Source organism: Cajanus cajan, chromosome 2 (assembly GCF_000230855.2).
Source record: "Cajanus cajan strain Asha chromosome 2, NIPB_CcT2T_4, whole genome shotgun sequence".
Lineage (NCBI taxonomy): Eukaryota > Viridiplantae > Streptophyta > Magnoliopsida > Fabales > Fabaceae > Cajanus > Cajanus cajan.
Genome location: NC_138518.1, coordinates 7266294 through 7338382, shown reverse-complemented (window position 1 = coordinate 7338382; position 72089 = coordinate 7266294). Strand labels below are relative to the sequence as shown.

The window sequence follows — 72089 nt, the reverse complement described above, 5'->3', positions numbered from 1 at the left end:
GCATTAACACCCACATAAAACAAACACAAGAAATGAGGAGTGAGAAACATCCTACTTTGTCTCATAACACATAATATAGTCAAATAATCAAACACACTAAAAGAGCGCATAACAAAGAATATGGCATTATCAAGACATAATGTTAACAATTTATCATGATAAAGAAGTACAACACATGTGATAATATCCATATTCCATTACATAGGCATCAATAATGCACTACACAATTTCACATCATCATACATAATGCAATGGACATGTACTTTATGGTAAATTCATGTGGCAACAATAGAACACATCGTGGTGCATTCTCGAGTAGCCTAGGAGATCGTGCAAGTCACACCCTCACTACACTTTACCTTAGGAGGAGATACAATAGGGTCTCATCAAGACAAATGTGTCGCGCAAGCTCCACCGCATGCACACAAGTGGATGAGACTAGGGTTTTCCTAAACCCAATTGTTCCCAAGGTCATGAATCCCTAAGCTTTTACATAAGGGTGCATTCCTTGGGATCATATTCCATATCGTACTCATCCCATCAACAATTATGCATATGATGCACGTCACATAATACTGGATATCACATCATTTCATTACAACCATATTTACAATTGTATATCCATAATTCATTATCAAATATTCACCTTGTGGCTAAGCCTCAGCTTAGACTTCCCATCATATAACCCTCACAAGATTCACACACATCAATTGTATCAATGCTAGATCACATCAATCGATTCATACATAGCTCACAATCGTATCAATAGCATGTTCATATATATATATATATATATATATATATATATATATATATATATATATATATATATATATATATACACTACAATTAGTTATTAGCATCAAACAATAAAAGGATTAAACTTATAAGGATACATCATAGTTGAAATAAAGAATCACAATATACAGAGTAACACTGGACGACAACCACCCCACACCTAGCGTGATGCACCCAAAGAGCACATGTTGCTCTCAGAAAAGATCATGCCTGATATGACCAAGTTCATACTTGGAGAAATCACCACAAGGAGTCCCTAAGGCTCCCACACCTCGCCTGGACCAACCCACATCTAGCGCAAATGGTATAGAGAGCAAATTTTGCTCTCGACCATAATGACGCCCAACGAGTCCAAGGTGGCACCTAATGTTGTGTCAAAAACACAACATTGCATAAAGATGCACATTTCATACAAGTGTCAATCATCAATTTTGCAATTACAATTGGTAAAAGCATTCCAAAGTTCGTATCACACTTCTAAAAGATACAATTTACATATATTCACATGATCATACCAATTCCTCGTACAAACACCAAAATGCATTTGCTTAATGTTCCCATAAGAACCCACAGGTAATCGAATATTCATAAGATTAGCTTCATACATGAAATTAAGCACACAAACACACGCACGTACACACACACACACACACACACACACACATATATATATATATATATATTAATTAGAGCATTGAAGAATCATATGGATGACAGAAACACAAGATAACACGTAATTTGGGATTTCTCCCTTCATACAACACATGCAATAGAGAAAAGATTAGGAACCAATCTCACTACCAACATATACCCTAAGGTTAGAGTAAGACTACTCACTCCTCCTTGCCTTGATGGACACCAGACAAAGGACATGGATCTCTTAGGTGATCTCCCACGAACTTTGGTTCTCCAAGTTCTTCATAGCATATGCGTAAGAGAGAATAAAGTGAGAAGCGTAACAATGAAATTAATTCAACTCCCCTCTTCTTAATTCTTTACTCCCCACTTAATCCAACAATCAAACATTAACCTATGTTATACTTCCCTTCCCTCAATTAATAAATATAAAACAATTATTTAATAAAACTATATATTTGAATATTTAAAGTACTTACTAAAACGTGCCTAATTAATTATAGAAAAGGTATTATTTTATTAATAGAAAATATAGAGTATTATAAAAGTGATGACAAGAGGGTGAAACTTGAAAGTGAAAGGGAAAATTGGGTTAGGAATTGATATGAGATAATTAGAATGATAAGATTTGGATAGTCGAAAACAAAAAAGGACACTCGCCAAACACATAGGAAGTGTTTTTTTAGTAAACTTAGTGTTAGCTTAAACGACACTAAACTAAAATAAATAAATATTACTAGAATTTCTCTTATTACATGCGATTTTTCTTGCGAAATTTTATCTGCAGGTAATACCTTCGTGGATAATATTTTTTTGCGAATTTTAAAATTCGCAGGAAATTTTCCTGCGAAATTTCTTGCGAAAAAAATTCGCAGGAAAGTTTCCTGCAAAAAAAAATTGCAAGAAAGTTTCCTGCAAAAAAAATTGCAGGAAAGTTTCTTGCGAATTTTTTCGCAAGAAATTTTGCAGGAATATTTTTTACGAAAAAAATTAAAGAAATTACTATAAATTCTATCAATAATTTTTCAACTTTTAAATGCTCACAATGAATTCATCCGAAGCATTTGTTTTCATGCCTCCAACATGTGATACATAATCTTTTAAATTCTAAGATTGTAGATTATAAGCCTAACACTCAACCATATAAATCAACTTGTAAGGTAAGTGTTGCCCCAACTCATATACTCTTTAATTGCTTTATTTTCAATCGATGTGGGACTTGAAGTTTTTTTAAAATATTAAATATATATATTTTTTATTTTTCCTGCGGATTAAAATTTGCAGGAAAATTCGTAGAAAAAGTTACCTGCAAAATTTTTCTACCATTTAGTAAATATTACTTGCGAATTTATTTTTACAAGAAAATCTGCAAGAAAGAAAATAAAATTCTTGCAATATTTTTTGCAAATCTTTACCATGGAAAAAAATTTCTATGATTATTAAAATTGTAGTAAAATTTGTAAGAAATATCTGTAAATTATTTTTCGTAAATAAATTTACAAAAAATTTCTGTGAATATTTTTTTGTAGGAAAATTTGCAAAAAAATTTTATGAATATTTTTTTACAAGAAAATTCGCAAAAAATTTCTGCAAATATTTTTTTGCTGAAAAATTTGCAAGAAAATGACACTTTTATAGTAGTGTCAAAGCCAAATCAACACAACTTAGCACCACCTAGGCCAACACAGTTAATTAAAAAACAAAACATTAAATTATCATAATGTACACCAATTATTTAAAAAAAATTTAAAAATTATATAATAAGTTAGTGTTGGCTTAATCGACATAATTTGTCACAAAATATTATAAATAAATCAAATGTGTAAAAACAATTTGTTGGTTTAAAATAATGTTTAGAATAATGTGTAAAAATCATGTTTCGCGTATATAGATTAATTCTTAATTATCAATTTTTAAGCTTTGCATTGACTATGTTAAAAAAAATGGAAATATTGTTTAGCCAATTATGATAAAAATCGACTATCATTAATCTTTCGTCTCCTTCATTAGCTTAAGGTGCTTTTTTCAATGAGGCGTATAACTCCTTTCCACCGAGAAAGTCTCTATATGGTTAAAGTGTTAATTAATGACACATTAAAATTAAATAGACATTAACTGTGAAAAAATTAAATAGACATTAGAAAACTAATTATTTTAGGCTATATATTTACATAGAGATTTCTGTCCTACATAGTTTCTAAAAAAATTTAGACATTTTTCGTCGAATTAGAGAAGTATTATTTTAATCAATTGACTCAAAATTAATTTTAATTTTCATGTGAACTTATCTTTTTTATCAATAATAACTAATTATAATTAATTTAATAACACTATAAAAAAAATTATCGTGTATTTACATACACTTTATAGTAACACAATATTTATCATTAAAAATTACTTTTATCTGCACTATAAACACAATATATGTTGGTATATTAATTGTTAAAAAGTGTAAGTATAGATTATAATGACACAATATATGTTGTTGAGTCTCATTCAAAATCAACACTAAAATTGAATGTAGTAAATAAACTTATGTTTACATATATTATATTTATAGTGACATTTTTTATGTAAGAGATAAAGGTGAACCAAAAATTCAAAAGAATAATGAATATGACTAGGGATGGCAAAAAAATCCAGACTCCGGGATATCTGCGAATAAAATCCACAACAGACAATAAATGAATACTTAAATGGGTACCTGTAGATAATTTAAATAAATATATCCATACCCATTAATAAATGGGAACATGAATAAATATCAAGATACCAATTTCACGAATATTCATTAAATACTCAATATAATAAAATCATTAAATATATTTGTTTAAACATATAACATATGTTAAGTGAAAATATGATATTACTTAATTTTTTTTGTACTTACAAAATTGAAATGTTACAAGTTTTTAACTTTTATTTTGCACTTGTGAAATTGAATTATTTTAGTTTATTAAATTTGTTAAACTTATGGTGTTGAAGTACTTTAACAATTAAATTTAGTTTTTAAATTAAAAATTCTTGACTAATAAACTTGTGTATAATATTTGAATAATTTAAATTTTAACTTTTAAGCTATTATTTTTAGAGAAATTATTAGAATAAATAAAATTATTTATAAGATTTTTTAATTAATTAATAAACATTCATAGATAATTGTGAATACTCATGACGAATATTGAAAAAACTCATGAACACTCACTTAATGGATAAGTGTATGGATATGGAGACATATACAAAATATATATATCTATTTGACTAGACGAATAACAAAGAGCTATTATTGTACACGTTTCATCTCATTGACATCCCGATGACATCTCTAAACATTACCATAAAAATTGTGAAAAAAAATATTTTTTTTAACAGAGAAGTTACAACACTACAACTTTTTTTTTTATATATATATTTTAGACCACAACAAAAAAGTGTGGTTACACATGTGAAATCCATGGTCTAAAGTTTAAGCTACAAATTAATTAGCCATGATTTTTCATGTGTTTTAAGTGGGTATGGTATTTGCTCGAAAACCATAGTTTTTAACTTTAGGCCACAAAGCAAGCAAACACAGGAAAAGGCCACACATTTTTGGATGTTGTTGTACATTTAAGTCCACGGGTCTTTTTTACTGTGGGCAAAAACAATAAGCCACGATTATAGTGTTTAAACTATGACTCTATGACTATTGTTTAATTATTTAGGCCATGATTTTTAAGTATAGTTATACATGTTATATGTACGAATCACAGTTATAAAAATGTGTACTTGTATTTTAAGACCACATTTTTAATGTAGACAACTTTATATTGGGCAATGCATTTTATTAAATTATCACAAAGTTTTGTTCTGTTTAATTTAATTATAAATTTGGGATTCTTTTATATTTATATTAAGCTTTTAGTGCAAAATTAAATAAAAAGGAATAAACAATAAACTAATACAAATAAGTTAATATTAAAGTAATTCATAAATAAATTAATGAATTAAACGTGTAAATACATATAGTGCAAATTTCTTCAACTAGGTAAAAAAAATCAAACATAAGTAATGTTCTAAAATTTCGTAACATAAGCAAGATGACGACGCTCCATGATTTTTAGGCATGTGCTAGACTTGAAATAACATCTTAAATACCTTGAAGAAGAGTCAAATCAATCACCTGAATGAAAAAGAAGCCATAAATTAAATAAGCATCTTTAATTGCAAAATAAAATTACCAATGCATTTTATACTAACTTAAGTCAAGGAAATCTTGTAACGACCTGCCATGGTCTCTACACTTAGTGGAATCGCACTATTACTAGTGAACTAAGATAAATAATAAAGTTGGATAGCTTATAAATACCAAAAACAAAAAAAAACATATTTGAATCATTAAATTTTTAAGTATTAGGTATTTATACCGTTATCCAAAAATACTATCTCCTAGTGCCGGTCAAGCACAAACGGCTACCCAAGGTGATAACTCTAACACGAGGATCAAAACTCCCCGTCTCGCAACGGTCACCTCAACTCCAAGCTGGCCCTGACCTGCTCCCATACAAAGTATGATCATCGCAGTCCATCCACATGGAAACAAGAGGGTAAGCTGAAGTTCAAAATTAATCATGAAGCAAGACACCACACACTTCAACATATTAACAATCATGCAATAGATGTATAACAATCATCACCACACTATACAATTCAACATAAAAACCCAACTCAGTCATACAACATAGAAATAACTTTAATACAACAACAACAACAATATTATACAATTTAATATTTAATGCGTCGTCACGCATATACAACTGGGAGATCTCCAACAACTGAGGTTGAGCAATCTAGGTGACATAAATCCAACGAATCCAGCGTTTGACCTATCTCAACCAGGTCAGGTATAGAACAGCTTTAGGAACTCCAAAGAGAACCAGGTATAGACAACAATAGTTGATTTCTCAAGTGTGCCACTTAGACTTGGAGGTCCAGTACTACTGTCAGGATAGAAGGGTTTGGGTATGAGCCTACCACGGCCTTGGCTAGCTTCACCAATCCACATGTGGAGTTAGCCCACCCACTGTCCTCCAAGTACCACGCACCCTCCAGTATCTAGTCAAAGTGTGAGACCCCCTTATTATTTCCTTCTCCCCCGAGGCCCATTCTCATTTCCTTCTTCCTTACATTGCTAACCCTCTCCTCTCGCTCACTTATCGATGTACTTCTCTGAGGCTGACTTTGTGCTCTCTTGCTGGTGCTCCATTCAAATTCAAGGTACCGACTAGGTGATTCTCTTCTGGATTCGGACCGTGCAGAGCTTCTCATTCTTCTTCTTCTTCGTTTTCCTTCTTGAAGCTCGAATCTTCAAGCTAAGGTAAGGGAAGCTAGTCTTTTGGTTGGTTTGGCTGAAACAAGTTCTATGAACTCTCTTGTGGCTGATGATGAACGATTTTGTTTGGCTGAGTTGCTGAATATTTGGGGTTGTGGGGGGTCTTGTGGTCTTGAGTCAAAAGTTTGGATTTTCCTTGTTTGATGTTGCATGTTGAAAAAGCTGGTACTTTCGGGTTGTTTGATGAAAATATGATGTTTTGGACCGTTTGCATGTGGATTTTTGGTTGATTCTTGCAGGTTTTGTGAAATTTTCGAATCTGGGGACAGTTGCAGTTTGAATTTGCGCCGGGCTCAGTTCTTCGCGCCGGGCGCAATTTAAAGCCGCGTCTCTGTTGAGTTTTTGCCGGGCGTGATATTGGCGCGCCGGGCGTGAGTATTTTGATTTTGAAGTCTTCATGAAAGTTGTAGCCTTGGATGTTAGCTTTCCAATGGCGTTGAAATCACTCAAAAAGGAGTTGTAGAACTCTAAATATGGCTGTTTTAGTGAAGAGGGGTCGAGCTGTCAGCTTTGGTTATAGCTGTTGCGGTTTTCATCATTTTTAACAAGGTAGATGAAGGAATTTGGACTTGGTGTCTTAATGAGAGTTGTAGGAAATTTGATTATCTTTCATATGAGATAAGGATGAGCATGGTAGGAGTAGTATAACTCCCAATGCGCTGTTTGTTGTGATGGTTGCCATTTCACATTTAGTGATTTGGTTAAGTTGAAAGTTGTTTTAGGTGCTTAGGTGTACTCTTGTTGTTTGGGTGAGTAATTTGACAAGATAGATGAGTTATAAATGAGATGGTTGGGTCGTATTAGGTGTTGATCATGTTGTTTTTAAGCTGTTAGTGATGAATGATTATTAAGCTGAATGATGATGTTGATGTGTTGCGCTGAGCGCGACCCTTGTCGCGCTGGGCGCAATTGGTATTGCGCCAGGCTTGAGTGAGCCTTGGGCTCTCTGGCTGGGTCCCGCCGGGCGCGGGCATGCTTGCGCTGGGCGCGCTGGCCCCCTGGTGCTCTCTGGTTGCACTGCGCTGGGCGCAACCATGAGTGCGCCGGGCGCAGAGATGTGACTTCACTAATGGATGTTAGAGGTTGTTTATGTTGAGTTTAAGGAGAAGCTGTTGATTATGATGTGATGACTAGCTGAAATTGCTGTTTGATGATGTTGAGCTGTGTTAGGTGTATGTTGCTATAAGATGCTTAGATGTGCTGTAAGACGATAGGTTGTGCTATTAAGTTGAGCTGTGCTAAATGTTGTTTGTGCTGATTAATGTTGTCAATGCTGTGTGATGAAAAGTTGTGTTGTGCGGTATGTTGTTAATGATGTAACACTGAGTTGTGCTATGTGATGCTAATGCTAAACTTTATTATTTGAGTCGAGCTGAATTATAGGCTGATCGTTGTTAAATTTTGCTGTGAAGGCTGAGCTGAGATGTAATTGATAAATAAGTTGTGCTGACTAGATGTAAATGTTGAAAGATGATGTTAAGCTGTAATACATGTGTCTTGCTATGCTGGGCTGGGCTGTTATTGATAATTTTAAATGCTGATTTGTAATATGGCTATGCTCAAGAATGATGAGCTGAGTTATGAGTAGTAAGCTGTGTTGAGTACTACTTGGTTGTGCTGTATGCTGATTTTGCTGTGCTGTTTATTGCTGAGCTGTATGCTGTGTTTAGCCACTATTGTGGTGCTGTTATAGCCGCTATGTCGGTGCTGTTAGCCACTATTGTGGTGCTGTAATAACCGCTAGCTGGTGCTGATGTGTGCCTATTTGAGAGGCCATTATAACCACTTGAGGTGGTGTTGTTGCTGCTGCTGAGCAGTGCTGATGTTGCCGCTAGGCGGTGCTGTTATAACCACTTGAGGTGGTGCAGTTGTTGCTGTTCTACAGTGTTGATGTAGCCACATCGTGGTGCTGGTATTGATGCGTGATATAAACTGTGCAGATGAGCTGATACTCATAATGATGAAATTTAATTACATTGCTATGTATCTATTTGTATGCTGATTTTTAATTACACTAGCTTACCCTTTCGTTGTTTTCCATGGTGTTTGGACTGCGATGATCATACTATGTATGGGAGCAGAGCAGGAATAGGTGGGCGTCTTGGGATGAGTCTCCGGTGGACCTTGGAGCTGTTTTGCTTGTGTGGATATTTTGCTGGTAGCTACTTGGGATAGTAGCATTTGGTTGTAATTTTCTTTGGTACACTTTAACCCTAGTCAGACTAGAACTTTGTATATTTATATATTCTAGATCCTATATTTATATACTTGTTCTATCTGTCTGGAGTTTCTAGTGTGCGATGCCGTGTGTAGTGACTAGCCGGGTCGTTACACAAAGACTGCATCTCTAACTAGATACCTTACTCAAATTGGTCATTCAACCATGACATGGATAGACTATTTCCATGTCGCCCACACAGTACTAAGGGATTCAACTTTAAAACAACTTTCAATTTTAAAACAACTTTCAACTTATCACCTTAGTACTATGTATCTCAACATAGGACATATATCTTCACCATATGTCCCCAACTTTTCAACTTTACAACAATAGGCATATTAACAACTTCACAACAATAGACAACTTACAACTTAATAAGCATAACAACTTAAACAACATACAACTTTTCAGCAATAGACATCACATCAACTTTACAACAATAGATGACTTACAACTTTACAGTAATAGACGACTTATAACTTTATAGCAACTCATAACAATAAAACTATAGACATCTTACAACAAGAGGCAACTTACAACAATAAGCATCTTTCAACAATAGGCAACTTATACAACTTTAAACAACTTTTACATCAATAAACTACTTCAACTTATACATCTCAACTTATTAATAATTTAACAATAAACAACATAAAAACAACTTAGTTTTACCACGTATAGTAACTGTAACAACGTATCACATATTATCATCACACAACATATGAACAACTTAAGTTAACAACTACTCAATCCACACCCAACAACTTAATCATTCTACACTCTAACTTCCCTCACCTGAAGATTGGTTCAGAATAGCCAACAACTGTGACGAAATAGGATTCCCTTCCAAAACTCAACCCGGAACTTCAATCCTCCCAAAGCAAGCTTTTTAATCTGAATTTCAAGAAAAGCCAGAAGGCATTAGTGGTCTACAGGAGAAAAGGAGTCAAACAGAGAAATTTGGGAGAGAAAGGAGCTCACTGACCCAGAGACCTTCTCTCTAAAACTTCTCTCTAAAAACTCACATTTTCCTGACGGCCCCCAACCCCTATTTATAGACTTTTCGAATTGGCCAGAACGGCCTGTACCGATACCGAAACGGCCCGTTCTGCACCCCTCAATCACGTTCAAAATTTCCATTCGGAACGGGCCGTTTTAAAATCAAAACGGCCCGTTCTGGGACTCATCCAGAATGGCCCGTTCTCCCTCCGGAACGGCCCGTTCTCCATCCAGAACGGCCCGTTCTCAACTATGATTTTTAGTTCAATTTAATAGCTTGGAACGACCCGTTCCAGATTGGGAACGACCCGTTCTGGGCTACTAAATCAGTCACATTTTTTTTTCTACGTTACAATACTCCCCAACAAACAGGAATTTTCGTCCCCGAAAATAGGTCTGCCTTAAAAGAGGAATGGATATTGTTCCTTTAACTGACTTTCCACCTCTCAGGTAACCTCACCAGTAGCTGCATCCAAAACAATTCTCACCAAGTTGATGGACTTGCCACGAAGCTCCTTCAACTTGTGATCAACCACAGCTACCGGTCTTTTATCATAGGTCAAGTTTTCTCTAACTTGCACCTCATCCAACTCTACCACATGACTCGGGTCTCTGATGTAGTTCCTCAATTATGAAACGTGAAACACATGCTCTCCCTCTTTAAATTCTGGAGGTCTCCTCCTCCTATCAGCATAGGACTTTCATCAACTCTGGGTAGCCCTCAACCTTTCCTGAATCTATCTCACCATCTTAGTAGTCTGAAGAACTAACTCTGAACCAACCACTACTGACTCACCCTTCTGATACCAACATAATGGAGTCCTACACCTCCTACCATACAAAGCCTCAAAAGGCGCCATGCCAATAATCAAGTGATAACTGTTATCATAAGTGAACTTTACCAATGTAACACCTTCTCCCAGCTACCCAGATGATCCAACACACAAGCTCTTAGAGATCCTCTAGTGACTAAATTGTCTCTCCAACTGACCATCTGTCTGTGGATGATAACCAGAACTTAACTTCAACCTCATCCCCAAAGCCTGATGCAGAGTCTGCCAACCTGGAAGTAAACCTTGGATCTTTGTCAGAGATAATATTGGAAGGCACTCCATGCAACCATACTATCTCTCTAATATACAACTGTGCAAGCCTCTCCAAGGACCACCTCTTGACAGGAAGAAAGTGCGCACACTTTGTCAACCTATCAACAATCACCCAGATAGAGTCACTATTTCTAGCTGTCCTAGGCAACCTAACCACAATGTCCTTAGTGACACTATCACACTTCCACTCGGGAATCTCCATCAGCACTAAGCTCAAAACTAGTTGCCCTCTTAGTACCAAGCAATCCCAAAATTTTCAACAATTCTGGATCCTGTAATTGCTTAGTTCCCACCTGTCTCAAGAACTCATTAGTTATGGTGATCATACCACAACTAATGTGATCTTGAACAACCTCTACCTCAAGTCTCAAATCTCTGAACTATTCAATCAGTTCCAACTCCCTAATCATCATAGTCGACATATGAATGGATTTTCTAATCAATACATCTGCTACCACACTCGCCTTCCCAAAATGATACATCAACAAAAAATCAAAATCCTTTAGGAATTCCATCAACCTTCTCTGCCTCATATTCAACTCCTTCTGATCAAACAGGTACATTAAACTCTTGTGATCACTAAATACACTGAATCTCGCACCATACAGATAGTGCCTCCACGACTTCAAGGCAAACACCACAGCTATAAGCTCCAAATCATGAGTAGGATAATTCTTCTCATGAGTCTTAAGTTTCCTCGAAGCATACACTACTATTCTCCCTTCCTGTATCAATACACAGCCCAACCCCTGGTGAAAAGCATCATAGAACACATCAAAATACTCACCGGTGTCAGGTAACACCAAAATTAGAAAAATAGTCAATCACCTCTTTAATTCTTGAAAACTCTGTTCACAAGCATCCATCCAAACAAAAGGTTGATCCTTCCGAGTCAGTTAAGTCAAAGGCATCACTATTCGAGAGAAACTTTCTATGAATCTTTGATAGTAACCCATTAACCCAACAAAACTCCTAATCTCCGTAACAGTCCTCGGACGCTCCCACTGAATCACAGCCTCCACCTTGGCTGGATCCACTACAATCCCCTCTGTCGATATCACATGCCCCAAATCTCACCTCAGACAATCAAAACTCACACTTGGACAGCTTGACATACAACTACCTCTCCCTTAGCACCTCTAAAACCAATCTCGGATGCTCACGATGATCTTTCAAAAATTTAGAAACACCAATATATCATCAATGAAGACCACCACAAACCTGTCCAAGAATGACCTAAAAATCCTGTTCATGAAATCCATGAACACTTTTGGAGCATTAATGACACCGAAACGCATCACTACGTACTCACAACGACCATACCTAATCCTGAAAGTAATCTTCGGTATGTCACTCTCTTTTACCCTGATCTGATGGTATCGGGATCTCAAATTAATCATCAAAACACCGAAACTCCCCTCAACTGATCCATCAAATTATCAATCCTCGAAAATGGATACTTATTCCTTATTGTCAACTTATTCAATTGCCGATAATCAACACACCAACAGGCTCCACCATCCTTCTTTACTAACAGTACCGTGCACCCCAAGGAGAAACATTGGGCCTCACTATCTGTTTCCTTAGCTCTACCAACTCAGCTAGAGTCATCCTATAAAGAGTCACTGATACTGATCTTGCACCTAGTACTAGATCAATGCTAAACACAACCTCATGCATAGGTGACAATCCTGGCACATCATCTGAGTACACCTCAGGAAACTCACTGACAATCTCAATCCCAGTGATAGCCCTCTTCGTCTCAACACTCAGAATGACAAATAACATGAAGCACTCAGCTCTATCTCTCATCAACTACTCAGCCTGACCCGCTGACAACAACACCTCATCCTCCAACTGAGGAAATATCAACTCTCTTCGAGCACAATCTATAAGGATATGATGGACAGATAACCAATCCATCCCTAAGATTATGTCGATATCCACCATGAGCAACACAATCAAGTTCACTCGAAACCTTTTACCAAACACTTCTATCAAGAATCTCACACACATCTCCAATGTCACCAAAGAAATTGAAGCCAGAGTAGATACATACAAATCAACGTGCCATGCAGACACCGACAACCCAATCTCCCCACACAATTCAACAGAAAAAATATGAATGTGTGGCACCAGAATCAAACAGGAACAAAACATCCTCACCTGCTATTTTCCTCTTCCTCTTCACCAAATCTGATGAAGTGGAAGCCTCTACACTTGACAATGCAAACACTCTCCCCACAGCTGTAGGCCTGGGCGACCTCGGGGCTCCCCTAGATGAAGTCGACAGTGTCTGACAATCTCTAGAGATGTGGCCTGGCCTACCACATCTGAAGTAAACATTCCCCGGATGGGAACAATCTCTGACCACATGTACTCTTCCACATCGGTAGCATCGCACCGACTGTACTCCACTCTGAGGAGTAGCAAGACGAGGTACCCTACTAACAGCTCCTCTCTGAGACTGTGCAGGTCTATCATAGGGCCCTCTTTGCTGGCCTCCCCTCTTGAACTCTAGCAGCCTTACCATTGCTACCACCACCTTCCAATCTCTCAACAGTCTTTGCCTTCTCAACCGACGCAAGAAACTCCACTATGAACATAGGGACTATGACCCTCGTCAGCTCCTGCCTCAACCCCTCTGCAACTCCCTACATCTCCAAGCCTCAGATACGGCCTGAGAGTAGAAACGAGCCAGATGCTCAAACCTCGTAGCATAATCTGGAACAAACATGCTCCCCTGCTGCAGTCTCATGAACTCAGCCTCCTTAGCATATCTAATGCTGTCCGAGAAATACTTCTCCAATAAAACTCTCTTGAAGAAATCCCAATCTACAACCACACCTCTGCTCTCTATCATCTGCCTAGTGCCTCTCCACCAGTACACAATCTCGCTCGCCAGCATGTATACTACATAAGTCAACTTCCTCTCCTCAGAAAATCCCAAAACACTGAAGATCTTCTCATCTCACACAACCACAAATCTGTCACATCGAGATCTGAATCCCCCTTGAACTGAGGAGGCTAACATCTCCTCAACTCTGCTAAACCTCTCCCATCCTGAGAGACCACCGGTCTAGCTGCCTCAACCACAGCTTTACCTGCCTCCACCTGAGCAAAGTGAGCACTTTGCTGCTACATCACCATGGCCATCAACTCCATAGCCCTAGTGATCTGATCAAACTGAGGTCTCACCATACTAAAAGAATTCAAACATTCTTTTACTAACACTTCACCACTACAACTCACCAATACTAACACATATCAAAGATATGACACAACAGAAACCTAGAAGGATCACTCCCCACAGAGTATCCCAAAAGACTAAACCAGCCTCTGATACCATAAAGTGTATCGACCCGTCATGCTCTCTACACTTAGTGGAATCGCACTATTACTAGTGAACTAAGATAAATAATAAAGTTGGATAGCTTATAAATACCAAAAACAAAAAATATATATATATATATATATATATATGAATCATTAAATTTTTAAGTATTAGGTATTTATACAGTTATCCAAAAATACTATCTCCTAGTGCCGGTCAAGCACAAACGACTACCCAAGGTGATAACTCTAACACGAGGATCAAAACTCTCCGTCTCGCAACGGTCACCTCAACTCCAAGCTGGCCCTGACCTGCTCCCAAACAAAGTATGATCATCGCAGTCCATCCACATGGAAACAAGAGGGTAAGCTGAAGTTCAAAATTAATCATGAAGCAAGACACCACACACTTCATCATATTAACAATCATGCAATAAATGTATAACAATCATCACCACACTATACAATTCAACATAAAAACCCAACTCAGTCATACAACTTAGAAATAACTTTAATACAACAACAACAATATTATACAACTTAATATTTAATGCGTCGTCACGCATATACAACTGGGAGATCTCCAACAACTGAGGTTGAGCAATCTAGGTGGCATAAACCCTACCAAATCCAGCGTTTGACCTATCTCAACCAGGTCAGGTATAGAACAACTTTAGGAACTCCAAAGAGAACCAGGTATAGACAACAATAGTTGATTTCTTAGGTGTGCCACTTAGACTCGGAGGTCCAGTACTACTATCAGGACAGAAGGGTTTGGGTATGAGCCTACCACGGCCTTGGCTAGCTTCACCAATCCACATGTGGAGTTAGCCCACCCACTGTCCTCCAAGTACCACGCACCCTCCAGTATCTAGTCAAAGACTGCATCTCTAACTAGATACCTTACTCAAATTGGTCATTCAACCATGACATGGATAGACTATTTCCATGTCGCCCACACAGTACTAAGGGATTCAACTTTAAAACAACTTTCAACTTTAAAACAACTTTCAACTTATCACCTTAGTACTATGTATCTCAACATAGGACATATATCTTCACCATATGTCCCCAACTTTTCAACTTTACAACAATAGGCATATTAACAACTTCACAACAATAGACAACTTACAACTTAATAAGCATAACAACTTAAACAACATACAACTTTTCAGCAATAGACATCACATCAACTTTACAACAATAGATGACTTACAACTTTACAGTAATAGACGACTTATAACTTTATAGCAACTCATAACAATAAAACTATAGACATCTTACAACAAGAGGCAACTTACAACAATAAGCATCTTTCAACAATAGGCAACTTATACAACTTTAAACAACTTTTACATCAATAAACTACTTCAACTTATACATCTCAACTTATTAATAATTTAACAATAAACAACATAAAAACAACTTAGTTTTACCACGTATAGTAACTGTAACAACGTATCACATATTATCATCACACAACATATGAACAACTTAAGTTAACAACTACTCAATCCACACCCAACAACTTAATCATTCTACACTCTAACTTCCCTCACCTGAAGATTGGTTCAGAATAGCCAACAACTGTGACGAAATAGGATTGCCTTCCAAAACTCAACCCGGAACTTCAATCCTCCCAAAGCAAGCTTTATAATATGAATTTCAAGAAAAGCCAGAAGGCATTAGTGGTCAACAGGAGAAAAGGAGTCAAACAGAGAAATTTGGGAGAGAAAGGAGCTCACTGACCCAGAGACCTTCTCTCTAAAACTTCTCTCTAAAAACTCACATTTTCCTGAAGGCCCCCAACCCCTATTTATAGACTTTTCAGATTGGCCAGAACGGCCTGTACCGATACCGGAATGACCCGTTCTGCACCCCTCAATCACGTTCAAAATTTCCATTCGGAACGGCCCGTTTTAAAATTAAAACGGCCCGTTCTGGGACTCATCCAGAATGACCTGTTCTCCCTCCGGAACGGCCCGTTCTCCATCCAGAATGGCCCGTTCTCAACTATGATTTTTAGTTCAATTTAATAGCTTGGAACGGCCCGTTCCAGATTGGGAACGGCCCGTTCTAGGCTACTAAATCAGTCACATTTTTTTTCTACGTTTCTAATCTCATGTGTAAATTTACTTTATTGTAACTATAACTCTATAGCAGATACATATCTTAACAGAAATAGTATAAAACTAAAAAACTAAATTATAAGAGTTAAATTTTAAAAGGCTTTTCCAATCTATAAGAACGGTGAAGAGCATTACCACTCATCGGAGAACGCTTCGAAGATTCACGTCCATTTTCTAGCGCTTATCAAGGTAAGGGAAAGTGAATAATCTCACTCTAGGCATGGGATAATGGTTAGATGGTGAGATTGACTTCTAATCTCTTCTTAATTATATGCAATCTATGAAGGGGAAATCCCAAATTGTGACTTTTGTTGTGTTTTTGTCCTCCTTGTGATTCTTCAATGCTCTATTGAATATATTGAATGTATATGTATGATTAATTTCACTGATCAAACTAAGCGTGATATCAGACACATTGGGCACAAGTGGAATAAAGAGGTTGTTATCCTCCCCATGCTAGGCAAAAACTATTGGAATTAGGTTTTTTGATCTTCATAAGAATTATAGCCCTAGATGTTAGTTTTAAAATTTCACTGAAATTACCTAAAAAGGAGGTCTATAACTCAAGTTATGATCAAAGTAGTGAGCAATAGTCAAGTTGTTGGATTTAGGCTGAAATATTGCGATTTTGTATATACATTTTTTTTTGAAAAATGGTAGATCAAAGAATTAGCTTTTGAGGTTAGCATACAAGTTGCAGATTAATTGTATTTGTTTTCTAAGAAAATTAATATCAAGTTGATAAGATATATATAGCTCTAGGTATGGTATTTGGACTACATGAGGTCTTAGAAAATTAAGTTGTGAAAATGTAGTTTGTGAATGGTAATGATGAATAGGTTTACCCTTTAAGTGTCATCTTATAAATGATTTGAGGTACTTATATCAATGTTTAGGAGAAATAAATTATGGGAGAAATCAATTGTGAATAAGCTATGATGTAAGTTGATTGTTAACGATTTGAGATGTTTGGTGATAGTGATGCATAAGGATTCAATATGTGATATCGATAATGTTGTTAGACTAGTTAAGTTATTGATTTAAATGCTTAGTGATATTGATCTCTTCGTGACTATAGTTGAGGTATTAACATATTATGATGATCAAAATGATTCTATCTTGAGGTAAATTGAGTGATGTAGTGTAATTGTTATATTTAAACTACGAACATGTGTAATCATTATATAAATTAATGTTAATAACTAGTTGTAGTATATGAGTATGCTATTGATATTGTAACGACCCGCCTGGCCGTCTCACAACTCAACACCACAGCACCACACAAAAAAGAGCATGCATATATATAAGCAACTAAAATATATACACAAGGTCTAGCCTGGGACTTAAAATTAATATATAAAATACAACCAAAATAGCCAAACTAGTGGCCAAAAACAACAAAAGTAACTCCATCTGCCAGCTGCAGACATGCCTCAAGCACACCAACCTATCCCTGTTCTGCTCCCATACACAGTATAATCATTGCAGTCCAAACCACATGGAAACAACAAAGGGTAAGCTAGTGAAAAGAATCAGCATATATAGATATATAAGTACAACAATTATAAACAACTACAGCTTATCAGCACATCATCTAGTTTAGCAGTCATCAGCATACAACTCATCACATATACAGCTCACATCATTCAGCAAAAATAGCAAAAAAAAACAATGCGTCATCACACATATCAGCTCAGAGATCTCCTACAACAGCTCAGCCTTACGGCCTACAACAGCTCAGCCTTACGACCTACAACAACTCAGCCTTACGGTCTACAACAGCTCAGCCTTACGGCCTACAACAATTTATATCAGCATGCAGCACAGCACAACATAACAACATACAGCATACAGCACAACTCAACTTTATATAGCACAGCTTAAACCTCATAATTCAGCATAAACAACTCATAACACAGCAAAATCATCAATCAGCTCAACAAGATTCATCAATAATAGCTCAGCTCAGCAAACATCAATATATATCAGCATTTCTCAACATAAATCACCATATAATAAAATTCACATCCGCGCCTGGCGCACTCATGATCGCGCCCAGCATGGCCTAACTAGAGAGCACCAAGGCTTAAACGCGCCCAGTGCAATTCCAATTGCACCCAGCGTGCTAGGAGGCAAAGACTCCAAAGAGCCTCACACGCCCGGTGTGCCAAACTCGCGCTCGATGCAGGGAAAGCAGAGACCTGCCCAAGGTCTCACGCCTGGTGCAATAATAATTGCACCTGGCGCCACCTCTAGCAGAGACTCCCAAGGAGTCTCCATGCCCGGCGAGACATAGTCACGCCCGGCGCCGCACCAGTAACCCAAAAAGTCAAGTTACCTACTGATATCGCACCCAGCACGGTCCAACCACGCTCAGTGTGGGCCATCCAAAGACTCTCATTCTCAAGCTCGCCCGGTGCACACAACCTTGCACCCGGAGGGCTTACCCAATGGAGCCCTCTGATGGTCACGCACCTGGTGCCAATAACTGCGCTCGACGTGATACCAAGCAGCAACTCACCAAGTTCGCAAATTTCCTTCAAAACCTGCCAAATCAAGCCATCCATACACATGCAATCCTCCCAAAACTCCACATTTTTATCAAACAACACGAAAACTAGCTCATTTTCAGCATGCAACCATAGATCACCAAAAACCCCAAATTTTTCATCAAACCCCAAAACCCCAAAAACAAAAATCTTTCAATCACATCCATCAATTCCTCAAGAATCACACCATCCGTGAGTTTCTAACTCACTCAACAACAACCAGCACAAAATCCTAACTTCCCTTACCACGGTGAAGAATTCCGGGCTCCGGGAAGAGAAAAATGAGAGAAAACGGAGAAGAAGAGAAAGAGCTCAACAATCCGCGCTCCAACTAGAAATCCAAACACCTACTTAGCACCTTGAGACAACAAGGAATAGAGGAAAATGAACAATGGAGGCCAAGAGAGTGAACAAAATAAGTGAGAGTGAAATATGAAAGTGAGGGAGAGAAAGGGAAATGGAAAGAGGGAATGGGGTTTCACATATACGATTTTGAGCTATGTATGAATTGATTGATGGGAACTCCCTACGAATACATCATCGGGCGTGATGCGAATCTTGTCAAGCACGAACCGTCCTAAGAGCTATGAGTGCCTTTTGGGTGACTTGTGCCAGATGCAAGATGATTCTTATTGAGTGTCATTCTATATGTGATACTTGTTCTTGTATTTGGTTTGAAGTGAATTGTTTGAGTAATTCTAATGTTTGATGTATGTGAAATAAACATGGATATTCTTGATACATTGATTGAATGAGATACCTAACTCATGTATGGCAAATCGTGTATATGGTAAAGCATATGTATGGAAAATCATGTGTTTGAAAAATTATATGTATGGAAAATTATTTAGTATGTGTAATGATTCATGATATGATAGAGTCTATATGACATGCATTATATGCACACAAATCAACAAATTGGAAAATCGTTATACATGCACTGCGAGGTAGAGAGTATCATAATACACATCAATGACATTTTATGGCACACAAATGAAAATTCTATAAACCCACTTTCACCTATTGAAGCCAACATTTGTCAACTTGCCTTTTCCATATTTGCTATTGTAGTTAATCATTTCTCTTAAGCTACCCAAAGAAGGAAGATTATTTCCAATAAACACTACAAGAAAATTACGAATTAGAGAGGAAAAGATCCTTCGCAAATCCCTCGCTAACCAAAATGGCGAGGGACTAGAGAGGGATTTGCGAAGGACGATTCCCTCGCTAAATTCAAATCGCTAATTAGCAACGGATGCATATCCCTTGCACTTCCCTCGCTACATTCATTCGCTAGTTTGTCGCAAATCTGTGCCACGAATTCATCATTATTGCCTCGCAAATGTAGAACCCAAATTCTCTCGCTAACTGCATTTAATATTTCCTTGCTAACATGTCGCAAAAACTTCGCAAGATATCCTTTGCTACTTTGTCGCTACTCCATCGCAAAATATTGTTTAATTATTTCCTCGCTAATCTTTCATCACTCTTTCGCAATTATCCCTCGTGATATTGTCGCTGATTTCTCGCAACTCTGTCGCAATATATCAATTGAGGTCCCTCGCAAATCCCTCGCTAACCCTCCGCAAATATGTCCTTTGTAAATCCCTCGCTAACCCCTCGCAATTATGTCCTTCGCAAATCGTTCGCTAATCCCACGCAAATCCATCAAAGCATATCGATTGAGTTCCCTCGCGAATACCTCGCTAATCCCTCGTGAAACCTTAACAACATATCTTTTGAGTTTTCTCGCAAATCCCTCGCTAATATCTCACGAAACCTTCCCAATTTATCTATATATACATTATTCTCTCATGAATCCCTGTAGATATACCACTTAATTTGATATTTTAAATAAATCTAAATCAACATCATAATTTTTTTTCAATTAGACATGATTTAAAATAAAAGTTTCATGTAATAATATTTTTTACAAAACCAAATTGTTAAATGTCTTACAAAATCCAACTTGTGCATACTATCTTAAAGAAACCCAAACTAATCAATGTCTTACAAAAAAACAGCCAAATAACGAGTCATCCTAAATAGTAATCAACCTAAGCTAGTATAATCATCATCTCGTCCTTGATCCTCCCTACATTGGTTGGTTGATGGTATTGTTGATGGTTGAACTGCCTGAATTATCTACCTCATCATCTCTGGTAATTGTGTTTGCAAAAAAAAGGCCAATGCAGTATTTATAACTATAGTGACCTGTTCTTCTGTCATAGGCGTAAGATTTGTAGAGGAACCTGTAACCTCTAGAGATGAAGCTTGTGTAGAGCTACTTGTAACACCCCAATTTTCACAAATTTTATGAAGGCCTAAAGCCCAATAAGGGTGATTGAGTAGTCCAGAATGGGGCATTCCAAATTACTAAAAAGGCTTATAAATCCTAGTTTGGAATGGGTCATTCCCAACTAGAATGGAGTGTTCCAAACTACCAAAAAGGCTTGTAACCCTAGTTGGGAACGGGCCATTCTAGTTTAAGAATGGACCATTCTGGATGTGAATTTTACACATGAAGAAAAAGTCCAGAATGAGCCTTTTTGGATTCAAAACGGGTCATTCTGGCAACTCTTGATATCTATAAATAGCATGCTCTAGCACTCCCAAAAACACATTTTCACTTTTGACTTCTTTCCTTCAACACTTTCTAAAGACCGAGGGGAACCCAGAGGAGGAGACCAACCAGATCCTGCTCTAGTTTCAGCTACTGCTTATCGAGGTACGGGGTAAAAGGGAATTATTTGTATGCAAAGTTACATGAGGAAATTGGGTAGAGGAGGAATTCCGTAGGATTATGGGTAATTTTATAATTATTTCTATTTGAGGAATTGATGATCCCATTAGAGTTTGCATGTATTAAGGATTAGAAATATGTAAATAATTTGTAAAAATGATAATCTGGGAGAAAGAACGAAATTGTAGAAAAGTGTCTGTGAGTTAGGTTTTGAAAAAGTTTCAGGTTTCACTATTTGAGTTAAGATTCTATTAAATTGGTGATTTAATCGGGTTTTATATTAATTTATAAATGTTATTGTTATATTATTTGGTAAAAATTAATGATCTAAATGTGGAATTGAGTTATGGAATGTGGTGTGATGTCTTCGCACAAATGTATACATTATATCTACCGTTTTAGTATTGAATTGATAACATGATGTGGCGAATGGTATATTATGACTAAATTGTTCAATTAATTATGATGTGAGTATGTTGACATGAAATGAGATGTTGTGTTGAATGTGAATGTGATATGATTGTGGTTCCTCGCACTATCAAGGATGGCACGACCTTGGCTAAGTGATGCTACAGGGATGGTGTGACCTTGGCATAGTGTGGGATGTATGAGGCAATTAACACGTATCACTTATGTTAGGAGTGGCACGACCTTGAGCAAAGAGATGCTACAGGGGTGGCGTGACCATGGCATAGTGTTAATTGTAAGATTTATGATGATTATGAATAAAATGTGATTGTGATTCCTGACACTTATGTCAAGGATGGCACGACCTTGGGTAAGTGATGCTATAGAGATGGTGTGACCTTGGCATAGTGTGGGATGTGCGAGGCAATTAACACGTATCATTTATGTCAAGAGTGGCACGACCTTGGGCAAAGAGAAGCTACAGGGGTCGCGTGACCTTGGCATAATGTTAATTGTAAGATTTGTGATGATTATAAATAAAATGTGATTGTGGTTCCTCACACTTATGTCAAGGATGGCACGACCTTGGGCAAGATATGCTACAGGGGTGGCGCGACCTTGGCATAGTGTGGGATGTGTGAGGCAATTAACACGTATGTCAGGGGAGGCGCGACCTTGGCATAATGTTAATTGCAAGATTTGGGATGGATTGGTATGATTGTGAATTGTAATGTGAATATGATGCATGTTTGATAGAATTCGAATATATATAGAAATGGTTGTGAATATTTCATTAAGTAATGAGTTATGATGAGATTATGTTGTGTTTTCTTGTGTGCTTTACATATAGATGTTCTCTTTTCTCACCGTACAATTTGTGGATGTTTTAGGTGAGGAAGATCTGGTTAAGAGTGGCATCCAAAATGCCAATAGTTGAGTTATGGGTGTGCTCTGATATTGTGACATTAGGGCAGAGGATTTCTAGGATATAGACTTTTATATGTATTTAGAGTTGTACTTATTATTTTGAAAATATTTTGTAACCTCTTAGGTTTTATTTTCAAAGTTTCATTTTCAACTATTTTGGATATTGAAGAATTTTTCTAAAGGTTTTTATGTGAACCCTTTTACCAATGTTGAAAAATTTATTTCCTTAGTTTATTTACATTATTACAATATATGTGTCGGGGTAATAAGGGTGTCATATTTAGTGGTATCAGAGCAGGTTGATCCAATCGACCATGATTTATGAGTCTACTATGCTTGTTTGGTAGATGAATGATGGAATGAGTTGATTATGGAACTTATTGATATGCTAGTGTGATGATTGAGTGTATTTGTGTGTACCATTTTCTCAGAATTTGGCTGATGGACATGATATAGCTTAGATGATGCTATTTATGTTTGCTTTTCTTCATTCTCATGATTGCTTATTTGTTTTGATACTTCTTTCTTACGTAAGAAGTAGTGGATGGGTGATATCACTCGTGTTGCGAGCATAGGTGCAAGTAGTAGTGGACGTAGCATCGTGCTAAACACCTTGAACTACTGAAACCTTGGATGTGGGTGAGACATTGATTCGTCGAGTGTATTGAGAGTTTATAGTTGATGGAGTTTCTAAAATCTATAGTAGCGATTGAATCCAAGGAGGTTGTATGTTGAGAATTGGAGTTTTGGTATTATTGATGAGAGATTGAAATGTTGGTAATTTCCTTGAGTGTTAGTGCTTGCATTTTAACCTTTTATGGTTTAGGTAGCATGTGAGTTTTATTTTCTAAGTGTTTGTGTTTAATATGTGAGTTGTTTTGGTTTAGGATTCTAGTGGGAAGCTTGGATGTGAGTTTGAGGTGGAAAGGAGTGAGTTTGGAAGAGTTGAGGTATTTTCATGGCCTTAGATGTTGATACATTATTGCTGTCTGGTGTAGAGGATGTTTTTGCTGTAATTTTGTTGTGCCAATATGAGTACCGTATTGACAGAATTAGATTTTGTAGTCTTTAGGAAAGTTAAAGCCTTGGATGTTATCTTTCCAATGGAACTGGGATCAGGTAAAACGGAGGTCTAGAACTCTAGTTACAACTGCTTTGATAATAAGAGGTCTAGCTGTAAGCGCTAAATATATCTGTTGTTGTTTTTGAATTTTTTTAAAATAAGAAGATGATCTTTTAGAATCTCATTTCTTCATAAGGGTTGTGGCTTATTCTCTTAGCTTTCATTTGTGATAGGTTTGAGATCATTTGGATGAGTATAATTCTTTATGTATCATTTTCTTTAACAGTTATTGAAGGGAGATGTATGATGTAATAATGTTTTTGGGTTGATTAGGCAATGCAATGATAAAAACTGATTTGGTTATGATGTTTTGAAAGATTGTTTAAGGTTGTGTGATGCTATGTGGTAAAGTTGATTCATGCACATGCTATATGGAGTAAATGGTGATTGATTCGTGCATGCTCAGGAATGGTATATATGAAGGTTTAAAGTAGGCATTCTAATATGATTTGATATGCATGTATGTTGATATGTGGATAGATGACCTTAAGGATCAATTAGTGAATGTTTGTGTGTTTAATGAGATTGACCTTAGGATGTGATATCATCATATTGGAGTTGAGGGTGAATATATATCCAAGATAGCTTTACGCTAAGTTATCTAAGTATGATTTTTTATTGTATGAGACGAGTTTTCTAGGTCCCGTAATTTCTAGCGAAGGTATAACATGGATCTATCTAAGGTAGAAGTTGTGCTTAAGTGGGAGATACCAAAAGTCAATTAGTGAGGTTAAAAGTTTTCTTGGGTTAGTTCTTTGTTATTGGAGATTTATTGAGGAAATTTCTAAGATAACATTACCTTTGACTAGATTGACTAGGAAGAGTGTTGTCTTTGTGTGGAATAGTACGTGTGAGAGTAGTTTCCAAACTCTTAAGAAAAGATTGGCTAGTGTTAATATTACCAAATTTTAGTAAGTCTTATGTGGTATATAGTGATGCTTCTAAGATGGGTTTGGATGGAGTGTTGATGCAAGAAGGAAGGATAGTAGCTTATATTTCTAGGTAATTGAAAATTCATTAGAGGAATTACCTTACCCATGACCTTAAGTTTGTGGTTGTAATATTTATACTAAGATTTGGAGACACTACCCATATGATTCTAAGCTTGAGGTATTTAGTGATCATAAGAGTCTTAAATATCTTTTGACCAAAGGAGTTGATTATGAGACAAAAGAGATAGTTGGAATTTCTTAAGGAATAAGATTTTGATCTTATTTGTTATTTGGGCAAAGCCAATGTGGTGATTGATGTTTTGAGTAGGAAACCTTTATATTTATTTTCCCTTATGATTAGAGAGATGGATCTTTTGGCTCAAATTAGAGATTTAAGTTTTACTGGTGAAATTACTCCTAGTAGTGTGAAACTAGGTATGACTCAAGTAACAAATGGATTGTTGAAGAAAATTGGAGAAGCATAATTAGTTGATTCATTTTGGTGTCCAGATATGAGGCTATAGGACAAGGTAATGGATAAGAGTTTTCCTTAAGTATAGATGGAGTGGTAAGACTTTGAGACCGAGTATATGTACCTAGTGAACTTATGCTTAGGTGTTTGATATTTGGAGAGGGTTAGAGAAGTAAAGCTAATATTGTGACAAATGTATTGAGTAGGATGATCATTCATCTGTCGTTTTGATGATGTAAGGGTTGGATTTGATTGAGGAGGTTAGAGACTTAAGCGTGATGTGTGAGCTCACCCTTAAAAGCATTGGATTGAGTATTTTGAAAGTGACTAGTGAATTAATGGATGAGATTAGAGAAACCCAGGAGTTAGATCCTTTCTTAGTGAACCAAGTGGAGAGGATTGGTAGGGGTATAGATAGCCCTTTACGAGTGGAAGTTTATGGTGTTTTGGGGTTTAAGGATAGAATCTATGTGCCTAATAATCCCGAATTAAGGAACTTTTGTACTCGTGTGTACTCTTAGCATTCATTTAGGAGCTACTAAGATGTATCAGAGGGGCGCAACAAAAGCGTGGTGACTTAAGGTGAAGAGAGGAGTAGAGGAATTTGTGTACTCGTGTGTAGTATGCCAGAAGTCTAAGAGAGAACACTAAAAGTCTTTAGGACTTTTACAGCCTTTAGACATCCTATTTTGGTAGTGAGATGGTGTGTAGATAGACCTTGGTTGTAGGTTTGCCTATAAATGCTTAAGAAATTTGATTCTTTTTGGGTTATAGTAGATATACTCACCAAGTTTGCTTGTCTTACCCTTATTGATAATAGATATTCCTTAGAGAGATTGATAGAGTTGTACATTAGTAAGGTAGTGAGGTTATATACGTTTTCCTACTAGTATAGTTTCTGAAAGGAGATGGAGAGATTACGACTTACGAATAAGAAAGCAAGAGGCGAGGAGCCTACCCATTTCTATTTTCAGGTAAATTTCAGGGATGAAATTTCTAGAAGGAGGGAAGAATTGTAACACTCCAATTTTCACAAATTTTATGAAGGCCCAAAGCCCAATAAGGGTGATTTAGTAGCCCATAATGGGTCGTTCCCAAACTAGAACGAGCCATTCCAAACTACTGAAAAGGCTTGTAACCCTAGTTGGGAACAGGCCATTCTGGTTTAAGAACGGGTCTTTCCAAACATGGCCGTTATGGGTTAAAATGCAACCCAGAATGGGTCGTTCTGGTTTAAGAACGGTCCATTCTAGATGTGAATTTTACACATGACGAATGAATCCAGAATGGGTCGTTCCAGATTCGAAATGGGCCGTTCTGGCAACTCTTGATGTCTATAAATAGCACGCTCTAGCACTCCCAAAAACACATTTTCACTTCTGACTTCTTTCCTTCTACATTCTCTGAAGACCGAGGGGAACCCAGAGGAGGAGACCAACCAAATCCTTCTCTAGTTTCAACTACTGCTTATCGAGGTACGAGATAAAAGGAAATTATTTGTATGCAAAGTTACATGAGGGAATTGGGTAGAGGAGGAATTCTGTAGGATTATGAGTAATTTTATAATTATTTCTGTTTAAGGAATTGATGATCCGATTAGAGTTTGCATGTATTGAGGATTAGAAATATGTAAATAATTTGTAAAAATGATGATCTGTGAGAGAGAACGAAATTGTATAAAAGTGCCTATGAGTTAGGTTTTGAAAAAATTTGAGGTTTTACTATTTGAGTTAAGATTCTATTAAATTGGTGATTCAATCGAGTTTTATATTAATTTATAAATGTTATTGTTATATTATTTGGTAAAAATTGATGATCTAGATGTGGAATTGAGTTATGGAATGTGGTATGATGTCTTCGCACAAATGTATATATTATATCTACCATTTTAGTATTGAATCGATAACATGATGTGGCGAACGATATATTACGACTTAATTGTTCAATTAATTATGTGTGAGTATGTTGACATGAAATGAGATGTTGTGTTGAATGTGAATGTGATGTGATTGTAGTTCCTCACACTTATGTTAAGGATGGCACGACCTTGGGTAAGTGATGCTACAAGGATGGCGTAATCTTAGCATAGTGTGGGATGTGTGAGGCAATTAACATGTATCACTTATGTTAGGAGTGGCACGACCTTGGGCAAAGAGATGCTACAGGGGTGGCATGATCCTGACATAGTGTTAATTGTAAGATTTGTGATGATTATGAATAAAATGTGATTATGATTCCTCACACTTTTGTCAGGGATGCAACGACCTTGGATAAGTGATGCTACAAGGATAACGTGACCTTGGCATAGTATGAGATGTGTGAGGCAATTAACACGTATCACTTATGTCAAGAGTGGCACGACCTTGGGCAAAGAGATGCTACAGGTGTTAATTGTAAGATTTGTGATGATTATGAATAAAATGTGATTATGGTTGCTCATACTTATGTCAATGATATGGCACGACCTTGGGTAAGAGATGTTACAAGGGGTGGCGTGACCTTGCATAGTGTGGGATGTGTGAGGCAATTAACACGTATGTCAGGGAAGGCGCGACCTTGGCATAGTGTTAATTGCAAGATTTGGGATGGATTGGTATGATTGTGAATTGTAATGTGAATATGATGCATGTTTGATAGAATTCAAATATATATAGAAATGGTTGTAAATATTTCATTAAGTAATGAGTTATGATGAAATTTTGTTGTATTTCCTTGTGTGCTTTATATATAGTTGTTCTCTTTTCTCACCGTACAATTTGTGAATGTTTTAGGTGAGGAAGATTCGATTATGAGTGGCATCCAAAATGCCAACAGTTAAGTTGTGGGTGTGTTCTGATATTGTGACATTAGGACAGAGGATTTCTAGGATATAGACTTTTATATGTATTTGGAGTTGTACTTATTATTTTGAAAATATTTTGTAACCTCTTAGATTTTATTTTTCAAGTTTCATTTTCAACTATTTTGGATATTGAAGAACTTTTCTGAAGGTTTTTATGTGAACTATTTTACCAATGTTGAAAATTTTATTTCCTTAATTTATTTACATTATTACAATATATGTGTTGGAGTAGTAAGGGTGTCATACTATTAGTTCCAAGATCCAAGCTATGTCCCATGCCATGAACTCTTTTCTTCTTGTTTTCACCTACCGCTTTTAACCAAAGATCAGAATCAATTACAGGATGAGATGAAGTGTCTTTTCCATATTTTTGTGTCATTGATTCTTCATATGTTTCCTACAAATAATAAACAAAAAAAATAAGTGAAATAACAAGAGGTTAAAAAAGTACGTAATCAATCTTAAAATATAAAATAACATACAATAAATTTCTTTGCCCTAGTTGAAACAAATTCACCATCATTTTTTTTGTGAACTTTGTTATACACTTCACAATAAGAAACAAGACGATTCTGTTGTGCCTCCTGTAAAAAGATTACAATACAAATTGTAAGTAATGAAATGTACCAAGAAACCCATTAATTTTAAAACCTTCAACTTTCACAACTTGTTAAAGAATTAAAAAAAAAATACACTTTAAAAAGAATTCCATGGGCAAAGACAATTTTTAAAGACATCATTAATAACACATTCCAAATATTATCATTACTTACAAGTAACTTTTACCATGGATTATCTAAGTAAAATAATTATATTAAAATAGGAATAAAGCAAACATCACTCATTAATTATTGACAAAATTCAATAATTATTGACCGAGGCTAAATATGAACTATAGTTTTCCTCCCACTCTCTTCAATATCTCATATGTTACCTTCATTTTTTTTGTTACTGCTACACAAATGCATTTACTCATTTTTCCTTTTTCAAATTACATAAAATTTCTTATATTGAGTACTAAAAAGAGAAACATTGTTGCCATGAGGGAATTTGTTGAATATATGAGAAAAATATAAATTAAAAATATCTAATCACTAGTACAAAAAATGCTTTTAAGAACAGGATTTTAAAATTAGTTAACAGGGAACCGATTTTAAAAATGACACGATGAAATTTTTGTAAATAATTAAACTAGTTTTAAAATTAGTTATAAATGAACCGATTTTAAAAGATATTTTAAAATCAATTAAAATTTAACGAATCTTAAAATGTCTCTTTTGATACTTCTTTTAAAATCGGATTTGAAAGAACTAATTTTATAAATACTATACAAAATCGGTTACTTCTAGAATCTATTTTGTAAACTTATATCAGTTGTTAGTAACCGATTTAAAAAACCTTATACAAAATTGAGGAATAGGGTTTTCTTTTCTCTCTCACGCTGCTAGCCATCGTTGTCTCCACTCTTCCTCCACTCTTCTCTCTCACATCCGCCATCGTTGTCTCCGTCGTTAAGGAATAGGGTTTTCTTTTCTCTCTCACGCTGCCATCGTTGTCTCCACTCTTCTCTCTCACATTCGCCATCGTTGACTCCGTCGTTAAGGAGTTTCGTGCCGCAGTGGTTCACTCATTTGTGTTCGTCGTTACGGAGTTTCGTGCCGCAGTGGTTCTCGTCATTTGTTGCTTGTGAATCAGAGGTATGAGGCGTCTTTCAATTTCATCTTGTTTTCTCCAAAATCAGCTTCTCTTGTTTCCTGATTATTTCATCTTATTATCTTTATCGACAAATACGAGCATGAGTAACTTACACATAGAAGCCAGAACGATTTAACTACTTCAAACCCTAACATAAAATGAATCAAACCTATATCCTATATTAAGTTGTTGTGATCGGAACTGGAAATTTTGATTGATAATGATGCCAAATTCGTAATTCGTAATGTTGTATTTATTTACTCTCTGAATGTTTGCTCCTGGTTCATTGTTTTTTACTTGCCCCATATGCTGGAGTAGACTCATTGTTTAATACTATTACTGTTAGTAGTTTTAAAAATACAAGATTTTGCATATGATTAATTACTTGAATGCTATAAAAAATTGATGTTTACATCATACTGATTTCTACTACTGTCTTCTATTCAGAGTTCTATGTTTGTTTGTTGTGCTTGAAGGACAAATGATATTTAACTATTAATACAGATAGTCAATAAACTTCATCTAGGCATTTTTTTCCTGTATATTTATTACGCCATGATTCCAGAATGTTTTTTGTTGCTTCAATTATTGCCACTTGTGTAATTGGATTTTCTTTTTGAATGTACCTTTTTCCTTACTGTTATCAACAGCAGTTATCGACCTACCAAATTTTTATGCAATCCCGAATAGGCTAATACTTGCTATAATTTTGCCAAAGCCCTAATGTAGAACTGAAATCCTCTGACTTTGATACAATTATTAGAATTTGTTACAAAATTAAAGAGCTTTTCGGATAACAGAAAAAGTTGAGAATGGAGATTGAAAATTAGAAATGAAGTTAGACAAATTAGATATTCTAAAACTATGATTCAGTATTGCACATCTTAGACTTTTTTATATTACTGGCAATTTTGATAAAGAAAGAAAAGTCTGATGCTGATTAAAATTTAAATAGATTATTATGTTGGTGAAAAACCAATTATGACTATAATTTTTTAGTCTCGTAAGAAATGAAAAAAATGGTTTTCTACATTTGGAAAAAAGTTTGTGAACTTTCTGTAAGCATAAATATATATAGCCTTAACAGAATGGCCAGAGCTGTTATTTTTGTTGTAGCTAATTATGATGAATTTGCTATTCTTTTTACATTAAAGTTGCTTCTGCCAGTTTGCAAATGGTTGGACTGCTCTCTTCTCAAGAAGAGAAATACTGTGTTACAATTGTGTATAAGGAATACTAACGTTTCATGTCTTAATACCTACTGAAATGTAAAGGGTGCTAGATAGAAGTATGATACAGTTTAAATCTTTTACATTTATGTTGAAGGATTGGGTGACTTCCTAAATTGGTGTTTTTCACTACGATTTCATTATTGCTATGTTTTCTGTAGTTTTAATACATTGTTTAATACCAAATTCTTCTCAAAATTTAATTAGTTGATATCTTTTGTAAAAGCTATCATTATTTGGATAAGATTTAAAATACAAGAGTCAGAAAGCTCAACAGCTTTATGTAGCATTATTTAGATAAGATTTGTTAATGTTTTTGAATTTTTGATGGATTTTGCATATGAATTAATGCATGTGCTCAACAGCTTTATGTAGCATTATTAGTGCATGTGCTCTATCTACTGCTGATTGATGCATGCGTGAGAACTAGGTAGTAAATTAGTATTGGCTTTTATAAAAAAAAAAGAATTTGGTAAACAGAATATTCTTGAAATATTATGCACCCCAGGTTAAGCTTTACATGTGTAGCTGCACATGCATATTTTGGCCCATTATTACCATATATGTATGTGTATAAAGGCTTTGATCTAATGAGATACTCAGTCAAGCAAATTTAAAGCAAATGTAGATATGATTATCTGTTGGTTTGGATAGTTTGGTGAGATCTCTGTTTTTGGGAATCATAAATGCATTCAGGTTCCTCTGTTCCCAGATATTAAGATCTTGTGTCTGTTCCTAGAGAAAATAAGTAGAAAATGAATGAATTTTGAAGTTGTTTGGACTAAGAAAAATAGGAAAGAAATAGAAGAGAAAGAAAAGTGTGTATTTAAAAGACATATTTACCTCTGGAAAGATTTTTATATAATCCAAATTAAAAGGTTAAATTTATAATTTCCACTTAATTTAATGGGCTCCACAAAACTTAATTATAATGAGATCAGTAGTGGTACAGTATACATAGATCTTTGGATGAAAGTAAATTACTGAAATTAATAATTATAAATTCATTGGATCACGGGTACTGTACTGTGTAGTATATTTTTATTTATTGAAAAAGTTTTTCCTCTTCTACGTTAACATTTTCTATAGCCATTATTGGGTGGCATCTCGGTAAAGAGAAATTAAAAACGAGTCCTGGGTAGAATTGTAGAAACAAATTAACTGACCTTTTAAAATTTTATTTAATTTTTTGATATAATTAATTAAGGGTATTTATGAAAAATGACCTTCCATTTTTTAGTACACAATTCCACTCCCTGCTCATTGCTTCTTCTTTTCTATTCGGATTAACTTTCACCCTTCTTTGAAGGGTTCAGTTGACGTCTCAGAAAATTATATAAATTTTATATTCAAAAGTCTAAATATGCCAAAACAAAATAATGTTTGAATTCTTGACAACTCTCAGAAAATCAAACATAACCAACAGTCTGTAACATCTAAGTGGCAAAGTAGCTCACACAAAAATATTCACACGTCTTCTAGAAATTTAAATATCTTAAAAAATTTAAATATCTTAAAAAATTTAGAATTGTTAAATTAAAATAATAGAAGAAACTCTTAAATTAAATTTTGTGGAGGTGTAGCGTGTGGTTAGAAAAAATGGTGAGTTTAACATAATTAAATTTTTTTTCATTTTATAAACATACTTGATTTATTATTTGAAGCTTTGAAACGCATGCACTTTTTTTCTCTATAATTATTGTCTATTATATAGTTTATACACACATTAAGTGAACCTTAGTTTCTCGTTTGAGATTCAATACAAATGATTAAATTTATTTAATCATTTATATTTAATCTTGAATTGTCTTATTGGACAGTTTGGGATGAGTAATTTTCTTTATACTTGTTTGATACGTACAAGTTAAGTCTCATCTTAAATTTGATTAAATTTTGGTTTATTGCATTTTGTGTTGTTCTTTGAGTGCATATTTGATTGTGGTATATATAATTTGATGTCACCACTTTCATTTGATGTACTTAGAGACCAATACAAAGTGCTGTCAAAATTTTGTCAAGTTTAAGAAAATGGATTGTACTAGTAGATATTGATCAAGTATAAAATAAAATCTTCAATGGGATAGGGTCACACCTTGTATAAAATAGTGAGATTGACATTCATGATCTATCTTTTTGATAGAGAACATAACTTATGGATCAAAGTTGGTTATTGGACCGAAGTTGGATACGAGCGCCACGCATAAGTGAGCAATATGAGACTGGAGTGGAATATTTTATTGAATATGTAATACAGAATGGTAATGATGATATGAATGGAAAGTTTTTCTGCCCTTGTGTTAATTGTTGCAATGGGAGTCGTTTAGAACTTGATGTTATAAGGGAACATCTTCTATGTGATGGGTTTCTTAAGAATTATACACGTTGGATATGGCATGGTGAAAATATTGACATTCCAAATGTGTCAGCTGAAATTCAAACTCAAAATTTTACACAAGAGGTAGATATGGATGATCGGCTTGAGGAGATGATTCGTGATGTTGGTCCAGAATCATTCAAGAGAGCACATATGTATGAAACTTTATGTAGGGATTCAGAGAAGATGTTATATCCAAATTGCACAAAATTCACAAGATTGTCAGCGGTATTGAGATTGTTTAATTTGAAGGCGAGACATGGGTGGAGTGATAAAAATTTCACCGAATTGTTAGAGTTGTTGAAAGAAATGCTTCCAGAAGGTAACACATTGCCTAGTCGTAACTACGAGGCAAAAAAAGTGTTGTGTCCCATGGGTTTAGAGTATAAGAAGATACATGCATGCCCAAATGATTGTATGCTATATCATGGTGAGTTTGAAGGCTTGCATCAATGTCCAAGGTGTGGGTTGTCACGATATAAAAAGAAACAAGGTGATTTTGATTATGATATTAGCACTAAGGTTCCTCCGGGGAAGGTTTTATGGTATTTGCCAATTGTTCCAATATTGAAGCGTTTGTTTGCTAATGCAGATGATGCAAAGTTGATGAGATGGCATGAAGATGAGAGGAAATGTGATGGACAACTTAGGCATCCAGCAGATTGCTTGCAATGGAAAAAAATTTCTATATTTCCAAATTTTGGTAAGGAGCCAAGAAATGTTAGGCTTGGACTAGCTATAGATGGAATGAATCCGTTTGGTAATTTAAGCACAAAGCATAGTTCATGGCCTATTTTGTTGATAATTTACAACTTACCTCCATGGTTATGCATGAAACGCAAATATGTGATGTTATCTATGATGATTTCTGGTCCAAGGCAACCAGGAAATGACATTGATGTTTATTTAAGTCCGTTGGTCGAAGACTTAAAGATGTTGTGGGAGGAGAGAATTGATGTGTTTGATGGGTATTCAAGTGAATCATTCAAGTTTCATGCCATGTTGTTCTGCACAATCAATGACTTCCCAGCATATGGAAACTTGTGTGGGTATAGTGTTAAGGGGCATAAAGCTTGCCCTATTTGTGAAAAAGGAACTTGTTATCATCAATTGCATAATTGGAAGAAGACAGTTTACCTTGGCCATCGAAGGTTTCTTAAACCTAACCATCCATATCGAAGGTTAAAGAAAGCTTTTAATGGATGTCAAGAATATGACATTGCTCCTACTGTTTTAACTGGTGAGGAAGTTTATGAACGAGTGAAAAATTTAAATGTGGTACTTGGTAAGACTAAAAAACAATCGAAAGATACAAACATATGGAAGAAGAAGTCGATATTATTTGATCTTCCATATTGGAAGGTTCTTGATGTTAGACATTGCATTGATGTCATGCATGTTGAGAAAAATGTATGTGATAGTGTAATCGGCACACTTCTCAATATTCAGGGCAGGACAAAAGATGGGTTCAACTCCCGTCTAGATTTGCAACTCATGGGGATACGACAACAATTATATCCACAATCTAAGGGTAAGCGGACATATTTGCCCACAGCATGTCACACTTTGTCAAAAAAGGCGAAAACAAGTTTTTGTGAGTGTTTACATGGTGTCAAAGTGTTGCACGGTTACTCTTCCAATGTAAAAAGTCTAGTATCAATGAAAGATTTGAAATTAGTTGGCTTGAAGTCTCACGATTGTCATATACTGATGCGACAATTTCTTCCTATTGCTATACGCGATATTTTACCTAAAAATGTGAGACAAGTCATAACTAGGCTTTGCTTCTTTTTCAATGGCATATGCAGCAAAAGTAATTGATCCTCAGAAGTTGGATGAACTAGAAGATGAAGCTGTTCTAATATTGTGTCAATTAGAGATGTATTTTCCTCCTTCATTTTTTGACATTATGGTTCACTTAATCATCCACTTGGTTAGGGAGGTTAGGTTGTGTGATCCTGTCTTTTTGAGGTGGATGTACCTAGTTGAGCGATACATGAAGATACTAAAAGGGTATGTGAATAACCTTTTAAAAGTCAAGACTTTTAAAATCGGTTGTTGAATAACCGATCTTAAAAGTCGATTTTTAAAATCGGTTATAAGACAACCGATTTTAAAAGTCTTGACTTTTAAGATCGGTTACAGCTCAACCGATTTTAAAAGTCTCGACTTTTAAGATCGGTTTACAGCTCAACCGATTTTAAAAGTCAAGACTTTTAAAATCGGTTAATACCCGATTTTAAAAGTCTCGCTTTTTAAATCGTCTCTTTTAAAATCGGTTGTAGAACCGATTTTAAAAGTTAAAAATAACTGATTTTAAAAGTCTTTTTTCTACTAGTAAATTATTACACTCACATTTCTATTACTACCTTAACTCCAATTATCCCATAAAAAAAATAATGCAGCAGTTTATTATAATCTCTAGCCTAATTAATAACAATTATCATTTATATTATCTTGTCATCATTCTTCATCAAATATTTCCATCATATCAATTAAATATTAAATTGTGATTTATTTTCATGAGTTTGTCACAGATCAACGCAGATGAAGTTTACTTGGTTAAACTTAAACTACACAATTTATCAAATGCATCTTAAAAGTTAAAACAGTAAAATTATGGAACTAATCAGAATGGAATTTTACTTGACATAGAAAAAAGGATTTGAATTTCTTTTAAGTAAAAATTGATAGAAGATGCAATATAGTGCACATAAAGATGACAAAAAAAGACACCCCATATAGCAATATTTTGTATATAAAGAATTCTCATTAAAATTGGTAATATCAATCAAACACAAAAGTGGTAATTTTTTAGTTTAGTCTAACAATCCATAAATTGTTGAAATTTAATTAAAAATTGCGAAAATAAAACATATAGATAAACTCAAATCTTAAGAAGAAATACCGAAGAAGACTTAATCATAGTTTAAGGCATGCCCATTTTTTTTTCATTTTAACAAAACCTCCTCACTCTTGTATGTTTGAGAAAATACCCATTCAAAAAGGATTGTTTAATTATTATGATTGGCTAATTAACCTATAGAATGCAAATTGGGAGCACCCGGATTTTATTTTCAAAGTTAAATGCAATTTTGCACGCAATCCATCAAATTAGGCAATGATATCACATGCTAATTTATGCCACCAGGGAGAATAATCAGTCCTTTCTTTCCAGCCAAGGTCCGGACAAACTCATTTATGCCAGCTATATTATTATCAAAATTAATGTTCCATAAATTGATTCCCCATCCTATAAACCAATCTGAAATTTCAGCAGACAATACAGGCTTACAGAGTCATCATGATTCCCATCCTAAATCTAGCTCTTTATTGTTACCTAATTGATAGGTAAAAAAGAATAACATGACACCCAGGAATGTTGGTAGTTTAATGATATATACAAACCAAACAATACATCAGAAATATATTTATCACAGGAATCAAATACTTTTCTGAGTGCAAATGTATAACCAGAATCCAAGATATCATTTAGAAATTAGGAATAAGTCTTACATGCGAGAATCAGGGTCTTTGCGTGGATCATATCCTTTCTTGATCCAGAACCTTAGAAATGGACCACTAGAAAAGTAGTAAGAAATTCTACATAGAAGCCTACAAGAGAGAATGAAAGGTCACTGAATGAATATCATGATTTAGCAACTCAATTATTGCAAGTTAAAAGAGCATCAAAAGAATTTGCTCCTTTCACCTTCTGAGCGTGCCATGAGAAAAGCTTAAGCTCTTATCAATTACTACTCTCTCATTAAACGCCCCTCTTTTCACCTTCCTCATCTTCCTTTCTTTAATCCATTTTAAATTTAATTAATAAATTTCCATAATCAATAATTATTTTGGTTAAAATTGAAAATAAAACACACTCCCTTACTTGGCCTCTCTGTTTTTTTATTCTTTCTATGCTCTTCTCTTCTGTGCTTATCAAAGTTTCATCAACTGCTGAGAGAATGATTGGAAAATAGAGAGGAAAAGAAAAGAGATTGAGAAGAAAACAAAAGACTGAATGCAATAATATTTCTAAATGTAACCACCGAAAAACAGAACTGTACAAATATATAACAGAATGAGAAACCAAACAGAAACTGCCTAGGCTACTTGCTAAACTGGTTATACTAACTAATAAAAGAATATGAAACTAAAATACAATCAGTAAACAAAATGTTGTAATAGCCCCACTCAAGTTGGACGAAAAATGTTTTTGAGAGCCAACTTGCTAGCTAGATCTTCAAACCTATGTCTTGGAAGAGCTTTGGTAAAGAGATATGCTATTTGTTGATTTGTCTTCACATGGATTGTAATGTAGAAAAAAAAAATTCAGTAGCCAGAACGGGCCGTTCCCAAATTGGAATGGGCTGTTCCAAATTACGGAAGGAGAACGGACCGTTCTAGAAGGAGAACGGGCCGTTCTGGAGGGAGAACGGGCCGTTCCGGATGAGTTCTGGAACGGGCCGTTCTGATTTTAGAACCGACCATTCTGCAGGTGATTTTTGTGCGTATTGAGGGAGTTCAGAACGGGCCGTTCCGGTATCGGTACAGGCCGTTCTGGCCAATCCGAAAAGTCTATAAATAGGGGTTGGGGGCCTTCAGGAGAATGAGAGTTTTTAAAGAGAAGTTTTAGAGAAGTCTTTGGGTCTGTGAGCTCCTTTCTCTCCCAAATTTCTCTGTATGACTCCTTTCCTCCTCTAGATCACTAACGCCTTCTGGCTTTTCTTGAAATTCAGATTAGGAAGCTTACTTTGGGAGGATTGAAGTTCCGGGTTGAGCTTCCGCAAGGAATTCTACTTCTTCTCAATTATTGGTTATTTTGAGCCAATTTTCAGGTGAGGGAAGCTAGAGTGTAAATTGATTAAGTTGTTGGGTGTGGATTGAGTAGTTGCTGGCTTAAGTTGTTAATATGCTGTGTGTTGATAATATATTATACGTTGTAAAACTAAGTTGTTTTTATGTTGTTTATATAAGTTGACATTATAGATGAATTTTAAATATGTGATATATTGCTGCAAATGATTATAAAGTTGTTAAGTTGCATAAATTTGATATTGTAATGACTATAGTTGTTTAATTAAGTTGTTTGCATGTTATAAGTTGTCTATTGCTGTTAAGATGTCTATAGTTGTATTGTTGTAAGTTGTTGTAAAGTTGTATGTTGTCTATTGCTGAAAAGTTGTATGTTGTTTAAATTGTTACGCTTATGATGTTGTGATGATGAGTTATTGATCACTAGGACTAGAGGAGATGTTTTCGAAGTTGCTCATCCCATTGTGCGGATTGAGATAGTTGTGGTGCTCTGAGAGCCCAATTTGTTGAAAACCCTCCTTGGGAAGTTGTCCCTTGGAGTGGACGTTGTGTTGTTCTCCTCTAGGACTTAGTTGATCCCGTGTGTGGGCAAGGTCGAGGTACACGTGTACAAAGTGACCACAGTATAGGGGCCAGGCCGAGCTATACTGATTACAAGCGGCCAGATGTTGAGATACATAGTACTAAGGTGATAAGTTGAAAGTTGTTTTAAAGTTGAAAGTTGTTTTAAAGTTGAAAGTTATTTTAAAGTTGAAAGTTATTTTAAAGTTGAAAGTTGTTTTAAAGTTGAATCCCTTAGTACTGTGTGGGCGACATGGAAATAGTCGATCCATGTCATGATTGAATGACCAATTTGAGTAAGGTATCTAGTTAGAGATGTAGTCTCTGATTAGGTACTGGAGGGTGCGTGGTACTTGGAGGATAGTGGGTGGGCTAACTCCACATGTGGATTGGTGAAGCTAGCCAAGGCCGTGGTAGGCTCATACCCAAACCCTTCTATCTTGACAGTAGTACTGGACCTCCGAGTCTAAGTGGCACACCTGAGAAATCAACTATTGTTGTCTATACCTGGTTCTCTTTGGAGTTCCTAAAGTTGTTCTATACCTGACCTGGTTGAGATAGGTCAAATGTTGGATTCGGTAGGGTTTATGCCACCTAGACTGCTCAACTTCAGTTGTTGGAGATCTCCCAGTTGTACATGCGTGACGACGCATTAAATATTAAGTTGTATATTGTTGTTGTTGTTGTATTAAAGTTGCTTCTAAGCTGTATGAATGAGTTGGGTTTTATGTTGAACTGCATGGTCGTTTGTGATGATGATTGTTATGCATTTGTTGCATGATAGTTAATATGATGATTGTGTAGTATGGATTATTGTCTATAATTGTATGATTGATTTTTTTTAAACTCTAGCTTACCCTTCTGTTTCCATGTGGTGGGACTACAACGGTCATACTTGGTATGGGAGCAGGTCAGGGCTAGCTTGAAGTTGAGGTGATCGCTGCGAGACGGGGAGTTTTGATCCTCGTGTTAGAGTTGCCACCTTGGGTAGCAGTTTTGTGTTTGACCGGCACTAGGAGATAGTAGTTTTGGATAACTGTATAAATACCTAATACTTAAAAACTTAATGATTTATATATATTTTTCATGTTTTTGGTATTTATAAGTTATTCAATTTTATTATTTATCTTAGTTCACTGTTTTTAGTGTGATTCCACTAAGTGTAGGGACCACGGCGGGTCGTTATATGGATAAGCCTGATGAAACCAGATTCAACATGTTCCCTGAAAAAATGGACATCAATGTCTATGTGTTTTGATCTTTGATGGGAGATGGGGTTAGTTGACAGATATATGGTTGAAATATTGTCACATAACACCATTACCATTTGAGGTTGAGTTTGGAGGAATCTTAGGAGTTGTTTGAGCCATAATAATTCTGAAGTAATAGAAGCAATTGCTCTATACTCAGCTTCTCCAGAAGATCTAGATACAGTAGCTTGTTTTTTTGATTTCCATGTTAGAAGAGAATCTCCCATGAAAGAAACTAGTGGTGGATTTTCTGTTGTCAACACAACTTCCCCAATCTGCATCTACATATGCACTCAGATTGAACTTAGATTGGGAAGAGAAAAAAATGCCTTGGCCCGGAGTTTCCTTCTAGTAGCGTAGAACCTGATGAACAACTTGAAGGTGTGGTGTCCTAGGATGGCACATGAATTATCTTAGCTTGTTTACAGCGAAGCAAACATCAAGTCTAGATATGCTAATGTACATGAGTCTTCCGAGCAGCCTTCTATAAGCAGAAAGGTCTTGAAGTGGTTCTCCATCAGTTGAGTTGAAATGCTGGTTTGGATCCATTGGAACAACAACTGGTTTTGCATTGCTAAAACCCATGTCTTCTAAAAGTTGAATAGTATATTTCCTTTGGCATAAGTGAATGCCTTGATTTGACTTAGCAATTTCCAACCCAAGGAAATACTTGAGATCTCCGACAACATTCAGTTTAAACAAATTTTGAAGTAGATTTTGACATTTTTGCAAAGTATCGATAGATGGTCCTGCTAGTATTATGTCATCTACATATACTAGTAGATAAACTATGTTGTTTCCACTACCAGAACTGAAGAGAGAGTAGTCACTTATGCATTGAATAAAACCATGAGACTTCAATGATGTAGAGAACCTCTTGAACCACTGTCTTGAGGCTTGTTTTAGACCTTAGAAGCCCTTATCAACTCCTTTATAACAAAGAACCTGACTACAGAAACTTTAAGGTTTTTGGTTCTTTGTGTTATGCGACCACCCAGAAGCATGACCGACACAAATTCAACCTAAGAGCTGAAGCTACTGTATTCATTGGTTATCCACCCGGTGTAAAAGGATATAAATTATACAGCCTTGAAACAAGGAAGATTATAGTCTCTCGTAATGTTATCTTCCATGAAGAAACCATGCCTTTTGTCATTCAGCAGTTCACTTTTCCATCCAACAACAATTAGAGTCCAGATCCTTTTCGCCACATTGCCATTCCTAAGCCAGCAACAAATCAGTCTCCATAACACACACACACGTGTATATATATATATATATATATATATATATATATATATACAATTTAATTTAATTTGTCTTTTCTCCATAACTCTCCTTTTCTCTCTCTCTATATATATATAGAAAGAGAGAGTTATGGAGAGAAGGTAAATTAAATTAAATTTATTAAAAAGATGAAGTAAAAAAAAAACATGTTGAGCAAAAAAAAATTTAAAAAAATCGTGATGTATTTAGAAAAAAAAAACTTCCTTTATATATAATATGATAATTAAAAAATATCTTGATAAAATTGACTCTAATATATATATATATATATATATATATATATATATAATTTATGCTTACTTTAATTTTTCAAATATTATATATGAAATATAAGCTAAATATTAATTTACAATTTTTTAATGTTCATCCTTCCAATTTTGTAAATTTATTTTTAATCCTTATAAGATTATCCTTTCTCAAATTTCAATCTTTATAATGGTTTTTTTTCAAAGTTTAGTGGGTATAAGTTTATATTTTTTTTCTTCTAATTTTTAGTTATTAGTACGAAGTTACATGAACTAAAGTGAAAGAAAAATTATAATATTTAAAGAATTAAAATTTGAAAAAATGCATATTTATAAGGACAAAAAAAATTAAAAATTTATAAGAACTAAAATTAAGAAAACATGAACTCACAGAGACTATATTCATATCTAAATCAAAATAAACAAAAATATTTTAAATTATCAAAATTAAGAAAATCAAACATACACGGACTAAATTCATATTATAAACATATAAATTATATTTAACATTTATGATGAAATATATGTGGGTTTTAAAAAATATATATAAGTGAAAATTTAATTACTTCGAAAGTAACTCTTAAAAGAGTTATTTAATGAATATAATTATGTTATATATTGAATTTCTTATTCAATAAATTAAGTCTAAAAATTTGTATATTTTATCTTTTAATCAATAATTTTATTGAGTTTTGCTTATATATATATATATATATATATATATATATATATATATATATATATATATTGGACAAGAGGATAAGGAAAATAATCTTAATGTGTGTTTGGATGAAAAATTTTTCAAATTCAAATAATTTTAAATTCTTATTATTTGAATTATTTTAATTTTAACTTTATCATTCTTAAAATATTTTGTTTGGATAAGTCAATTCAAATTTCTTAAATTTTAAATTATTAGGTTGAATATGATAATTTGATTTCACCATGGTAAAATTGGTTTTAAAAATATAATTATATGTTAAGATTTTTAAATTAAATTTTATAAAAATAAATATTAGCTAATTTTTAAATATTTAATAATTTTTAAAATTAATATTAGGTAATATTTAATAATTTTAAAAATATTTTTAAATATTAAATAATTAAAAAAATGAAGAGAAAAGAGATAAGATAAAATATATATATATAAGTGAAATAAAAAGAAAAAAAATGAGGAATTTCAAATTCTTACTTTTTTGCGAGAATTTGAAATTCTACTATTTCAAGGAATTTTACAAATACTTGAATTTTAAATTCTTTATAAATTCTTCATCCAAGCAACGTATTTCACCTCAAAGAATTTGAAATTATTCAAATAAATGAATTACTTTATTTAAATTACCCATCTAAACACACTATAAAACAATTTGCAAGGGATTTATTATCTAAATTTGCAAGGGATTTAATAGCAATTTGCGAGAGTCTTATTCTCTAAATTTGCGAGACATTTGTGAGGGTTTTGCAAGCAACGTAATCTCTTATTTGCGAGAGATTAGCGAAACAACTTTTCCCTCCCTAATTTGCGAAGGATTTGCGAGGAATTTACGAAGGCTATACTTATAACTCATTAGCGAGGGATTTGCGACAATAAAACTACCTCGCTAGACGAAAAATCCACTTTTTTATTTTGGCTCATAATTTGGAGAGGGATTTGCAAGGCATTTGCGAGGGCTTAAGTTTCTCGCTAAACAAACACTAACTTTAACGAAGAATTTGCGAGAAGATAAAGATTGGTTGTAAAATGATCACTATTTAGTGAATTTAGCAAAAGATATAAATCTAAATTATTTGTTCGTTAATTAGCGAGGGATTAGAGAGGAACTGTGTTTCTCACCAGTCCCTCGCTAATTAACAAGAAAATAGCTTGAATTTATATTTTTTGCTAAATTATCTTGCTAATCCGCAAAATTCTTTGTAGTGAAATAAATTATTGTTATAGTATAAGCAACAATTATATTTCTAATGAATAAGCAAGAATACGTGCTATAAGATAAACGAATCACAAATAATGTAATTGTGGACTAATCTACTCACATAAATAAATAAAAAAATGTTGTATTTCATATCAACAATTCTAAAATTGTGGTCTAACCTACGGGTAAAAACTATGATCTATTTCTTGTTTCGGCCACAATTTTTTGTAAATGAATAATAAAAAGTGTAGTCTAAAGTCAAAAATTGTTGAAGTGATACCACACACTAACATCTTTTCAAGATTAATGTCACTTCAACATTCATTATGTCAGCCGCTCACATGTGTATCATTAATAAAGTTCAAAACTCAAAACTTTACAATATGAAATTCTTCATGCTCTATGAAATATTAAAATCCATATTTTACCTTCCAATGAAAAAACACAGGACAATAATCGAGACCCAATAATTTTATTCATCCAAAAACAAATTTGAAATTCAATTTTGAACTTCACAAATTCCCATCATATATACATTGAGAATTGAGATGAGAGCAATCAATGGTTCATAAGATTTCTTTGTATAGTGTAAATTCGTGATAGTTTCCTCACTTTAATGTGTGCTTATATTGTTAGATTCACAATATATATAGTATATTTTAGTTGAAATACCTACTAAATAGTAAAATTTATACAATCACGTAAATTTATTCAATTAATTTTTTATGTATAAATTTAAGTTTTCTCGTATAATAGTTATTTAAATTAAGTTTAGTTACAAACGTAAACAACCCTAAGTGTTAAAAATGTGACTCTAAAAATAATATAACAATATTTTCTAATTAAATATAATAAATAAAATTGACAATTATTTTGGTGCATATATATCAAGAAGTAACTCACAAATTATTAATATCAAATTAACCTTTAAAAAATATTAAATTTAACTTGATAAATAATTTATCATGACTTAAGATTGAATATATTTTGTTGATCTAATTACATTAATGCAAAAATATCATTTCCTAACGGATTTCTAGGTTATATTGAAACGAACATCGACATGTTTTATTGAACTATCTAAAATATATTTTTGATGTACAAGTTTAAAAATTCAAAATAAAAATATAATATTAAAATAATGTATATTTTATGCTAAGTGTGACCATACCTATCATAGAATATTACAGGTAAGGTCACATCTGTCATCAAATGTGGGTACCAATGTTATTAAATCATAACATTTGGTACTCATACTACGATGGAGGTTGACCACTCGACATAAAAGAAATAAATTTTCTATACCGCGTTAACTTGTCATAGAATATGTGAACATTCTTTATTGTCGAGATCTATATCACGTTCAAGTTCCACATAAAATGTTCAATCTAATCAACATAGAATATCTTTGTCATAGTAGTATTTAAAGAAATGAATGAGCCAAAATTCAAATATTCACAAATAATTAAATTCATTTATATTTTATAATCAAATATCATTTATCAAACAATTTAAATGAACATTATAGTATCTTTATTACACTACATAACATTTTTTTAAAAAAGAAAGCACTACATATAACACTAATTAAATTAGGTTTTCAAAGAAAATTGAGAATATATGTTCGATATAAATTAATGTCATTAATATTAAGAGGGAAAATAAATAAGTACACATAAAAAAAAATTACTTAAAATGCATCATATATGGTAATGGACGTCATGTGTTATCCATATATGCAGTGTTTTAAAAACTTGATCGAACTGGCCGGTCGGACCGGTTGGACCGGGAACTGATGGTCCAGCCAGTCTGGATTATAAGTTAGATCGGTTATGCAGTCGATTCGTTTCAAATCGGATTGAACCGGTCAATTTTTTGGTTCAACCGGTGAACCAGTGGGTCAAACCGGTTCAACCACACTTTTTTAATTTTTTTATTTTTTTAAGGGACTATAAACCACAAAAATAATAATGAAAATTAAATCTCTTAATGGAAGAACAAATATTCTTATTAAATATAACAATGACTACTTGTTCTAATGTATTTGTTTGTAATATATACAACTTAAATAACTTTTATAGTATATTATTAATTTTAAATTATATATTTAATAATATAATATCTATTTAGATATTACATATATTATTTTTTGATATCAATTGCAAGCATATTATATATGTACATATTATTTATATTTTTAATTTGTATTAATATACAGTTTAACATGTAATTTTTTTTATGTATATTTTTACAAAATAAAAATAAAAATAATTTTAAATAAAATAAAAAAATTGAAATTTAAAATAAGACATGAATTTATTAAAATTTATAAGTATAAAATATATTTAATATGAATATTTTTTTTTTAAAATAATAAAAATCGACTCATGCGATTCAACTAGTGACCTACCAGTTCAATCTTTAACCCACTAACCCAGTACCTTAACTGATTTGATGACCGGTCCGATTTTTAAAACTATGCATATATGTATACTTAAAGAATTAGGTGCATTATGTTTAAAATCTATTGAACATGAATAGGACAAAATATTTTTTTTATGCGTTATCCATATATACATGTAAATTATAATTTTTTTTAAAAAGAAAAACACAGGTGTGCTATTATTTATTAAGATGTATGGAATCAAACTAGACTCACAAAAGAACAGAACAGTACAGGAAAGATTAAGAAAAAGTAAACAAGACACAAAATAAAGAGGAACTCTAGTACAAAAGTCCAAAACTAGCCGTCCAAAACAGACCAGCTAGTAAAACCAAGACTAATACCATCCAACACATGATGCAGCAAAAGAACCCAATAGACTTAGTAATTGCAGCAAACAACAGAACTATTTTATGACTGAAACAAGTCATTCGTAATTAAGGCATTAAATTTATGACTGAAACAAGCTATTCGTAAATTCTAAAATATTTTTATAAGAACTTCCACCCTCACCAGTGGCTTTTTTAGCCAAAGTCTTCCATTGAAGGACATTGTTTTTCATCTCTTTGCCTTTTTCACTCTTCATTACTTCCTCTATGCAGTGCTTAAGTGCCTCTCGTTGCACAATCTTGTTGTTATCAACTGGAGCCTTAATTCCAATCTTCCAAACATCTTTCATAAGCTTTGCATTCGTATTTTGATCTGACCAATATGGTATTACAATTGTGGGGACTCCTAAACATAAAGTTTCTAATGTGGAATTCCAGCCACCATGTGTGACAAAGCATCCTATAGCCTCGTGAGCTAGAACTTTTAGTTGGGAGCACCATGTCACTACCAACCCTTTCTTTGATATTTTCTCAAAATCTTTAGGGAGTTTATTCTCTTCCGAAGCTCTAACTACCGACAAGAAGTAACTCGAGCACTCTCTCAAACAACAAGCCACTTCCTCCATTTGCTTCTCACCAAAAGAAGCTATACTCCCAAATGATACATAAACAACAGACCCTTTCGGCTTATCATTTAGCCATTCCACGCATTCATCACTCTTGAATTGTGTGATTCCATAATCTTCGTCATCTTCATATCTCTTGTCTAAGAACATAGATGGTATGTTTGGTCCTGTGGTCCTAAATTTTGGCCAAATCTCCATGAACCAATCTATAATCTAATAAAAAATTATTAATAACAGAACATTACATGCTAAAATTAAAAATATAAACGAGCTAGTATATGTATGCACTATGCATGTACCAAATTTTCACCTAAGTAAAAGTTATTATATTTATTAGTTCAGGGTCAAATCATACTAAATACATATGAAAATTGTTAATAATACTTTCTCTAACACTTTTTTATTATTAGTTAAAAATCACAAATTATATTAGATCCTACCACTAAATCAGGAAATAGAGTAATAGACTTATTAAATGAGATGTAAAGTTCACAAAATTTGAGATTTTTAATAAATTTTATATAGTCAATAATAAAAACATGTGGTGTGGGTGTTGCTGGGTATTTCTCATCTCAAAAAAAACAAGTCATGTAATTTTAGTTACGATATTTAAAACAAATGTATTAATTTAAAAGTAAAAATTTGGCACTAAAATGAAAAGTAACTCATTTTTCTTTAGTAACTAAAAATACTATTAATCCTATATAGAACATATATAAATTTAATTAGTATCTTCTTGATAATTACCTCTTTATCCAGTTCGTAGAACGTATTGCACAGGATCCAATCAGCTTTGTCGATATTGGAGAACTGAGACACAACAAAATCAAAGAGAGTTGGATCTTGTGCATACGTAAAGAAAAAAGATGGCATGTCCTCGTGTTGAAGCTTAGGCAACTTAGGGAGTGAAATCTCATGCTCTGTGAGAGGAGCACGCAACTTTCCCAATTGAACGTGATAGTATATATTATTCACAGTCATATTTTGAGTGAGATAAGCAGCTCCAACTATTCCAAAGCTCTTGGTAACATCTAGTGCCCAAGCGAAGAACGAGTCATAAATAACACAATCAACATGGTTTTTCGATTCACCAAGTTTCTCAAGAAGTTCAGCAAAAGTTTCTTGCCCAACTTGCCAAAACCGATCTACGTAGGCTTTGCTGCTCCCGGCCTGTTTGGGCCCAACGTCGTCGAACCCATCAGAAATGGTTTCGAGTGCCATAGAAGGAGGTACCTTTAGCGAATTCTTGGAGTAGAAACGAGTTGTTGCAAAAGTTATTCTCACCCCTTGATGTTCCAATAGCTTGGAGAATTGAATCATGGGGTTGACGTGGCCTTGTGCTGGATATGCTAACACCAAACAGTGTGCTTTGCTTGTTGTGCTTTGCTTATCCATTTTTGTCTGGTGGGCGGAGATGACAAGGTTTGGTTTTATCAAGTTAAGGTCCAAGCCGATGATACTCGTCCAATATGTATTATTATAATCTATATGTCTAATATATTTATAGTATAAGTAAGAATGAACTTATTGATAAATATTTTAATATTATTGAGTTGTTATTATTATTATTTTTCTCACAAGATGTCGTTTTCTAATAGAACGTTTTCGTAAGTATCTGTGTGGCTGGCGGACCTGTCACCTCCGAGTGAATTTTAACTTTATCATTCTTAAAATATTTTGTTTGGATAAGTCAATTCAAATTTCTTAAATTTTAAATTATCAGGTTAGATATGATAATTTGATTTTACCATGGTAAAATTGGTTTTAAAAATATATTTATATGTTAAGATTTTTAAATTAAATTTTATAAAAATAAATATTAGCTAATTTTTAAATATTTAATAATTTTTAAAATTAATATTAGGTAATATTTAATAATTTTAATATATTTTTAAATATTAAATAATTAAAAAAAATGAAGAGATAAGAGATAAGATAAAATATATATAAGTGAAATAAAAAGAAAAAAAATATGAGGAATTTCAAATTCTTACTTTTTTGCGAGAATTTGAAATTCTACTATTTCAAGAAATTTTACAAATACTTGAATTTCAAATTCTTTATAAATTCTTCATCCAAATAACGTATTTCACCTCAAAGATTTTGAAATTCTTCAAATAAATTAATTATTTTATTTAAATTATCCATCTAAACACACTATAAAATAATTTGCAAGGGATTTATTATCTATTTGCAAGGGTTTTAATAGCAATTTGCGAGGGTCTTATTCTCTAAATTTGCGAGACATTTGTGAGGGTTTTGCAAGCAACATAATCTCTTATTTGCGAGGGATTAGCGAAACAACTTTTCCCTCCCTAATTTGCGAAAGATTTGCGAGGAATTTGGGAAGGCTATACTTATAACTCATTAGCGAGGGATTTGCGACAAGAAAACTATCTCGCTAGACGAAAAATCCACTTTTTATTTTGGCTCATAATTTGGAGAGGGATTTGCAAGGCATTTGCGAGAGCTTAAGTTTCTCGCTAAACAAGCACTAACTTTAATGAAGGATATTTACGAGAAGATAAAAATTGGTTGTAAAATGATCACTATTTAGTGAATTTAGCAAAAGATATAAATCCAAGTTATTTGCTCGTTAATTAGCGAGGAATTAGAGAGGAACTGTGTTTCTCGCCAGTCCCTCGCTAATTAACAAGAAAATAGTTTAAATTTATATCCCTTGCTAAATTACCTCGCTAATCTGCAAAATTCTTATAGTGAAATAAATTATTATTATAGTATAAGCAACAATTATATTTCTAATGAATAAGCAAGAATATGTGCTATAAGATAAACGAATCACAAATAATGTAATTGTGGACTAATCTACTCACATAAAAAAAAAATAGTATTTCATATCAACAATTCTAAAATTGTGGTCAAACCTACGGGTAAAAACTATGATCTATTTCTTGTTTCGGCCACAATTTTTTGTAAATGAATAATAAAAAGTGTAGTCTAAAGTCAAAAATTGTTGAAGTGATACCACGCACTAACATCTTTTCAAGATTAATGTCACTTCAACATTCATTATGTCAGCCGCTCACATGTCTATCATTAATAAAGTTCAAAACTCAAAACTTTACAATATGAAATTCTTCATGCTCTATGAAATATTAAAATCCATATTTTACCTTCCAATAAAAAAACACAGGACAAGAATCGAGACCCAATAATTTTATTCATCCAAAAACAAATTTGAAATTCAATTTTCAACTTCACAAATTCCCATCATATATACATTGAGAATTGAGATGAGAGCAATCAATGGTTCATAAGATTTCTTTGCATAGTGTAAATTCGTGATAGTTTCCTCACTTTAATGTGTGCTTATATTGTTAGATTCACAATATATATAGTATATTTTTTAGTTGAAATACCTACTAAATAGTAAAATTTATACAATCACGTAAATTTATTCAATTAATTTTTTTATGTATAAATTTAAGTTTTCTCGTATAATAGTTATTTAAATTAAGTTTAGTTACAAACGTAAACAACCCTAAGTGTTAAAAATATGACTCTAAAAATAATATAATAATATTTTCTAATTAAATATAATAAATAAAATTGACAATTATTTTGGTGCATATATATCAAGAAGTAACTCACAAATTATTAATATCAAATTAACCTTTAAAAAATATTAAATTTAACTTGATAAATAATTCATCATGACTTAAGATTGAATATATTTTGTTGATCTAATTACATTAATGCAAAAATATTATTTTCTAACGGATTTCTAGGTTATATTGAAACGAACATCAACATGTATTGAACTATCTGAAATGTATTTTTGATGTACAAGATTAAAAATTCAAAATAAAAATATAATATTAAAATAATGTATATTTTATGTTAAGTGTGACCATACCTATCATAGAATGTTACAGGTAAGGTCACATCTGTCATCGAATGTGGGTATCAATGTTATTAAATCATCACATTTAGTACTCATACTACGATGGACGTTGATCACTCGACATAAAAAAAATAAACTTTTTATACCGCATGTTAACTTGTCATAGAATATGTGAGCATTCTTTATTGTCGAGATCTATATCACGTTCAAGTTCCACATAAAATGTTCAATCTAATCAACATAGAATATCTTTGTCATAGTAGTATTTAAAGAAATGAATGAGTCAAAATTCAAATATTCACAAATAATTAAATTCATTTAATTTTATAATCAAATATCATTTATCTAACAATTTAAATGAACATTATCGTATCTTTATTGCACTACATAACATTTTTTTTAAAAAGAAAGCACTACATATAACACTAATTAAATTAGGTTTTCAAAGAAAATTGAGAATATATGTTCGATATAAATTAATGTCATTCATATTAAGAGGGAAAATAAATAAGTACACATAAAAAAAATTACTTAAAATACATCATATATGGTAATGGACGTCATGTGTTATCCATATATGCAGTGTTTTAAAAACTGGATCGAACTGGCCGGTCGGACTAGTTGGACCGAGAACCGATAGTCCAGCCAGTCTGAATCTTAAGTTAGATCGGTTATGCAGTCGATCCATTTCAAACCGGATTGAACCGGTCAATTTTTCAGTTCAACCGGTGAACCGGTGGGTCAAACCCGTTCAACCACACTTTTTTTTTAATTTTTTAATTTTTTTAAGGGACCATAAACCACAAAAATAATAATGAAAATTGAATCTTTTAATAGAAGAACAAAGAGTCTTATTAAATATAACAATGACTACTTGTTCTAATGTATTAGTTTGTAATATATATAACTTAAATAACTTTTATAGTATATTATTAATTTTAAATTATATATTTAATAATATAATATCTATGTAGATATTACATATATTATTTTGTGATATCAATTGCAAGCATATTATATATGTACATATTATTTATATTTTTAATTTGTATTAATATACATTTTAACATGTAATTTTTTTAATGTATTTTTTTACAAAATAAAAATAAAAATAATTTTAAATAACATAGAAAAATTGAAATTTAAAATAAGACATGAATTTATTAAAATTTATAAGTATAAAGCATATTTAACATGAATATTTTTTTTAAAAAATAATAAAAATCAACTCATGCGATTCAACTAGTAACTCACCGGTTCAATCTTTAATTAACTGACCCAGTACCTTAACCGATTTGATGACTGATCCGATTTTTAAAACTATGCATATATGTATACTTAAAGAATCAGGTGCATTACGTTTAAAATCTATTGAAAATGAATAGGACAAACTGTTTTTTTTTTATGTGTTATCCATATATGTAAATTATAATTTTTTTTTTTAAAAAACACAGGTGTGCTATTATTTATTAAGATGTATGGAGTCAAACTAGACTCACAAAAGAACAGTACAGGAAAGATTAAGAAAAAGTAAACAAGACACAAAATAAAGAGGAACTCTAGTACAAAAGTCCAAAACTAGCCGTCCAAATCAGACCAGCTAGTAAAACCAAGACTAATACTATCCAACACATGATGCAGCAAAAGAACCCAATCGACTTACTAATTGCAGCAAACAACAGAACTATTTTATGACTGAAACAAGTCATTCGTAATTAAGGCATTAAATTTATGACTGAAACAAGCTATTCGTAAATTCTAAAATATTTTTATAAGAACTTCCACCCTCACCGGTGGCTTTTTTAGCCAAAGTCTTCCATTGAAGGACATTGTTCTTCATCTCTTTGCCTTTTTCACTCTTCATTACTTCCTCTATGCAGTGCTTAAGTGCCTCTCGTTGCACAATCTTGTTGTCATCAACTGGAGCCTTAATTCCGATCTTCCAAACATCTTTCATAAGCTTTGCATTCGTACATTGATCTGACCAATATGGTATTACAATTGTGGGGACTCCTAAACATAAAGTTTCTAATGTGGAATTCCAGCCACCATGTGTGACAAAGCATCCTATAGCCTCGTGAGCTAGAACTTTTAGTTGGGAGCACCATGTCACTACCAACCCTTTCGTTGATATTTTCTCAAAATCTTTAGGGAGTTTATTCTCTTCCGAAGCTCTAACTACCCACAAGAAGTAACTCGAGCACTCTCTCAAACAACAAGCCACTTCCTCCATTTGCTTCTCACCAAAAGAAGCTATACTCCCAAATGATACATAAACAACAGACCCTTTCGACTTATCATTTAGCCATTCCACGCATTCATCACTCTTGATTCCATAATCTTCGTCATCTTCATATCTCTTGTCTAAGAACATAGATGGTATGTTTGGTCCTATGGCCCTAAATTTTGGCCAAATCTCCATGAACCAATCTATAATCTAATAAAAAAATTATTAATAACAGAACATTACATGCTAAAATTAAAAATATAAACGAGCTAGTTTATGTATGCACTAAGCATGTACCAAATTTTCACCTAAGTAAAAGTTATTATATTTATTAGTTCAGGGTCAAATCATACTAAATACATATGAAAATTGTTAATAATACTTTCTCTAACACTTTTTTATTATTAGTTAAAAATCACAAATTATATTAGATCCTACCACTAAATCAGGAAATAGAGTAATAGACTTATTAAATGAGATGTAAAGTTCACAAAATTTGAGATTTTTAATAAATTTTATATAGTCAATAATAAAAACATGTGGTGTGGGTGTTGCTGGGTATTTATTATCTCAAAAAAAACAAGTCATGTAATTTTAGTTACGATATTTAAAACAAATGTATTAATTTAAAAGTAAAAATTTGGCACTAAAATGAAAAGTAACTCATTTTTCTTTAGTAACTAAAAATACTATTAATCCTATATAGAACATATATAAATTTAATTAGTATCTTCTTGATAATTACCTCTTTATCCAGTTCGTAGAACGTATTGCACAGGATCCAATCAGCTTTGTCGATATTGGAGAACTGAGACACAACAAAATCAAGGGGAGTTGGATCTTGTGCATCCGTAAAGAAAAAAGATGGCATGTCCTCGTGTTGAAGCTTAGGCAACTTAGGGAGTGAAATCTCATGCTCTGTGAGAGGAGCACGCAACTTTCCCAACTGAACGTGATAGTATATATTATTCACAGTCATATTTTGAGTGAGATAAGCAGCTCCAACTATTCCAAACCTCTTGGCAACATCTAGTGCCCAAGCCATGAACGAGTCATAAACAACACAATCAACATGGTTTTTCGATTCACTAAGTTTCTCGAGAAGTTCAGCAAAAGTTTCTTGCCCAACTTGGCAAAACCGATCTACGTAGGCTTTGCTGGCCTCGCCCTGTGTGGGCCTAACGTCGTCGAACCCATCAGAAATGGTTTCGAGTGCCATAGAAGGAGGTACCTTTAGCGAATTCTTGGAGTAGAAACGAGTTGTTGCAAAAGTTATTCTCACCCCTTGATGTTCCAATAGCTTGGAGAATTGAATCATGGGGTTGATGTGGCCTTGTCCTGGATATGCTAACACCAAACAGTGTGCTTTGCTTGTTGTGCTTTGCTTATCCATTTTTGTGTGGTGGGCTGAGATGATAAGGTTTGGTTTTATCAAGTTAAGGTCCAAGCCGATGATACTCGACCAATATGTATTATTATAATCTATATGTCTGATATATTTATAGTATAAGATTGAACTTATTGATAAATGTTTTATCCATGTGGCTGTCGGATCTGTCACCTCCGAGTGAATTATTACATTTATATATTATTATATTGAATAAAAAGTTAAATAGTACACCTCTTTATGAAGAATGCACCTCGAGGACCCATTGGCCAGAGAGAAAATAATATATATTAATATGTCATGTGATGAAAAAATGGATAGAGAGAAGTGAGAGAAAATAGATATAATATGAGATGTGATGATATCCAAAAAAAAAAAAAATGATGTGAGGAGATGTTGGAAAGCGATAGAGAGAATAAATAGAATGAGAATGAGTGGTAAGATATTCAGATATAAGTTTAACATTATTCTTTATTCATTCAGTTTGCTTTAATTTAATTTAATTTAATTTTTTTGCAAAAGATGTTGAGGTTTTAAAGAGTGCATAGACATTTTAAGATAACTAATCCTAAAAATGAATTAAAATATCCAACTCTTCCACTTTGGATACGTAACTGTCTATGTACCTTTGAAATAAATTTGTGAATCATTTCGACACGACTTTGTGGCTGACTGGCTGGTAAGCATTTAACATCAATATTAAATGAATAAACAGAGTTTCAGTTGGGTATGGCCAAGCCCATGGACCATTTACACGAAATTTTTACGTAAATAATATTTTTTAAAAGAAAAATTACAAAAATGACACATGTGCAAGTTTATTTACAGGAATAAAACGGTTTACTGTTCATGCTCGGAATTCGATTTCCCGGAAACCGAATTCTGAGCTTCAAACTTTTTTTTTTCTTCTCGGAATTCGGTTCCCGAGAAACTGAATTCTGAGTTATTTTAAATTTTTTTTTTCGTGTTTCTGGCCCATTTTGGGCAAATGTTGGAAGTGGAACGGCCCGTTCCGGAAGCAGAACGGGCCGTTCTGCTTAAAGACACAGAGTTTTTTTTTTTAAATTAAAACGGGCCAAGAACGGCCCGTTCCAGAATAGAAATTTAAACATTTTTTTGAATCTGGAACGGCCTTGGAACGGCCCGTTCCGAAAGACGTTTTTAGGAATTAGAACGTGGTTTGGAACGGGCCGTTCTGGTTTTGGAACGGCCCGTTCTGGGCAAACAGTAAAAATGCTGGGAATGTTTTTTTACACAAATATCTAATAAAAATTAATTTCATAGGTACCTCTCTTAACATTCATATTTAATCCTACAATTACTCTTATTTCTTCCTTTTCAAAACTTTTAGTGTTTTAGTCTTTAATTTTTATTTCAAAGTAATTAATGTTTTATAAATTTCAAATCTCAATAATTTCAAGTCGCAAAGTATAATATAAATATTAATTGAGATTATTTTAAACTATGCTTGACGGACGAGAAATTTTCCTATCGGAGAGAACACTTGAGACGGTGAAGTGTGATAATTTGACCCTTAATTTTTTAAATTTAATTTATAACAAAATATATTATTTTAATAAAATTGAAAGAATAGTTAAAATTTTATCCGATAATTATATTATTGGAGAGAATATATTCCTTATAGTTCATGGATAATTGTACGTTTTAAGCGTAAGATATTTTCTTAAGTGGTTGTCTAAATATATTATTTATAACTGATATTAAATGTTTCTTAACTTCTAGGCATTAATATTAAATATTATTTCACTCATCTTAAACTTTTGGCCATTTTAACATTCTTTTATTTATAAAGAAATATCATTAGAATTTTACGGTCTAATTAATATCTTTTTACTCAATTATACTCCTATCTAATAAGCATTTTATCCATCAACTATTCACGTTTTTTTTACAAAAAAAAAGATAATAAAGTCAAAATAATGGGATATTAAGCAATAAATTTTTAGTCCTCACTCACATTCATTGGATATTTCTTGATCCAAGTGAATTAACTTTAAAGGATTAAATTTGGGATGAAGTTATAGTTTTGAATTCTGATAGTAAATTTTAATTTTTAGTGTATTGTTAACATAAAAATTATAATAATATCAATTAATCAGGATTCGTGAAATATACAAGATAATTATTATGAATAGAATTTGTAAAAAAAGGTAAAATACTTCTTTGAACCTATTAACTTATATATTATTTATTAAAAATCTAATTATGTGTATGGTCGGCAATTTTTTTTACACAAATATCTAATAAAAATTAATTAATAAAATGCTGGTCTTCTTATATTTATAGAAAAATTAGCGTTTTCACTGTTTGCCCAGAACGGGCCGTTCCAAAACCAGAACGTTCCATTCCAAAACCAGGACGGCCCGTTCCAAAACCAGAACGACCCGTTCCAAAATACGTTTTGATTCCTAAAAACGTCTTTTGGAATGGGCCGTTCCAAGGCCGTTCCAGGTTCAAAAAAATTGTTTAAATTTTTATTCTGGAACGGGCCATTCTCGACCCATTTTAATTTCAAAAAAGAGACTCTGTGTATTTAAGCAGAACGACCCGTTCTGCTTCCGGAACGGGCAGTTTCACTTCCAACATTTGCCAAAAATGGACCAGAAACACGAAAAAAAAATTTAAAATAACTCAAAATTCGGTTCCCCGGGAACCGAATTTTGAAAAGAAAAAAAAAAGTTTAAAGTTCAGAATTCGGTTCCCGGAGAACCGAATTCTGAGCATGAACAATAAACCGTTCTAGTCCTGTAAATAAACTTGCACAGGTGTCAGTTTTGTAATTTTTCTTTTAAAAAATATTATTTACGTAAAAATTTCCCATTTACACTTATAAATATTATAAATATGACATTTCTTTTCACGACTTCATGTTCAAATTTATAGAGGTAGAACTAGAAAAAATATATATTTTGAATTTTTAATGTACTTTTTATATGTCTCTATATTATATAGAATTTTAAAAATCATATATTTTTTTAAATAGAAGAATCTAACTTAGATTCTTAATCTATTTTATGTGAGAATATTCATGGATGGATTTAGGATTTAGTATACCGAAACTTTCCCCATTTTTTGTTTAATATTTTATAATAAAAAACACGAAAATTGTTGGTTGTACCGAGACTTGACAAAGAAGAGGGGCAGAGGTGGAGAAGTTTTGTAGAGATTAATCAGAAATAATATAATAAAAATCGAATATTCCCTTTATTCTCTTTTATATGATAAAAAGCATTTTCAAGAAAAATAAAATTTAATTATTTATATTTATTTAATGATATTTTTAAAAATACCATTTTGAATATATATATATATATATATATATATTATTTGATCTTAAGATAATAAAAATATTATAAGATTAGTCAAAATTAAACAATTAATTAGTAATATATATTTATATATATAAATAATTTCCTATTTTCGTGTATACAAATTTTAAATTATTTTATTCTTAAATTTTTAAATAATAGAAAATAATATTAAAAATTAATTATTTTTATATAGCATCAAGATTAAAATCTAAAATCTTAAAATTCAAAAATTAAATACGGAATAATTTTTAAATTTCTTTAAAGAAATATAGAACGTGAAATTACTTTTTAACTTTTTTTCCTTTTATAAAAGCGAACAAAATTTGTGCTTTTGGGCTCCACCTTAAGATAAGCTGAAGAAGCAATGGCAGTATTAATAAATTTGAGTGGTTAAAAGTCAATTTATGTGATTTGTCGAGGGGGTCCGCACAAAAAGCATTGGATACTGAAATCATGCATTACTACATTATGTGTGTTTGTGTGTGTTTGGATTCATGTTTAGTGGACTCGGTTCCCGTAAAAAACGTGAAAATAAGAAATAATCATTTCGTACTTCTTCATCAAATGTGTTTGTGTGTGTTTGGATTCATGTTCAGTGAACTCGGTTCCGTAAAAAAACGTGAAAATAAGAAATAATTATTTCGTACTTCTTCATCAAATTTGTCAAAATATGAATTAGTGACACGAATTTAAACATGCACTAAATCGTTTCGGGTTATTTTTCTAATCCAAATTTATTTGTAATTTTTTTTAGGCTATATACTTTGCATCTGAAATTGAGAATAGCATGTGTTTGGTGTTTTCCTTGGCTTAAGAACCAGAATAAATATAAAAAAAAAAAAATTTCTAAAATAAATTAATAGAAAATTTATTTACTAAAATAAATAATTTTGGACACGTAGGATGAAGAAAGCGTCAGGATGAGTGACGATTTGTGGAAAGCGTCAATCTAAGTAACGAGTTTGTACTGTTCACACGTTTAAAAAAACAACTGAAAATGTCAGTATCATTGACGTTTTCAGTTCAGCTAAAAAAAATACACTGAAAACGTCACTGGTATTGACGTTTTCAGTTGTTTTTCATAAATAACTGAAAATGTCAGTACCAGTGGCATTTTTTGTTTGACTCTGCCTCTCTGCACCACTACCCTCTCTGAACCTAATGTGCCTCTCTGAACCATTAGGGACTGACACATAGTTTTTCTTTGACTATGAAAACGTCATCAGGGATAACGTTTATCATTCAAAAGTTTTGTTATATATAGATGAATGAGTTGCTGGCTTCGACCATTATGCATTCTATAAATCTTCGACTGATGTTATGATAGTTTTGCTACTCTTCTCTTTATTATCATATTCGTATATTAATTTTGCATATTTTTATTTTAATTTTGAAAATGTCTTTCATTTGCTTATTATATTATAATGGTAGTAGAATTAACAACGAGCAAGGTTGTATTTTTACAAGTGACACGAAAATAATTTGCGTAAATCGTGGATTGGATTTTGAATCTTTGAAAAAAAAAATATGTGATAGGTATTCTCTGTATTCATATATAAAAGTACAAAAATATAAAAAATAATTAAATTTAAATATAAGTAAAATTTACCTAACTTATCTTATTTAATATTATCATTTTAAAAATATTTATTAAATTAAATATAATTATTATTTTCAATAAATATTATTAAGGATAATATAAGAAATAAAGTTTAATTTTTATATGAAATCAATAAAATTAAATGAATTTAACTAATTTTCTTAATATATATATTTTTATATATGAGTTTGGTTGAAGTATTAGTATTTGAAATTTTCTTTATTTCATAATAAGTATCATTCTAATTTATTTTACATAAATTAAGAAAAACTAATAAATATATGAAAGAAAATAATAATTTTAAAAAGTTAACCTTATAATAAATATTTTTATTATAAACAATGTGAAACAATAATTGCTATCAAAAGAATATTATTATAGGGGTATAGATGAAAATAAGTAATTGATATTATATTGGAAAGTTAACATGTTACTTATTTTGAGATTACTTTTTTAATTCAACACTTATTATAAGATGGAGGATGTATTAAATTTTGATACCTTTTATGTCCTGGCTAGTGACTTACGTGTAAGATTTAAATATTTTTTATTTGGTTAAATCACATTTTTGATCTCTCTAGTCTTGTTTATCCATAATTTTGGTCTTTTTATTTTAAAATAGAGATATTTAGTCTCCTAATTTTAAAAATATGAAACTTTGGTTTTTCAATCAAATTAAAATTTGTTAATTGTTAAATTTTAATATTTACTCATGTTTGAGTGATATGATATAATGTAACACCCTCTATCCCTCATACATAAACTTAATAATATATAAAAATAACGGTCTGAAAAGTACTTCATTAACTAAACAAAAAGCTGAGAGTAGAAGTATAACATTACAATTCTGCAAAATATCATGACTAAAACTGAAAACAATTACAAAGAATACTAATTGAAATGGAAATATATGAAAAAGAAACTAAATTTCTAATGCAAAGAAAAAGAAACATAGTCCCTAACTAAAGTCACGATGTCACATTCTATTAGAGTGAACCCAACATAAAGCTTAAACTCTTCCTTAATTAAATTTACCAACATAAACACATCAAGACAGCACACCAAAGGAAAGGGGAGTGAAAAACATCTTACTCTGGCTATCGATGTAGGAAATGACTGGGTAGTCTCTCACAATAACATAATATATATATATATATATATATATATATATATATATATATGTATATCATATATGTGATTTCAACATTAATTATTTCATTTATAACATATAGCATTCACATTATATCACATGACATCTCATTATATATCAATGTCACAATTTAAACACAATATCTATGTTAAGTTCATGCAAGGACAAAACTCTCGTAACTACATGCATGTGGCACTAGTAAAACACTTTATTCCTGTCCAAGATTGAGTAGCCTAGGAGTTCATGTCAAGTCAGGCCATAATAACATTTTACACTAGGAGCAAATACACTAGTGGTGGTTGGGGTAGCTATGTTGGCCAAGTTTTACCCTAAGCTTTTACAGAAAGGGGATCTTCCCTAACAATGTATTTCACATCATACCGATCATAAAAACACATTATGAAAATGTTGCATGTCATACAAACTCCATACATGGTTACAAAATTCACATTCACATGATTTCACATTTAACAATTCACATCACTAATAAGTTATACTTAGGCTTATTTACATAATCTCTTACACTTATCACATATCACATACCTCACAATTTCATAGACACACATTACATTTTCAATTTCCAATACAATACATATAATTCTTATCTCTATCATTAGTTCATATAACCTATCAATCAACGCTCATTTCATTAATTACATAATTATACACATCTCAATTGTAGGCATAGAACAATGCTTGGTGTAATGTGCCCTACACTTGATGTGATCGAGGTCGCAAGCCTTTGAAAGGATGACGCTCAACATGACTCTTCGCACGTCCGACGAATTTCACATAAAGAGCCCTTAGAGCTCTTGCATCCAAAATGATGAAGCTCATGTCCTACATCAACGATGTCATGAGCATTTTTTTGCATGCTTTCACACTCAACATGCAACTCTCCAAACCAGACATGATCGTCATAGAAGGATCTTTTTTGCCTCGTGCTTGTCGACCTCAAGTGGCGCCCGATGTAATATTAGTAAAGTTCATTCTGCATAATTTGCGAATCACATTTACAATAATTCTCATAAGTTACACAAATTTATTTTATTAAAATGGAATTTATAGTCTAATTAATTTGCTCTTATTAAAAGGGTTTCTATATAAAATTGTTTCTTCCATAATTTATTTGTTTTCATCGTTATTAGAGCAATCCCAACAAAAAATTTAAACCCCCACAATTAAATTCACTTGTTCAATCACAACAAAACAAAACCACAAAAGAGAAAGGGGAGTGAGAAAGATCTCACTCTAGCTACTAACGTAGGAAATGACCGAGTAGTCACACACAAACATAACGATAATTACACAATTAAAATAACAATTATCATCATTAATCGCATTTATAATTCTCAATAGTCAACACATACTAAATCACATACTATAATCACAAGATACAATATGGTTTTCACACATCTCAATATCAAACAACTTTGTCATTCACAAACAATAAATATGTTATGCTCATACAATAGACAAAACTCTCCTAAAACTACATGCATGTAGCGTTAGTAAAATCACTTTATCGTTGCTCGAAGGCTGAGTTGCCTAGGATTTCATGTAGGGTCAAACTATCACAACACTTTACACTAAGAGAAAATACACCAGTGGCACGTTGAGACAACTATGTCGTGCAAGTTTCACCCCATGCACACAAGCGAGTGATGTAACACCCTTCATTTTCACAATTAGATTAATAATATATATTTATTATAAAATTTAAAGGGTTGATGTTAGATAGCATTTTATGGTTGAAATTATATTTTATATATTTGTTTTGAGTAAATTATATGATAATAATATTTTAATATAATATTTTATTATTATTATTACTTATTATTGTGATTATTATTAAGTGAGGGAAGGAATAGGTAACTAGAGTTATGAATAAGTAATTGAGGATGGGTTAGAGGGAGGATGAGCTAGGTTTAAATTTAAACAGAGAGACTCATCAATTTTCTATTCAAGCTCCCACTTTTCTTTTACGCTCTAAAAATCCAAGAGGAGAGGAGATAGGAGATAGAAGGAGATCATCTCGGATATCCACATTCTTCGTTGTTTTCTAATAAAGAACAGGGGGAGGGAGAATTCTTGCTCTAGGGCGTGGGGTAATTGATGGGTAGTAAGGTTGACTACCAACCTCTGTATGTTGTATGAATGAGGAAATCCCAATTGTTTCTATTCTTGTTGATTGTCTTCCATGTAATTTTATTACTCTTCAATTGTTGTAAATTATGATTATATATGATTAATTTTATAAATTGAACCCTTTTTAATTTGAATTGAGTTGTCTGTAGGTTTTTGTGGGAATCTAAGAGTATGCTTGAGAATGGTTATTGTGTGAGTAATTAATAGGAACATGTATTAGTATGAAATTCATGTCTTATTGATGCATTGTATGCTTAAATTAAAGTGTTTTTACCAATTGGAATGATGATTGCATGTTTTGGATTCGCTATTCGCAAATCGTGATTCTGCAAGTTTGTGTTTTTGATATGGTGTCAAGTGTCACTTGTGTGTCGTTGGGCACTAGGATGTTAAGAGCAAGGTTCACTCCTTATTCTGCATGCACTAGGCATTAACAAGGTCGCGAGTCTCTATGATATTCATGTTGGACGTGGATTAAGGCTCGCCAAGCATTAGGCTCTAAGGGTGTCCTTACTGTTATCTCATTGGGCGTGAGTCATCTCGAGAGTTATGAGTGCTCTCTAGATGAACTGCACTAGGCATAGATGGATTCCCGTTGGGCGCTAAGTATATATGAAATTGGTTTAAGTACATGAGCTAAAGATGTTGTTGAGTAATTCGAATGTTAAGGAGTGTGAAATGAACATGTATGTCTGAGAAATTACTTGAATGAGATATTTGATTCCTGTTTGTAAAATGGGCATATTGTAAAGTGCATGTATCATTGATAAAAAATGTGAGCATGGCAAATCGTTGAGTCACAAATCATTGAGTATGTATATATATATAGTGATTTCATGATATGAAAAGGTTTGTGTGACATGTATCATATGTATGCAAATTGACAAATTGGCAAATCATATATCTTGAGATTGGTATCACATGCATGCAAATAGAGAGTCAATGTCTATTGCATCCTATATTCACATCTGACTGAATTATTTATGACTGTTATGTTGTTAATAAGTGATTGTGTCATTAGTGATGATCGAATGATATCAACTCATTAATGACTGGTATCAATAAATTTCATGTCAAAAAGCCTTTTTGAACATAATCACGAATGAAGTGATATCTTTTTCAATATGCTTAGCCTTAGAGTGTTGAATACGATTTTTGGACAAATGTGTAATACTAGTGTTATCACAAAATACAAGTATATTAGATTCAAGACTCGAGTAGTATTGTAATTGATACTTAACCCATAGTAATTGTGAGCAACACCTAGCAACTGAGGTGTATTCTGCCTTTGTTATTGAAAGGGATATGGAGTTATGCTTCTTTCTTGCCCAAGAAATGAGACAGTTTCCCAAGAAGTGACACCCTTCACTGGTGTTCTTTCTTTCAACTCTATCTGTGGCATAGTCTACATCACAAAATCCTGCTAACATGAAATTATTGTGTTTCTCATAAAACAAACTAAGGTTACTAGAACCTACCAAATATCTAAAATATATTTTTATAAACTTTAGATGAGACTCTATAAGATTAGATTGAAATCTAGCATATAGACAAACATTGAACATGATATTGAGTCTACTTATAGTTAGGTAGAGTAGAAATTCAATCATGCCTCTGTAGTTTGTTTGATCTACAAATTTTCCAGATTTGTCTTTTGTCAAGCCTATAGATGGATGCATAGGTGTGGGCATTGGCTTGCATTCATTCATCTTAAATCGTTTGAAAAGTTCCTTGATGTACTTTTGCTGATGAATGTAGATTCCCTCATCTGTTTGCTTGATTTGTATACCTAAGAAGAACTTTAGTTCTCCTATCATGCTCATTTCAAACTCAGTCTATATTAGCTTTGAAAAATCCTTATAGTGAGATTCATTAGTTGCACCAAAGATAATATCATCTACATATATTTGAACAACAATAAAATTAGTTCTAGACTCTTTTCTAAAAAGAGTTGTGTCAACTTTGCCTCTCTTAAAGTCATTTTCAAGTAAAAAATTGCTTAATCTATCATACCAAGCTCTAGGAGCTTGTTTCAGACCACAAAGAGCCTTTTTAAGTTTGAAAACATGTTCTTTGACTCAAGATTTTCAAAACCTAGAAGTTGTTTGACATATACCAGCTCTTCAATAATTTCATTTAAAAATACTCTTTACATCCATTTGATAAAGTTTTATATTATTATGAATCGCAAAAGCTAACATAATTCTAATAGCTTCAAGTATGGAAATTAGGACAAAGGTTTCAATAAATTCAATACCTTCTTACTAATTATAGTCTTGAGCTACTAATCTAGCTTTATATCTTACCACTTTTTCCTTACTCATCAAGCTTGTTCTTGAAAAGACATGTAGTTCTAATGACAATTTGATGTGTTGGCTTGGGAACAAGGGTCCAAACATTATTTCTCTCAAAATGATGAAGCTCTTCTTCCATAGAGATGATCCAATCATTGTCACTTAATGCTTCGTTAATGCTTTTAGGTTCAATTTCTAAAACAAAAGCATATGATGCATTGTTTTTTAGAGTTGATATAGTTTTTACACCTTCAACTTTATCTCCAAGGATGAGATCTTGTGCACGATGATTTATGAACATCTAGTCTTTCTGAGGTCTGATTACTTTATCTGACTTATCGTCTGATCTTCAACCTCTGGTTCTTTTATCTGTTCTTCTATTTGTAAATATGCAAAGTCTTCTTCTAGATTTGATAGTTTCCTACCAGTCATTAAGGCATCATTAAATTTAACATATATGGATGCCTCAACCACATAGGTTCTAGAGTTGCAGACTCTGTATGCCTTTAAGGTTTCTGAATATCTAAGGAAAAAACCCTTATTTACCTTGGAATCAAACTTTCCAAGTTGATTTTTTGTAATTTAGGATATAACATTCACATCCAAATGGATGATAATATTAAATGTTGGGTTTTGTTCCTCTCTATAGTTCATAGGGAGTCTTATTTAAGAATGGTCTAATCAATACTCTATTTTGAATATATTTTGTTGTGTTCACTACCTCGACCCAGAAGTGTTTAGGTAAATCATTTTTACAAAGAAGTATTTTGGCCATTTCTTGCAAGATTCTATTCTTTTTTTTTCAACTACCCCATTTTGTTGGGGTGTCCTCGGTGAAGAGAAATTGTGAAAGATACCTTATTTTTCACAAAATGTTTTAAAATTAGAGTTTTGAAATTTTGTTCCATGATCACTTCTTATGACAGATTTGCAAAATCCTTTTTCATTTTGAACACGTTTGCATAATATTTCAAAGACCTTAAAAGACTCATGTTTATGGCTTAGGAAATATACCCATGTGAATCTAGAATAGTCATCTATAATGATGAAACCATACTTTTTGCCTCCTATACTAAGTGTTTTGGTGGAGAAGGGACTTCTTGGAAGAACCAAAACTGTAATTTGACTCTATCTGTTTGATGCTATTCAACAATTGCAAAGCAAAGGATGGCGGTACGTGAAGTCCTAAGGTGTACATCTCTATAATATTCCATGGGCATTGCGGGTTGCAAGTGTTGATATGGGGCCCATAAAAACTTTATGAAAAAAAGTTAATCAAGATAATATGTAAAATAAAATAAACTGTTTAGGGTTTAGGGTTTGTAAGCCAACATACCTGATTAGCTTGAATGTGGTCAAACATGGTTCTATATCCCACAACATCGTTATGATGTTTGTTCTGGAAGTTTAGAACTCTACCCCTGCTCCATCTGCACACTAACGAGTATGTTGGAGAATTACTAGAAATCGGCGCCATATATGGCATGCGATACCATGCCCAAGACATTAAAAGAGATGCACAACCTCCTATTATTTTACTCCCAACTTTCGTGGCCCTACACATTTCCCTATACAACATGGCTAAACAAGCACTACCCCAACTATATCTTCTAGTTCTTCTAACATTAGTTAGTAAAGATAAATACATTAGATGAACTTTGTTGCCTGTTTTGTCAAGCATCAAGACACCTCCAATCAAACCTAATAGATATGCCCTAACATGGGCGTGAAGTTGTTCCTCTGTTGGTTGTTCTAGTAATGGCAAGATATTGTCTCTAAGCCACCTCAGTTTGATCATAGAGCCGACAAGTGACACTCCCTTCACTAGAACGATTCCAAGTATCACACATCTCCTCCTAATCAAACATTGTTGGACCAATGACAGGGAGTCCATCAATTCTAAGGCCAATTTGAAGTGCAACATCCTCTAGGGTTATGGTGCACTCCCTTGTTGGAAAATGAAAGGTGTGAGTTTTAGGTCTCCACCTCTCGACCAAAGCAGTTACTAGTGCATGACCAAAGCGGTATACGAATGATAGTTTGGAGAGCTCCGACACGAAGATTATTGGCCTACTTACACTGGTCCAACTTTGTGGCCAAATCTGGAATTCAAGAGAACTTTAAAGGGTTGATCCAAGTCCAGCAGGATTAGAACAAATATGGACATTAAAAAATAACATAATCGTGTAAAATGTTATTTCTATTGTCATACCCCTAGTCACACTAGGAAGACAAGTCCAAATACTGGTCATGTATTTAGTTCCCGCCAACATTAATCTTTATTATTGTAATGAGTTTTAACTAAATGTATTTTTCATTTTAAATACATTAATATTATTTGTAATACTTCCTAACTTATTTTAATAACTTATAATATATTTAATTTATTATATTTATAACTTATTAAAATTCAAACTTTTTAAAAAATTAACTTATTAAATTTATTTATTAATAAAATTATGACTTAATAATAAACTAATTTTATTTAAATAATACATTTATTCTTAAATTTATTAAATATTTAAGTTAATAACTTATTATATATTTATTTTATTATAATTAAAACTTATTAGAATTTCTAACTTAATATAAATTTAACTTAACAAAATTATTAATTAAAAAAACTTATAAGTTAATAATAAAATAAATTTATTTAAATATTACATTTATTTTTAATTTTTAAAATATTTAAAATTATTATTTTAATAAGAATCTATTTAATATAAAAAAATAATAGAGCTACCCGGAATTCGATACTCCGAAAATCAAATTTTGGCAGCCACGAAAACACAATGGGGGAGCTCCATCACATCAAAATTCAGTCCCTAAGACACGAATTCTGAACGTGAATAATATTCCGTTTTATTATGGTAAATAAAGTGTCAGAGTCCATTTCTATAATTTTTTTTAAAAAAAGTAATATTACAGTAAAAAATTGGAGAACTGAAGCATGGGGTTGATGTGGCCTTCATCTGGATATCCTAACACCAAACAATGGGCTCTACTTGTTATCCTTTTCTTCTCCATTTTCTGTATGTGATGGGTGGAGATTAGAGAATTTGGTTTGTAAGGATAACAATAAAAGCCATCAATGTCAGGGGGAGAAAAGATAGAAGAAAAATAAAGTCTATAATGGGAGAAAATTATTACATAATTTAAAAGTATCAAATGTCTATGATCTCAACAAATTTTTATATTACACTTTTTTAAGTTTTTCAATTTATAGAAAAATAGTAACATTTAATTATATGACTTATAGAGATTAATCAGAAATAATGTAATAAAAATCACATATTCCCTTTATTCTCTTTTACATGAATTTTTTTTTCAAAAAAAGTAAACTTTAATTATTTTATATTTATTTAATGATATTTTTAAAAAATATCATTTTAAATATATGTATATATATATATATATATTTGATCTTAAGTTAATAAAAATATTACAAGATTAGTCAAAATTAAACAATTAATTAATAATATATATTTATATATAAATAATTTCCTATTTTCGTGTATACAAATTTTAAATTATTTTATTCTTAAATTTTTAAATAATAAAAAATAATATTAAAAATTAATTATTTTTATATACCATCAAGATTAAAATCTAAAATCTTAAAATTTTAAAATTAAATACGAAATAATTTTTAAATTAATTACTTTTTAATATTTTTCCTTTTATAAAAGCGAACAAAATTTGTGCATTTGGGCTCCACCTTAAGATAAGCTGAAGAAGCAATAGCAGTAGTAATCAATTTGAGTGGTTAAAAGTCAATTTATGTGCCTTGTCGAGGGGGTCCGCACAAAAAGCATTGGATACTGAAATCATGCATTACTACATTAGATGTGTGTTTGGACCTATAATAAATTATCAACTACCATTTCATTATATGATAGGTATTCTCTGTATTCATATATAAAAGTACAAAAATATCAAAAATAATTAAATTTAAATATAAGTAAAATTTACCTAATTTATCTTATTTAATGTTATTATTTTTAAAATATTTTTTAAATTAAATATAATTATTATTTTCAATAAATATTATTAAGGATAATATAAGAAGTAAAGTTTAATTTTTATATGAAATCAATAAAATTAAATGAATTTAACTAATTTTCTTAATATATGTAAATTTAGATATTTTATTTTATATATGAGTTTGGTTGAAGTATTAGTATTTGGTACTTTCTTTATTTCATAATAGGTGTCATTCTAATTTATTTTACATAAATTAAGAAAAACTAATAAATATATGAAAGAAAATAATAATTTTAAAAATTTAACCTTATAATTAATATTTTTATTATAAACAATGTAAAACAATAATTACTATCAAAAGAATATTATTATAGGGGTATAGATAAAAATAAGTAATTGATATTATATTCGAAAGTTAACATGTTACTTATTTTGAGATTACTTTTTTGATTCAACACTTATTATAAGATGGAGGATGTATTAAATTTTGATACCTTTTATGTCCTGGCTAGTGACTTACTTGCAAGATTTAAATATTTTTTATTTGGTTAAATCACATTTTTAGTTTCTCTAGTTTTGTTTATCCATAATTTTGGTCTCTATTTTAAAATAGAGATATTTAGTCTCCTAATTTTAAAAATATGAAACTTTGGTTTTCCAATCAAATTGAAATTTGTTAATTGTTAAATTTTAATATTTACTCATGTTTGTGTGATATGATATAATGTGTGACACCCATACTACTCCAACACATATATTGTAATAATGTAAACTTACAAATAAATTTTATTCAATTTCGATAAAATGGTTCACATGAGAATCTTCAAAATTATTCTTCAATAACCATAATAATAAAAATGAAATGCATGAGCTTACAAATTGTTTTCAAAAATAATATTTACAATTCCAAATCCATATAAAAAGTTGTCCTAAAAAAATCCTCTGCCCCGATGTCACAATATCAGAGCATCCCCACAATTCAACTGTTGGCATTCTAGATGCCACTCGTAGCTGGATCCTCCTCACCTAAAACATCCGCAATTTATACGGCTAGAAAAGAAAATATCTATATGCAAAGTACATACAAACACACCATAATGTAATCTCATCATAACTCATTACTTAATAAAATATTTACAAGCATTTATATATATCATAATTTATCAATCATTCATCATCATCACATCTCAATTCACAATTACATCAATCCATCACAATCCACCTAAATCTTACAATTAAAACTATTTCAAGGCCACGCCACAACTGACACAAGTGATACGGGTTAATTGCCTCACTCATCTCACACCATGCCAGGGGCACGCTCGTCCTTGTAACATCACTTACCCAAGGTTCGTCTCATCCCTGGTCATTAGTGTAAGGAACCACAATCACATTACAATCCACACAAGTCTTGCAATTAACCCTATGCCAGGGCTTCCATATTTGACATAAGTGATGCGTGTTAATTTCCTCACTCATCCCACACCATGTAAGGGGCACGCTCGTTCTTGAAGCATCACTACTCAAGGTTCGTCTCATCCTTGGTTATTAGTGTGAGGTACCACAATCACAATCATAATCATATCCATACAACATCTCATCTCATATCTCAATTTCATATTTCATACATAATTCCATATCACATACACAACAGATAAGTTCAACAAAAATAAGGGTTTACACACCCGTCAAGCAATTCACATTTAGATCATCAATTCTTATCAATCAACATAACAATAACATTCATAAATTAATAAAATAATCAATAGAATTATCAATTTAATATAATTTTAACATAAACGGTAAAACTCCCAATTATTCTAAAACCTAGCTTACAAGCACTTTTCTACAATTTCGCTCTCTCTCCCAAATCGTCATTCTTACAAATTAAATATATATTTATAATCCTTAACACATACAGAATCTAATGGTATCATTAATTCCTCAAACAGAAACAATCTAATTTTTTCAAAACCTAACTTACAGACACTTTTCTATAATTTCGTTCTCTCTCCTAGAGCATCATTTTTACAAATAAATCATATATTCGTAGTCCTAAATATATACAGAATCACATAAGACCAATAATTTTCCAAACAGAAATAATTATAAAATTACTCATAATCCTAAGGGACTCTTCCTCTACTCAATTCCCTCATGTAACTCTACATATAAATAATCCCCTTTTCCCCCATACCTGGATATGTAGAAGTTGAACCTACACAAGATCTGGTTGATCTCCCTCGCTGGGTTCCCCTCGGTCTGAAGTAGAAAGTAGAGGAAAAGAAGAGAGAGCAGAAGAAAAGAAATCAGAAAATGAGAGGTGTGCTTTTTGGAAGTGGCAGAGACCTCAATTTATAGGCATCAGGCTTCGCCGGAACGGCCCGTTCCAAATTCAGAACGGCCCGTTCTGGACCCTTAAATCATGGGTAAAAATCACATCCAGAACGGCCCATTCTGGTGTGCATTTATTACTCACAACGGCCATAATTTTGGAAACGGCTCGTTCTAAGCCCATTCCCATTTAGGATTATAGCCAGTTTTAATAGTCTGGAATGACCCGTTCCAACTTGAGAACGGCCCGTTCTGGGCTACTAACACACCTTCATTTTGGTAGTTTGGAACGACCCGTTCCAATTCCGGAACAGCCCGTTCCAAGCTACTAAATTACCCCTATACATTTATTAAAATTACCAAAATACCCTCAATAAAATAAAATAAAAACTAGGGTGTTACAATTCTCCCC

The 72089-nt window shown here is 32.6% G+C and overlaps 3 protein-coding genes across 3 annotated transcripts; 1 reads left to right on the top strand and 2 right to left on the bottom strand.

Annotated features, from left to right (window-relative positions):
• The first annotated feature begins 33665 nt into the window (after window positions 1-33665).
• On the top strand, window positions 33666-35708 carry LOC145954668 (uncharacterized). The gene has a single exon (XM_083069355.1). The coding sequence runs from the start codon at window positions 33666-33668 to the stop codon at window positions 35706-35708; it is 2043 nt and encodes a 680-aa protein (XP_082925481.1).
• A 10935-nt stretch (window positions 35709-46643) lies between these two features.
• Window positions 46644-48833, bottom strand: LOC109819126 (mogroside I-E synthase). The gene is made up of 2 exons (XM_020384733.3): window positions 48104-48833; window positions 46644-47569 (listed from the first exon to the last, which is right to left on the bottom strand). Exons 1-2 carry the CDS (start codon window positions 48749-48751, stop codon window positions 46853-46855), a joined length of 1365 nt encoding a protein of 454 aa, XP_020240322.2. The 5' UTR covers window positions 48752-48833; the 3' UTR covers window positions 46644-46852.
• Window positions 48834-52678: 3845 nt separating this feature from the next.
• LOC145954123 (mogroside I-E synthase-like) lies at window positions 52679-54928 on the bottom strand. Its single transcript, XM_083067858.1, has 2 exons — window positions 54194-54928; window positions 52679-53658 (listed from the first exon to the last, which is right to left on the bottom strand). The coding sequence occupies exons 1-2, from the start codon at window positions 54839-54841 to the stop codon at window positions 52951-52953; spliced, it is 1356 nt and encodes a 451-aa protein (XP_082923984.1). The 5' UTR covers window positions 54842-54928; the 3' UTR covers window positions 52679-52950.
• Window positions 54929-72089: the final 17161 nt, after the last annotated feature.

What these genes read in the sequence shown, in the direction of transcription:
- LOC145954668 (XM_083069355.1), top strand. Translation starts at nt 33,666, where the DNA reads ATGGATCAAAGTTGGTTATTGGACCGAAGTTGGATACGAGCGCCACGC.
- LOC109819126 (XM_020384733.3), bottom strand. Translation starts at nt 48,751, where the DNA reads ATGGATAAGCAAAGCACAACAAGCAAAGCACACTGTTTGGTGTTAGCA. An exon ending in TCTACGAACTGGATAAAGAG is followed by an intron (nt 47,570 to 48,103) that starts GTAATTATCAAG and finishes ATTTTTTATTAG; the next exon opens with ATTATAGATTGGTTCATGGA.
- LOC145954123 (XM_083067858.1), bottom strand. Translation starts at nt 54,841, where the DNA reads ATGGATAAGCAAAGCACAACAAGCAAAGCACACTGTTTGGTGTTAGCA. An exon ending in TCTACGAACTGGATAAAGAG is followed by an intron (nt 53,659 to 54,193) that starts GTAATTATCAAG and finishes TTTTTTTATTAG; the next exon opens with ATTATAGATTGGTTCATGGA.